The sequence below is a fragment of the Phyllostomus discolor genome, chromosome 4, assembly GCF_004126475.2.
Source record: "Phyllostomus discolor isolate MPI-MPIP mPhyDis1 chromosome 4, mPhyDis1.pri.v3, whole genome shotgun sequence".
In the NCBI taxonomy this organism is placed as follows: Eukaryota; Metazoa; Chordata; class Mammalia; order Chiroptera; family Phyllostomidae; genus Phyllostomus; species Phyllostomus discolor.
The window spans coordinates 41146361-41218449 of NC_040906.2; positions in this window are offsets into that span (position 1 = coordinate 41146361).

Below are 72089 nucleotides of genomic sequence, written 5' to 3' on the forward strand. Positions count from 1 at the left end.
AGCTTTATTTATAATGCACAAAAGTTGTAAGTTACTTAAATGTCTTTCAGCAGGTGATTGTTAAACTGCTGTACATACACCATGGTATGCTACTCAGCAATACAATGCATGAACTATCAGTGCATAGTAGCCTGGAAAACCTGCCAGAGACTTATGGTCAGTGAAGTGAGCTGATACTCAGATGTTATATATTATGTGAGTCCATTTTTATAACATTCTTGAAATGACAAAATTATTGAAACCCCCCAATTAAGTAACCTTGGGATAAATACATAAATAAGAATTGAGGTTCTTCTTTAATTGAGAAGGAAATATAAAGTATGTGTACACACCCACAGCCTCATAAACATCCATAAATACACATTTACATAGCTACCTCAGGGGCTCATTACCCAGAAATTATCCAATCAATAACATGTACTTTATGTATTTTTCATTTTTTTTTCTTAAATTGGATATGTAATATATTTATCGACATTAACAGTAGGTTTCTTTGGGTGACAAAATTATGCAGGCCTTCTTTTCTTTTTTTTTAATTATTTTCCAAAACTTTCACTATGAGCTTTTATAACTTCTATATATACATTTAACATTATTTTCGAAATGCTGTTTTCCCTTTTATGAATAATGTGTTATGGACTCATTGGTGTTCTCTCAACATTCATGTGTTGCAACCCTTACCCTCAATGCGATGGTATGTAGAGATGGGGGCTTTTGGAGACAATTAGATTTAGATAAACTCATGAAAGTAAACTCATGATGGGGTTGGTACCCATATAAAAAGACACTAGAGAGCTTGTATTTTCCCTCTTTCTCCCCCATAGAGAGAAGACCAACAGAGACAAGCTAGTGAGTCTGACCAGAAAGCAACAATACTGGCACCTTGTTCTTCAACCTTAGCCCCCAGAGCTTTGAAAAAATACAGTTCTATTATTATTATTTTGACCAAGCCTATGGAATTTTGTTATGGCAACTGAGCTAAAGCATATAGTTTGTGGTCTATTTGCCCTTAAACCAAGAATGTTTCATTGTTTAAAGTTTCATAACACAGCTGAGAAATTGCTGATATCTCTTACAACTACTTTAATCTTTCAAAAAATATACTGGGTAAGTACTAATATTAGAAGCCATAGTCAGATATATTTTAAGAACAAAACTTTTTCTTTTAATTGTTGTTCAAGTACAATTGTCTCCATTTTCCCCCTTCCACTCCCCCAAACCCAGCCACCCCCACTTCCCACCCCTGATCCCACACCTTTTGGTTTTGTCCATGTGTCCTTTATAGATGTTCCTGAAAACCATTCCACCTTTCCCCCCATTATCCCCTCCCACTTCCCCTCTCATTACTGTCAGTTTAAAGAACAAAACTTTTTAAGAGAGTTCTATTGACAGTCATTCTATAATTTATTTTTTGCATTAACTTACATTATTTTTTCTTTATTTCCCCTATTTTTAAAATTAGAGCACTTCCAGATGATTAAGAATCATTTCACAGATAAAAGAAAAATGCTCCAATTATCTTTTGGGAATGAGTTTTCATACTACATGGCACAGCAATTCTTCTCAAGAGGAGACATACCTATTTCAAGACTTCTTTTTAAATTACAATTTAAGTAGCTCTTATTTGTGTCAAATTGTTTAGTCTGCCTGAATTGCCCCAAGAAAAAATGTGCTAAAGAAGCTTTATAAAAGGAAAACTTCTTGTTATTCAACTCACATGTTCCTTGGAGAATTTTTTTAAACACATCTATTTTAAGAACCTGTGGGAAAATTTACATTTCATCTACAGTTGTTGTAAACAACAAATATATTTAAAAAGATTCAAATAAAGTTGCTGAAGCTGGAATGTGCTGAATTACTCCAGTAATTCTTTAGTGTCTATTTATATATGTTTCTAATATTTTCCTCTGAAACATTTATGGAGAAAGGAATAAAATGTTAGAAGCAAGGACCTAGTAGTCCCCTCATATAACATGTTCCAATGTATAAATTATTGTAACAAAATAGTAATAAAAATATATCTCAGCATTATATACCTGCAGCTGCACTAATAAAAAATGGTTCAATAATCCACCAATTAGCCATCAATCACTCTTGTAATAAATATGCATTTAACAACTAGATTCCAGACCATAGCAGATACTAACACATCTTGTTAATTATAGAACTGATGGTATATAGTTGCTATAAAAATGGAGCCTGAGTACTGTGTAAGTACATTATAGATGACTGTGATACACACACACATATATGTACATATACACATATACTCATAGATCATGTATATATTGTATAACATACAACTAATGTACTTAGTACATATATAAGTACAAATATGTATACTTTATATATGTATATCAACATATGTACATTCAATGCACATGTAAAACATGTATTTGCATACACACACATTTAGCTATCTCAAGCACATATCTACATCATGTGATTAATATTTATCATATGCATATGTGATTATATGATTTATACCCTGCTATCATTGACAAAAACACTGAACACTGCTTACAACTTTCACATAAGTTATGGATATTCATTTCTCCCTTAATTTTATAAGGTTAATAAAACTAATTCTCCTATTCTAACAAAAGATGGACATCAGGCATTGGGATGATGTGGTGGCACCTGAAGATCAAGAAAACTTTGACCCCTGCATGTCTACATATGGAAGAGTCATAATCAACCCACATCAGATTTGGGGGCCAAGATTGGGGGTTTTGTCACACCATGTAGTGCTTGACTCATATATTCAACACTATTGTTTCATAAGTGATCCATGACTTATTCTGCATTATGTATTAATGTAAACCAAATTCACTATGAGCCTATGTCTTTTTGGGGATCTAAAACACAATATTTTTAAACAAGAGTTCTTTACGTAATTTTCCAATAATATCACAAAATGATGCTGGCACTCAATATTTGTGTATTCTGAAGTAGACTAAAATCAGTATTTCATTTGCTTTAGGCCCCATGTATTCTGAGAATGTATGATATCACTGGATAATCTTATACTATATTATGTGTTTGCCAGTTATCACCCTACTGAGAGGAAAGACATCATTCTAATTCACTGTAATTAATTCTGATCACGAAATCAGCCCATTGGAAAGCACCTCTTTGGAGATCAAGAATGCCATGATAGGAATAAAATGTCTCTGTTTACATGGTGTCTGCTAAAGATCTGCAAGTAATGTTTGTGTCTACTCTAACCTCATCCAAATTATACTACATTTTATTTTCCCTCAGAGGAGGTACCGAACCAGTGAATATCATTACAAGTACAGTCCATTGGAGTTAAAAAGGAATATAAAGATTCTTTATCTGTATCAAAGCCGCAAGTGAAAAAAATAATAGTTTAAGAAGTAGTATTCTAATCATAACTACCCAGAACTAGTTGCATCATTATTGTTAAATGCATGCATCCACCAAAGTTTTCCTTAAAGTTGTGTTAAATATTTCTCTTCCTTTCAGCTTCTAATATCTCTCTTCTTATCATTCAAAACCTTATGAAAAAATTGTATGGAGAAAAAACTAAAATATTTTGCTTATGTTATTGTAAGTAGTAGCTCATATTCATAACAGACAATAATTTGAAGACAAATCTTCTACTTGTAAGAGTTCAGCATTTTGAGAAAATAAAATGACTTTAGATTTAAAAGGTTAAGGTCTAGAAGGAAGCAAGACAGAATTTATGCAAAAAAAAAAAAAAATAGATGAGAAAGAAACCAGAAAAAGAGCCAGAAAATCTCTCCCAGCAGTTTTCCTTGTGGTCCCTAGAGCTGCTAGGCACAGGGATTCCCTGGGGAAGCCTGAGTGGAACTCACTTCACCGGACTTTGAAAGATTTTGTAATGAGAATTTCAATTACAACTTTTATGTTAATGTATGGTCCAAGAAGAAAACATTTGAGGTAACATTTTTAAGGGAATAGAATATGAATAACAATCTGAGGATTTTTATCTTTGTTTGCAACATAGAATATTAAACAAAGCAACAAATCCTTTTATTAAGAATCATGTCTAATTAATTATATGAAAATATATTGTAAACATGACTATGTATTTTTGGGATAATTTTTAAACTCTGTGTAAAACAATAATAGTACTGCTCTCCTCTAGCCAAGGGTTGGCACACAATTCAAGTTTTATGTAAAATGATAATCCCCAGGATTTTTGTTTTTAGTTGCAGTTAATTTGGTCACTTTCTCCAGTTTCATTGCTATGGCATTTCTCTTGTAAACTCTGTCCTTGATAGTGTCAAACAATAGGACCCCCTTTAAGAAGTCACCCTTTACTACAAAAGCCTTCACAAGCCAACTCATGTTTCTGAACTTTAAGTTTACTTCATCTCCCTTCACTAGATAATAATGATGATAAATAGATAGATGATAGATAGATAGATAGATAGATAGATAATAGGTATTAAATAAAACACAGTTTTATTCAAGTAAGCATCTGTTACTGAAATTTACTATAAATATACTAACTATATAGATATTCATTTTAAGGATTTCTATAATCAAGAGCCAATGGGTATACTAAAATTGCAAGTGCATGGAGGCATCATTGTAGTTATATTATTTCTTCCCAGTTAAAATAGCTTAAAATTGTCAGCCCTGTAACAATAACAGTACACATGAGAGGGGTTCATGTTAAGTCTGAATTGAGAATTGATCACAATCTGTTTCTGTATGTGCTTTTAAGGAAAACATATATTTTTTTCTTTTAGGACTTTAAGAGCTGCCCTGAGGATGCTATAATGTGCCATTGCTCCATTCAGACCCTACTGATCATTTAAGCTGGAGGAACTCCATGCCACCTTTGAATCTTGGCTTTCTTCCCAAAAAGTGGACCTAATTTCTGTCTTATAAAGTTGATTTTGTTCAATTGTTTGAATATTTAAGAGGAAAGCAATTCATCATAATGATTTTCCAAATCTGAATGGTTCTAACAGCAAATCTCTGTAACATGTAATAGCATTAGCTAAACTTCTGAAATAATTATATATCACCACAGAGACACAAATTATAGACCTCAATTGTAAGATGCTAAATTTGTATTAAGTGCCCTTGAGATCTAGGTAGAAAGTGACATAAGATATTTTTCTTTTTGATAAAATAAGAGAAAGCATAATATAATAGGCTATTTAAAAATACTTTACCAAATAAAATGTCAATATTTTTTAAAGATTTTTTTTTTATTTTAGAGAGGGAGGATGGAGGCAGACAGAGAGGGAGAGAAACATCAATGTACAAGAGAAATATGGATCAGTTGCCTCTCACACATCCCTAAACAGGGATCCAGCCTGCAATGCAGGCACATGCCCTGACTAGGGATTGAAGGAGCAACCTTTTGGATTGCAGGATGATGCCCCATGCACTGAGCTACACCAGTCAGGGCAATACTCTTATTTTTATAAATCATTATAATGATAATGTTTTATTAGAATAAGTCCATAGTTATAGCTAGACTTGTTTCAAGTTTGTGCAAACCTGTGGTTTCAACTAACAGCACCTGCTTAAACAAGCAGCAATGTGACTATTTGTCAACCCAAACAATCCAAATTGTTTTTAATGTTGAATTATGAAAACTGTCAAACATACAGCCTGTTTAAGAATTTACAATAAATGTATTTATCTATATTCATTACCATTCGTATTATAATTTACTTATTATTTGTTTTATCACACATTGTTCTATCCTTATCCATCCATTAATTTACCTGGTAAGTTTTACATATCAAGGTATCAGTAATCTCTGTCCTCTCTAAATACATCAGCATGGATGTCATTAACTGGATATCATGGAGGTTCGGAGGGTTTTTTCTAACTGGATATCATGGAGGTTCAGAGGGTTTTTTCCTTTGATGTGTCATTTATGTATAACGAAATACAAAAATTCACAGCATTTTGGTGAGTGTATTCATATGTGTAACTCCAAATTTCTATTAAGATATAAAAAAATATCAATTAGAAAGGCACCTCATGCTCCTTCCATGTTAGCTCTCCCATTCCCCAGAAAATAAGTGTTATTCCCATATTTTACACTATTGGCTAGTTTTACGGATTGTTTTTTTTTTTAGGAAGTCCTATCATGTGAATTATACAGTACATAGTCATTGTATAAAGATTCTTACATTCAGCATTAGGTTCCAAAGATTCATCCAAGTTTTTGGACAGACAAGTGTTTCATTCTTTTGCATTTCTGAGTGGTATGGAACTGTATGAATAGACAACAGCTCGTATATCCATTTCTCTATTGATAGCCACCTGGGCTCTCTCTAGCTGTTGACGATCATAAGTAAAACTGCTATGCACATTCATGCACAAGTCTTTTCTGCAGACGTATTTTCATTTCTCTAGGGTAAGTACCTGAAAGTGGACTTCCCAGGAGAAAAGAAAAAAAAAGTATTCTCTTCTCTATACCAGCTAAAGGGCAAAGCTGTTTCATATTTCCTACTCACACCAAACTTCTAACGCCTGATGTGTGGATTTTTTCCCCTCCCGTTAAGCAGTTCTCCAATTCTAGGATTCACACTAGGTATCCTAAAATTCAGTCTGCTTCTGACACTGTCTAGCTGGGATACGTATCAGATCCCACAAGTTCAGGGCTCAGGCCCATAAGACTGACCCTCCCCATAACCTCAGTTGCCAATAGCAAGTCCGAGTTGTCACCTGTGTTTCTAACTGAGAAGCAATAAACTGGAGGCTCCCATGACTCCCTACACAATTTCAGTAATTCTCCAGAACATATTACAGAGCTCAGGAAAATGATTTATTTACTACATTACCTTTTATTATAAAATGTATAACTCAGCTAGAGGGAAGGGATGCATACCGCAGGTGTGTGGAAATGGTGGAGAAACTTCTCTGCTCTCTCTGGGCATGTTACTCTCCTGGCACCTTCCCATGTTCACCAATCTGGAATCTCTCTAAAACCTGTCAGTTAGGGTTTTTATGGAGTCTTATGTTGTGAGCATGATTGATCAACTCAATGACCCTTGGTGTTTCAATTGATTCCCAGCCCCTCTCTTTTCACAGAGGTCTGAGGTTGGGTTTGAGAGTTTTAACCCTCTAATCCAAGAGCTGATTTCCTTGGCAACCAGCCCTTATCCTTAAGGGCTTTCTGAACCACCTCATTAGCATAAACTCAGATGTGGTTTACAAGGGTTTGTTATGAATATGGTGACACCTTTATCACTTTAATCACTTAGGAAATCCCCAGGATTTTAGGAGCACTGTGCCAGGAATGGGGACAAATACCCACTTTGCATTGTAAATAATCCACAATAACACCCTGAGTTTTAGGGTAAATGCATGATTAGTTTTATAAAAAACTGTCAACATCATTCCCTCAAAATGAGCACTATTTTACATCTCCAGAAAATGTGTCCGAGAATTTGTATTGCTCCATATCCTTGGCAACACCAGATATTATAGGTCTGCTTAAATTTTAGTCATTTTTTAGTCATTTTTGTTGGTGTGTAATTGTATAGCATTGTGATTTTAAATTACAATTCCCTGAAGAGTGTTCATGTTGAGAATTTTTTTCAGTTCTTAGTGATCATACACTTCTAAAGTGTTTATTCACATATTTTCCTCATTTCTTTAATTAAAAAAATTAGTGATAGAAGTTCTCTACATCCTATACTTGTTCAGATATGTATTTGCAAACATTTTCTCCCAGTTTGTGCCTTACATATTCATTTCTTCATGATTTATTGGAATGAGCAAAATGATTACTTTTAATGAGGTTTATTTTCCCATTTTTATACTTATTTCCTTCTGTGACCCATTTTACATTTTGTTTTTATGCCAAGCACAAAAACAGTCTCTTACATTTTCTTTCAAGTATTTACCATTTCACTGTATATTTATATCCATAGTTCATTATGATTGTGTATGTGTGTATACACAGTAAGTGGTCTCCTTCTATGGAGTCAGCCCATGAGACAACCTTGGGTTATGAGCAGAAGTGATGTGTAACATTTTAGATAGATGTTCTTAAGAAGCAAATGTGCTTCTCTACCCTCTCTTTCCCTTCTTATTTTATTGATGCAGATAGATATTATGATATTAGAAGGCACTCTAAATATAGTAGGGTCACAATATATAATGAAACTGAGTTTTTAAATCACCCTTCAGAAGAGACCAATTTTCAGTTTGGAATTTTCATGAATGAGAAATTAACTTATGTCATGTCTGAGCCATTATGTGTATTTGGGTTTGTTCATTATGTAATGGGATGCTGAGCTGGAGGTCTTCCCCGCTAATCCCCAAACCTGCACAGGTATGACTGGGGGGGATGGTGGGAGGGGAGCAGGGCTATTGAGAATTACTTTGCATATCTAAGGAATTTGGCCAGTGTTTTAGTAATGGTAAAAGCTGTGCCTGCCAAGCTCAAAGCCAGGGAGATGGACAGGACTCTAACCCATGATGCAATGTATCCAGAGGGCTTGCTGCTGAGCCATGCTTGTCTGGACTAACAGTGGCTGCCAAGAAAGCAGAAGAAACCAGAGTGCTGGCAGGTGTAACCCAGTGTGGAAAGGGTGGGAAATGGGGTTACCGAGGAAGATCCATGCGGGGATTTAAACCTAGGCATGGAAGCAACCAGTCTCTCTCTTTTCCATGCTTGAGATCTGGACCATGTGGGAAGAAGGGTAGGAGGGCCACGAGAGGCTCTCTGGCTGGCTGTCTTGGCCAAGCGGTTTGAAAGGATGCAGAAGGATCCCCCTTCCCACCGGCTGACCATGAGGATGTGGTTTTTGGATTAAGAGCAGGAGCCTAGCCAGCCAAGTACAGATGACTGAAAGAAGCTGGAATACAGGTGGGAATCTGCCCAGCTAAGCTACAGGCTTCCATTTCTTTTCCTGAGAGATCGCACCTCTGACAGGCCTGGTTTGGCAAGTGGGGCAAGACTGTGTGTTTATGGGTTTTTTTGTTTGTTTGTTTCTAAAGGAAATAAGATTTAATGGCAGAATCCCACCATTGTTTTAAACCTATATAACTTTTGAATAGTCTCTCATTTTTATAACACTCTGGCATTGGGAGTCATGTTTTTATCAACAGCGGGCAATAGAACCCATGGGTTCTGTTACCATTATAGCAATTAGTATTACCGTAATATACCTTTATTCTGGGTCACTTCTTTACCCTGAGCAGGAACTGATATCTGGGTGTAGCTCACAGGTTTTGGTATGTTTTTCACACACTAGTTGGTAATCTAAAAATAAATAAATAAAAGTAAAATGATGGTATAACTTTTTTTGATTGCTGATTTTATGCATCCCATATCATCACTTCTAAGTCAAGGGAGACATAAGATAGCTAAATTAAAATAGCATTTTTGGAAATGCCTTGTCACAATTTTTTGTAAATTCACAGTGAATTTCTTAAGCATACCTCAGAGTTTAGCTAAGCAAGTCCATATTGTTGCCTCAGCATCCATTTTGTTTGCCCAAAAGACAGCAATTAATGACCTTCAAGTTGCAACTGCATAAAAACTTCATTTCTTTAATAGGAACTTTTCTTCTTTCTTTCCTTTTGATTAAAACTGGCCTCATCCAGCACCCTGACTCACCTGCCTCTTTCTCCCTGTGCAACTGCTCCTTTAATCTTTAAGCCCTCTGGAAAAGGAGGTTCTGGTCATCACCATACAATCTTTAGAAGCAAAGCCTGGGGTCTGCTGAGTCTAGAGACAGAGTTTCTGTGAAACTAGGGAAAACATCTAGGCCTCAGTTGTGTTTTAGGTCCAGGCCCAGAAAAACCTCAATACCAGACAAAGCAACATCATAACTAATATCAGGACCAGATGCAATTATCAACAATCCCCTACCCTAGACCCAGTCAATCATTAGAGACTGAGACCCTGACCATGCCTCTAATGCCCTTAGTCATCATGATTATTTTTTTCCCTATATAACCCATACCCTGGAAGCCATGTGGGCAGTCAGATCTTTGAGCATAAGTAACTGTGACTCCAGATGTGGACCATTTCCTAAAACAACTCTCACTTTCTTTGCTACAAGCTACTGTATGCAGATAAATGGATCTTTCAGTCCAGTAACAAACTGACTGACACCGGCCTTTCATTCAAATGCATACCTCAGATAGCAGCCCAAAGTCTCAGGTAAATGTTAATTCCTGATATGATTTCTCCAACATCCCCTTTGATTAACCACCTCCTCTCCTGCCTCCCAATGTCTCTCCTTATGTGCCCTTTAGGTAAGACCTTCATGGGGTTTACCAAAACCCTGCTCTTTTGATTTGACTTGACCAATCAGGCCTTACCCAGGGAATCCCAAAGCACTCCACCCATAGACCCTAATAAAGGCCTGTGCTCCAGCTCTTGCTGGTCTGCACTCAGCCTTGACCTCCCCATGTGGGGGGGCCTTGAACCAGGCCCGGCACTTCCTCCAGGACCAGTGAGTAGTAAGCTCTACTTAACAAATTTCAATGTTTTTTTAATGCTTGTTGTTAAACTGCAGTTCACCATTTGGCACCCTGTGTACCACTTAACAAGTTGTAATTTGACAATTCACAACACGACAGCAATCGTGACACTGGTCATCCTATTTCCCTGGTGGAAAAAATATTGTAGCATAAGAAAAATTACTATATGTTGCCCCTTGGTCAATAATCTGTCCCAAGTGCTAGAATGAGCATACTATGCATATTGTAATCTGATGTTTAAAACTATAATCATAATGTGAAATTAAATGTTTTATATCAACTAATCTCTGCTTATTAAATGCATTGTACATACTTTTACATAAATTCGGAAACAGCACGTGTTCCAAGGCCATACCAAAGAGTTATGGGAGAAAAAAGATTTCCTTCTTAAATTTAGAAAAGGATGGTTTAAGCATGTTGAGTCTTTTCAATTATAGTTCCTCTGGGCATGCTTAAAATTATTCCCAGGACAGGAAACATATAGAAAATGAATGCTAGAGTAATCAAGAAAACATATGGTCCAGGCCTGTTCCTTCTTGCCCAGTCTGTCTTCTGCTCAAATGTCATATTTTCATTGATACTTTTTTCCATCTCAAAATGCTATTTTTCTCAGTTACTTTATGATGTTTTTAATAGTCAATTAGCACTATTTAAAAATATTTATGTTAATTTGTTTATATGCTTCCTTTCACCGATAGAGTGAAAGTTGCTTGGAACAAAAATCTTATTTATCATCTTCACAACTATACTCTGGCTATCACCACTGTTTAAAAAAGAGGACAAAAATAGAGTTGATTTTGCTAATCCAAGTCACAAAACTGAAACTTGACACCTAGTCTCATTGAAGTTTCAGCTTCTCTTAGGAGTTTAATATTAAACCAATTAGTTTGGAATTTCCTAATCAACAAGAGGTGATCTTCCTGATAAGACCAATCAATTCTTAACTTCTCACACTCTTTCTGCCTTTAAAAACCTTTCTTTTTGTATAATTCCTTGGAATACCTTTCTATTTGCTAGATGGAATGTTGCTTGATTCATAAATTGCTTAATTCAGCCAATTAGATCTTCACATTTACTTAGTTGTTTTTTAATGCCACCATCTCTCTTCTTATTATCTCCATAACTGACTCCAACTGGTGTCCACCTTGATTTTCTTCCTGAAGTAAGTCTTATTATCAAGGATAGTGATAAGTAATGGTGCTAAGAATACTGGTTTACAAAAAAAAAATGAAATTGGAATGTTATTTTATACCAATTAATTTGAGGTGGATTAAACACAAATGTACGACCTAAAAAAATAAAACTCTTAGGGAAAAAAATAGGGTAAAATACCTTTGACATTGGTCTTTGCAATGATGTTTTTAGATTTAACAATAGAAGAAAAATAAACAAGCAGGATTGTATAAAACTATAAAGCTATTCAGCATAAGCCATCATCAACAAAATGAAAAGGCAATTAATAGATCAAGAGAAAATATTTGCAAATCATATATCTAATAATGGGTTAGTAACCCCAAAAAACATAAGAAACCCATAAAACTCAATAGCAAAAAGTGAGTGAATGAGTAAATGAGATGAAAATAAAAAATATTTACTGAGTAAGAGATAGGAATAGATGTTCTTTTTAAAGAAGACATATTAATGGCTCAACATCACTATTTATCTAGAAAGTACAAATTGAAACCATAATGAAACAATTATATTTTGAGAGAAAGGAGGGTTAGGAGTAGTTTAGACGGAACATTTTCATAATTAGCAGATAAAGAGGTCGGTGGAAGTGACAGACTAAAAGTTAAAGAGGGAGAAGGTGACTGTGCAAGGTCCCAGCTCAGACTTGACATGATAGATTTCATTGTCTGTCTTTGTCTATCACTGCATAGAGGCAATTTATAAGTTACTTACAGAAAGAAATCTAAGGTTTGTAATATCTTTCGTTATTGAAAAATGCAGATATGAAGGTAGATTTTCTTTGTATGTGTCTCTTCAGTTTAAGTGAATTTTCAATTCCTGAGTTTTTAAATTCAGTTTAGATGTAAATAAAAATTCAGATTTGCACATATGGCATGTAATACACATGGATTGATTATAAATATATTTCATTGGCCTAGAAATAAGTTTATTCTAAGATATCAGTATCAATTAAAAGATTGTTCTACAAGGAGAAAAATGGTGTGGACTAAAAAAAAACGCACAAAGTACACTTAAAAAATTTAAAAACTAACAAATTATTGACCAGGAAAACACTAAGAGAATAGGTTCTGTTACAAAAAAAAACAAAAACAAACAAACAAACAAAAAAAAACAAAAAACATTAGTACAAGAACTTCTTTCCAAAAACTCAAGATAAACACACTAAGCATAAAATATGTAGATGAAAAGGGGACACTGTAATAAATCTAAGAGAGAATAATCTCATAGAGTGATCTGATCATAAATTCCTACCTGGCCAGGACATGGTAGATAATTATATCGCAGCATATAACTTCTTCAGTAAAAGGTTCATCTTTTCCTTAGCAAGCCCTGCCTACTGTTCTAGGTTACACATCTTTGAAATGCCTCTTTTTCAGACCCCTGAGAAGGGGAACTACCCTCAGAAGAGGATATAACCTGGCTAACAATCAATCCTGTAATCCAGTTCTTGTCTTGCTCTCTCCCACCTTCATTTATTGCTCTTTAAATTGTTCCCTTAATTCTAAATACATAAAAGAAACTGCAAACTGTCATTCTATGGAGCATTTGATATTTTGCTTCCCAACAATGTTGTCAGTTCGGCTCAAATAAATTCTTGCTAAAATGCTCAATAGGTCTGGCTGTTTATTACATGAACAAATACTTCCTATTGAAAATGTTTTATTCTTCAAGAATGTGCACCACTGGTTGGTTAAAATACTCTTCTGATTTTCTTTTCTCATCTAGAATCACAATGCTTTGTATGACTAAAGGGTAAAAGGTTAGTATAATTTCATGGCTATTAACTAGTCCCTCTTAACATCTGAGTATAGTTTCAAACTAAACTTTCAAGCGATTTATATTGTGGATAAGAACAAAATGTAATAGCATCATTGAGAATGTTGAACATACTGAAACCACACTTGTTTTTAACAAGTGAGCTGTTATTTCACTTTAAAGTTTTATACTATTCTTTGTGTGTTGAACATTTTTTGTCAAATTTAATAACCTTTTCTTACTTCAAAAAAGAAATGTTATTTTAATGATTCTAGTTAGTCAGAATTTCACACCTGCAGTATAATGTATGCATTCAAATATAACTACATTTTTCATAATTACTCCATCAGTCATTTGATGTTTTTTTAAATCTCATTTTAAATATGTGTATAACAGTTCCCCAAATAAGAAGTCTTTCTACTGATGTCTTACATTTAAATTCCCTCTAATTATTTCTTTTGCCTTTGAAATGTTATTGATTTAGTGACTTGACTTTAATTATATTTGCTTCAGTCTTTAGTTGACCTTTATTAAAAGTTTAATAAAAACATTTTAATACAAAATATATTTTCTACACATAACTTGATTCCAATTTTTCTATTTTTTTGCTAGAGATATTTTTACTGTATTAATCTGAAGATGAAGAAAGGTATTGTACTATAGCCATGAAATATCATTTGAAAATTACATGCATATGGTAATAAAATATAATAAACCATATATTTTATTTAACATAAAAATAAATATTTTGTTACCAAATCCAAGCAAGGGTTGTTTCAGTAATAACTATTACTATATATTTTCAACTCAAGTGGAAATCATTGATTCTAAATATCATTATTCATCTTCCAAAGTAAGTTGGTTTTATTAAAGGTTTTGGATTTTGAAGGGGATAAGCCAAAAACAGAAAATTCTGTTTGTGCAGAATATATCACTAAAAGATTTTCTTCCTACATGTTGCTTTTTGGCATGATAACATATTCTCAAATTAGTAAGTATGTTTAGTATATATTTTTTCAAAATAGAATAGTTTAAGATAATAGGTACTTAATATTAAGCAACATTACATTATGGTCACTTAGCAGTTCTCATCCTATCTTCTGACTTCAGCCTCCAGCATCTGACACAGTACATTTCCTTCTTCTTCGCTTACTTTTGTCACTTGTCTCCCGAAAACCTCAGAATCATACCAAATGATCTCCTAATCTCACTTCACATACCCAATCAATCGAAAACTCCTGTTACCTTGCCTTCAAAATATGTCCAGTTTCTGACCACATTTTATCCTCTCCTCTCATCAGGATTAATTCAAGCATATTTAAACAAGTTTTTCATGTCTACTCTTTACCTACCTCCCACTCCATCCACAGGTAGTCTAGTCTCAATAAAATAGGCAGAAAAATCCTCTGAAATCCAAATTTATATCGCTACCTCTCTGCTTACAACTTTGAAGTGACTCCCTATTACACAGTAAAAAGCAAGTGGTTTTAAAGTGCTTTATGAGATCCTTCATAATTTGTTTTTGTAATTAATTTGCTATTCTATCTACATTAGACTCTATTTTCCCTGTTCCAGTTATACTTCACCTTCTTGTTGTATCTCAGATAAAACAGGAACATTCCCACTTTCACACTTTTGCTTTATCTATTCTCCAGTTTGGGTGTATTCTACTTAGACATCTGCTTAGTTAATTGCTCTGACATTGTCTAAGTCAATTTGTGCTGTTATAGCAAAAATACCATATATTACATAGCTTATAAACAATACAAATTTGTTTAAACTAGGAATCAATAACAGGAAGATAATTGGATATTCCCCAAGCATTTAGAGATTAAACAAACACTTCTAAGTCACTTATAGGTCAAAGACATATGGGCGAAAGAGGGGTTCTACAGAAAGTAACTTTACAGGGTGATAAATTCCTAGTTGGTAGTTATATGTCCCAGACATATAACTGCTTTAGTAAAAAATTTACCTTTGCTTAAGCAAGGCCTGTCCATTGCTTTTGTTAATCTAGGTTTGAAATTACTGTTTTCAGATCCCTCAGAAGTGAAACCATCCAACCCCTGCCTTGCTTTTTCCCACATTTATGTAATCTTTCTTGCAGTCCCTCCTTAGACCTAAATGCACAAAACAAGCTGCAAAATGCCATTCTCAGAAACATTTTTCTCAGCCATTGAGATCTTGCTTCCAGGATATCCTCTGTTTAGGTGAAAACATTTTGAAAATACTTTAAAATAAATTCCTAATAAAAATTTGCTATGGGTTAGAACATTTTACACTGCCAGAAGAAAGCATATGAAAAGATGTTCTGCATTATACATCCTTAGGGAATTGCAAATTAAAACAATGAGATACCTCCACACACCTATAAGAATGGCCAAAATTTAAAACACTAATAACAGCAAATGCTGATGAGGATGTGGAATGTTTGACAATCTTATTCATTTCTGGGGGCATTGCAGAATGGTACAGCCACTTTGTGAGACACTTGGATAGTTTCTTTCAAAATTAAACATATCTCTTAGCAAACCATCCAGTAATCTCAATCCTTGGTATGCATCCATGTGAATTGAAAACTACATTCAAACAGAAATCTGTGTGTGGACATTTATAGCAACTTTATTCATAATGGCCCAAACTTGGAAGCAACCAAGACGCCGTTCAGTAGGTGAGTGGATAAATAAACCGTGATACATCCAGAAAATGGAATATTAGTACTAAAAAGAAATGCTCTATCAAGTCGTGAAAAAAATAGAGGAATCTTAGCTGCATATAACTAAGTGAAAAAAGCCAATACGTAAAAGCTGCATACTATGTGATCTCAACTACATGACATTTTGTAAAAAGCAAGCTATGGAGACAGTACAAATATTAGTGATTCCCCTATTAGGGACATGAAAGGAGGGATAAAGCTTACATGTAGAGCACAAGGAATTTTTAGGGAGTGAAACTCTTCTGTACAGGACTTTAATGGTAGATTCAAGTCATTTTACACTTGTCAAAACCCAAAGAATATACAGCACCAACAGTGAATCCTAATACAAACTATGGGCTTTTGGTGATAATAATGTGCAAATGTAGATTCATAAGTTATAACAAATATGTGTGTACCACTCTGATATACCATGTTGATAACTGAGGAGGTTATACATATATAAGGGCATGGGGTAGACAGGAACTTTGTATTTTGCTCATTTTTGCTTTGAACTTAAAACTGCCCTAAAAATAAATTTTATTAGGTTAAAAAAGGGAATGGATTATTGACATAGGCAGTGACTTAATTAATCTCATCAGAACTACTCTCTGTGAAAAAAACCAATCTCAAAAGGTCACATACTACGTGGCTTCATTTATAATAAGACATTTTTATTATGACAAAACTATAGAGATGGAAATAGATCACTGTTGCCAGTGACAGTGGTCAGGAGGGGGTCCGGTGTGATCACAAATGGGCAACCTGAAGTAAACCTTTGTAATAGAACACTTTGGAAATTTTATTGTTGTGGTAGTTACAAGAATCTACAGATGATAAAATGGCATAGAATTATGCACACACATACCAATGCTGATTTCCTTCTTCTGATATTGTACTTAGGTAAAATGTATCTATTGGAGGAAACCTGGCAAAGTGTGCATGGAGCTCTCTCTATTTTTGTAATTTCTCCAAATCTATGATTATTTTAAAATAAAGAGCACAAAGAAAATATAGTTTTTGATTGTGTATCTCCAGTCTAAAGAGAAAAGAAATTGTAATTATTTTTATTCCACTTAGAGGTTTTCTGTTTGTAGGTGTCCTGGAAGTCCCAAGACTATTTCTAGGTTTGATGATTCCCTAGGGGGGAGTCGCAGCATTCAGCATATAGTTGTACTCATGACTATAATTTATTACAGCCAAAGCATACAGAATAAAACTAACAAAGAGAAAAGACGAATGGGGTGAAGCCTGGGAAAACAAGAGCGGTCTCTGGAGGTTTCTCTCCCAGTGAAATCACACAGAACATGCTGAATACCCCAGCAGGGAGTTGTAACAACACAAATGAAGTGCTGCCAACCAGGAAAACTCTTACAGAATCATCACCCACGCTTTTCATTGGGCCTGGTCACATAGGCAACCTGTGCCTGGCATGTACTAATGTTCCAGACCCTGAGAAAGAAAGTAGGCATTCAGTATGAACGATATTGCTATACAAACATTTTAAGTGCAGTTAGCAACTCTTATCACCTTTGGAGGCATGTGGGAACCCTCCAAAGTCCAAGTTCCCAGATGCTAGCCATGCACAAACCTTGCAAGCAAGCCTTCTCAAGAATAGCAATATAAGCTTGCGATGCTAATTCTTTCCTGCAAAGTAGGGTTATATATACCATAGAATTCAGCAAATAAGTAAAAATATTGACATAATGAGGAGCCAATGGTCATGTTATAGGAAGGGAGTGTTATAAATATAGAACAAAATGGGTAAAATGAGGATGAATCTTGTAGTATGGGTTTCACATGATAGATATCAGTATAAACTCATTATCTATCTATCTATCTATCTATCATCTATCATCATATATCTACCTACCTTCCTACAAACCTATATGCCTATAGTTCCCTTTGTTGAAAGAATCTAAGTACAATGTCAACCAATAGGAATGAACACATCTAGCAATCATGTAATTCTGCACTTAATGAAACTGGAAATTTGGGGGAAAGTTGCTGATTCCAAGGCAGGGGCAGGGGCAGCATCAGGGAAGCTATAAAACAAGCCTGGAACATTTTTCTTTTTTAATGACAGAAGGTAAGAAAGTACTAAATAGAGGGGGATTCCGGGGGAGAAGTCAACTTGAAGTTGCCCCCACTGGCCAATTTGGGGAAATATTCAGCATAAAACAGTATAGTAAATATAGTGGATTCTAATCTATTGAATACAAATCTATAGTGATTATTTAAGTAAATTAATAAATAAATAAAACAGGTGCAAGAATAATAGATTTTAAAAATCCAGTGCAACTGTCTTCACATTCTTGATTCAGGCAAGAAGTTTTAAAACTGTGAAAACTATTAATATCAGTTAAAATTGTATGGGGAACAGAATATTTACATAGTCTCAAATATCTCCAAACATAGTACTTATCAATGATTAGATCTGAGAGATTCCACCTTAACTGAATGTCTCAGGTTAACACACAAAGAATGGAACTCATTGATGTTATATCCCCACAAAATGTTGTATTTGGAAGGACACAATATTATGTACATAGAATTCTAGACAAAATAACATAATCTAATCCAATTATAAGACAATAAGGTAAATCCATTAACTCTTCTAAAAATTTCAAGAGTCAAGAGATACAAAAATAGAAAAGCTGAGAAATTGTTCATGGGTAAAGATAGTTTCAAACAACATGCAAGGAAATAAAATGCATTATCCTGGACTAGATTCTCTCTTGACAAAATAATTTAAAAGACATTATTGGAACAATTGGCAAAATTAGACTACATTCAGTGTATTAGATATAATTACATCAATGTTAAATTTCCTGAATGTGTTAATTGCACTGTGGATATGTGATAGAATTTCCTTGTTTTTAGGAGATACATGCTGAATTATTAAGGGATAATGAATCATAATGTCTATAATTTACTCTTAAATGATTCAGCCAAAAGAGAAAAATTACAGGGATGGGGAGAAGAAGAAAGAGGGTATAGTAAATGTGGCCAAATGATGAAAACTGGTAAATATACAGAGTAGTACACAGATGTTCAATGAACTATTCTTGCAACCTTTGTATAAATGTGAGGTTTTCTTTTTTAATTAGCAAGCTTTTAAATAAAAGCAATTTCTTAAATTTCTTTTATTTAAACTATATACGATAATTAAAATAAAGCTATACACTTTTGAAAAATGTGTTGAAAATGAATATATTGACTGAGCTTAACCCAGAGAAGTGGAAGAAGAGCCATGTGGAATTTTCATATCATTTTAAAATCATTTAAATTAAATTAGCATTGAAAACATCATGCTACTGCTCAGCACATTTACTTGCAAAAGTTATTTCCAACTGCTTAAGCTTTGTAGCTCTCTCTTAAATTACTCTGCTGCTTTTATGAGTATTTTTTGCTTTCATAATATGAAAAGCGAACTCATTACAAAGAAAGCCTTACTTATTAGGGCATAATGTTTATATAACAAGAAACACCTACTAGAGCACCTTCAGAAGCTAAGCCCTAAGCAATTCCCTTGGCATCTCAGGGTATTTAAACGCTGGGAAAATGTTGTCCAGGGATCTACAGATGGATTGCAGAGAACAGATTATTCCATTACTCACTGGTAAATTTAAGTCTCTTCCTATCATCTTCCTTGTGGAACATTGTAGTTGGGGACTAGCACACATTAAAGGGGTTCCTTAGGCCAACATGGAGAATTTCAGAAGTCAGCTTTCCCCTATTTTATAAATCTTGATAGAAATGTGAAGACAAATATTTCAACACACTTAAATTAATTATACTCACATTTTCTAATATTTCTCACCCAGACAAATGTGTTTCCTATGAAAGAGAAGCAACTACACAGAGAGAAAAATGGGAAAGTTCATTTGCCAGAATTAGGAAGGTGGCTGGGCAGTGGGTGGACTCGCATGGACGGAGAAGTCTCCCTCCATCCTCAGGTCCTGTGAACTGGGCACTGCAGGTTCTGGAGTCTCTGTGACAGCCTAGGCTCTGGACTCTGGTTCTAAAAAAGTATGGAGTACTTAGGCTATCACAGTGTTTTATGTCACAGGTCTCAGGAACTCTACTTATAAATTCTCCAGCTCAAACTTTCATTGTTACCAGCAGCTAACAATGCTTACCTACCATACTTTAATAGTACCTGCTATAGATCAACAGTTTGTGTCCCCTCCAGATTTATATGTTTAAAATCTTACCTTAGTGTTTGATATTGGGAGAAGGGGCTTTTGGAAGGTGATTAGGTCATTGGGGAAGCCATTATGATTGGGATTATTGTTCTTATAACAGAGACCCCAAAGGACTGCTGTGTTTCTTCTCCCTAGTGAAGTTATAATGAAAATGCAGCTGTCTAGGAAGCAGGTCCTCACCAGACACCACATCTGCTGGTGCCCTGACCTTGCACTTTCCAGCCTCCCTAACTGGGAGAGAGAAAATTTTGTTATTTATAAGCTACCCAGTCAACGATTTTGGTTATTGAAGCCTGAATAGGCCAAGACAGCACATTTAGGTTTCTTCCTGATATCGTGTGTATGGGCATCGGAATTGGTGGTGAGAGTATCTCAGAGCTTTCTTGTATAAGCAAAGTGAGTGTATTGTCTGGGGAGCGTCTCAGCACCCCAGTCTATCCAGTTTACATACGTCTGGAAGAGCAATACAAAAACCCTCTTCAGTGTTACAAAACAAAGATAATCACAATATCCTAGTGCCTTGTTAGTGCCAAAAGCCAGTGCCCTTTAAGGAGATTGAAATCCCAGTCGCTTTCTCCATGCAAAATAGAGGGAAGAATAGTCTATAGAATGCACAACTATCACACTGATTGGAACTCTTCTATGTTTAAAATGGCTTTACATGTAGAATACCTATCTCAAATGTAAACATTTTAACTTATAGAAAAAGGCAGGTATAATTAAATTTCTTTTTTATATATTTACCACTGGATATCTGTGCACAGAATATAAGGCTACTTCTGGTAGATGTTCAAAGAAATATACATAGCTAATATGAGATAATATTGCTTAGTATGCTGATAATTCTCATCAATTTATTATAAAAATATATTTTGTTTTATTTTGGGAATAAAAGTTCCTAAATCTAAATTTTAAAAGAAAATTTCAATTAATAAGAAAACAAAGATTTTTAATTTTTAGGAAATAATCCATTTAAAGGTATCAGTGCCTAGAAACTTGTTCCAGTTATAAAAGTTTGATAAAACAAAGTATTGGCAGAAGTTATTTTCCTTTAGAATTTTATCTTTCTTACTTTAAAATGAGGTTTTTAAAAAAGAATAACAGAACAATGACAAGTTTCATAACTACAATGAAAGGTTGTTTAAAAATTACAACAATTGAATATTCTGAGATAATATTCTAATTAGTGATATTAAAGAGATGGTTAGTATCACAGCCTCACTTCAAACACAACTAAAGTAATTTTGCTCTTATTATATTTTAAACTAATTGAGGTCTTCCCAGGAAAACATGGCTGGGGATCAAGGCACTTAATTAACACTGATTTAGTTTTTATTATTTACTCATATTAAAAATTTAAAAAATCATATGAATAAAAATAATATCCTCTTATATTTTATACCCATCTCTGAATCTCCATCTTTTTATCAACAAACTTTCTTCCCATCAATTTTTGTTCCAATATGAGATGAGGCAAAACAATTTCTAAACAAATCTGGAATGATTTCCATGGATGTATGAGAATTTCTATTTTTCTTCTAAAAATAATGTGATCACTTTATGACTACTTTTATATAGAGGTTGAACACTATTCATTAACATAAAACAGAAGTAAACCTATATCAGTCATTTTCAAATCAATTCTTTTGTATCTAATAGTAATACTTAAGAAACGGAATAGTTGATGACTGTCGCCAAATCTTTGACCACTGATTTAGTTTTTGGATATGAGAGAACTTAAGAAAAGCACACAGATGTGCAGTTTGTGTAGGTATAATAGCCTAAATACTCTTTTGTTTAAAGATAAGATAAATCGAAAGGTAACTATATTTGTAAAATTTCCATTTTATCACACTAGATTTACTTTTAAACTGATAGTATAATTCACAATTATAATGGCAATCATAAAACTTAGGCTTTCAAAACACAAAATGAAGTTATTAGCTTTTAGTAAAGGCTGACATCTTGAAGAATTAAAAAAAAAGCAACTAAAACTGCTAAAAATAACATCTCATAGAGCAAACATCTGAACGTAAATATTGAATTTTAATGACTAATTTTTAAAATGCATAACTACTCCACTCTTCTCAGTATCTTCCCAGAGATATAAGCAGATTTAGGACAAGATCATAGAGACAAAGCAAATACAAAAGACAAACATATTATTTTCTTATCATTTTTTTTGAGATTTACCTTCCTTTCTTGATGTCAAGAAGGAGGGACTAGTGATTTGTAATTAACATAACCCCAAATTGCAAAGAAACTGAAATAGAATGCAGTGTTAATGTAAGAGGACAGTTGTTTTCTTTTGTTTTCTCATTGTTGTCTTTCCATTATCACTATAGAATATGACATCCCTGGTTTAATTTACCACAACTATCTTTATCATCTCTGTATCTTGAAATTTGTTCTAAATGAGTCATGAAGGGTCAATATGCGTGCATATTTGCCTGTATGTAATATAACTCATTTTTAGGTACATCACTTATTTTTGAGAAGTTTAAGTGTCTGAACACTTCACCTGTATCACCTAAGGACAGTTGCCTGGCTCAGGGACTTCCTAATGATTAGGTTGCCATAACAACTATAACTACTCAACTTTTACCACAGATGACACTGTTTTGCCATAATTGATAATGCTCATTAAAAACAACCAGTGCATATTCCTAGCATGACTCTTTTGCAACAGAAAAAGGCAAATATTATGGCAAATGTGATGTACAATCAGATCTTACTTTAGGTGTGAGTTATATCAATTATAGATATAAGATAGTTATTTGTTATAAATTTACAAGAAGAGAAGCTAGATGTCCCTAACACTAGAGTTCAAATCAATCTTGATTTTTGTGTGTGTGTGCAAAAATCAAGACAAATATGTCAGTACTTTAATTATACTTTTAATGACATTCCATTTCCATCAGAAGTTCTAAGACCCATTAATAATACTTTTCACCTTCCCTTGTAGCCCAAAACAATAAAACAAAATTTCTTAAGTAGGTCCTTTTATACCACTGCCCAAAACCTATTAATAATTTATCAGTTAAATTACCTATTTTTTTTCTAGTTATGCTATGCTCTAACATCTTTATTTGGCCAAATGCACTTAGCTATTGTAAAAGCAAAAATTGCACAGGACAAAGTCAAACAGGCAAGATGACTTTATTCAAGGTTATTGCAATAAAGGAGAGAGGCCAAAAATTAAGTCTGAACTCACTTCATTTAAACAAAGAGCTGGAGAATTTTTGCTATCATTACTCAGAGGAGAAGTAAATTTTCTCTTTTTAACAGAAGCTAGTTTTGCAATTTGGAGCTTGGCTCTGGCAGAAAGCTTTGCCCCTACCCTCCCACAGAGACTGGAAAATAGAGAGACTATCTTCCTCAATGATCATATTTTAAAAAGATGGCTCCCAACTCCTTGATAAATACATTCTTGTGTTTTAAACTGGCAAGAAGCTTTTTAAAAGTTTTATAGCTCAAAGGAGCAAATAAAGAATTTATAATTATGAAATTTCTAAAGTAATTATTCTGAGAAAAGGGAGATCTGGTCCTAGAGGTAGGGAGATCCTGTCTAAAGTTTAGTGAAGCTGAGGAAAACTTTAAGGCTTTCTTGGTCACTGTCATTGACTCACCATTAAAACCTAATCCCTGCCGCTAATCGAAGCCACTGAAATGATTCTTGGAGAACTGCCGTGGTCTGTGAAAATCACATACTACTTCCAGATTTTAGTCTTCTCATACAAAATAATGATTTTAGAAAAATTATCTCTTAAACTCATTCTGATTGTACAATTCCACAATCCAATTGTTCTAACATATAAGTATATAATTACAATGGTAACATCAACAAATAATAAAATATTTAAGTACCTAATGAGGTTTGTTACCTATAGCTGGGTGTCCTTCATGTTACATTCCAAAGCAACCTTGATTGTTTCAGTGTGACTATCAAGGGAAATATGTATTCTTACTTTATTAATACATAATGACACATAACATTGTGTTAGTTTAAGGCATATAAAATGTTGATTTGATGCATTTATATATTGCAGTATCATTATTACAATAGCTTTAGCTAAAACCTCTATCATATCACATAATTATTCTCTCTCTTTCGTGGTGGAAACAATTAAGACCTAGTTAGCAACTTTGAAATTTACAATAAAGTATTATTGTCTATAATCACTATGTTGTGCATTAGATCTCCATGATTTATCTGTTGATTACAAGTTTGTGCTCTTTAACAACATATTCGCAAAGTCCTTGTCCCCCTTCTACTGGCAGTCATCAATCTACTGTGTCTGCTCCAGGCTGGCTTTTTGAGATTCACATCTAAATGATATCACACAGTGTTTGTCTTTCTCTGTCTGACATCACACTTAGCATAATACCTTCAAGATCCATTTATATTGTTATGAGTGGCAGGATTTCCTTCTTTCTCATGGCTATATAATATTCCATTGTTTACACATATCACATCTTATTTATCCTTTCATTCACTGATGGACACTTAAATTGTCTCCATTTCTTGACTATTGAGAATAATGCTATGAAAAACATGGGAATGCAGATAGTTCTTTGATACCATGGTTTCATTTTTTTGGTCATATACACAGAATTGCAATTGATGGGTCACACGGAAGTTGTATTTTTAATTTTGGAGGAAACCTCTATGCTATTTTTCTACAGTAGTTTAAATTTGTGTTCCCACCGACACAGTAGCTTAATCTATTTGCATTCCCACCAACAGCATATAAGTGTCCTCTTTTTCATATATCCTTGGCAATACTTATCATTTCTTGTCTTTGTGATGATGGTCATTCTAACAGGTAGGAAATTATATCGTGGTTTTGATTTGCATTTGCCTGATGATTTGTGACAGTGAGCATATGTTTGTGTGCCTGTTGGCCATCTGGATGTCTTTTCTGAAAAATGTCTATTTAGTGTTCAATTATTTAAATAATTAATATTGTTTAAATGTCCATTCTACCCAAAGTCATCTCCACCCTCAGTGCAATCTCTGTCAAAATTCCAATGGCATTATTCACAGAAACGGAAAAAACAATCTTAAAATTTATACAGAACCATAAAAGACCCTGAATAACCAAAGAATTCCTGAGAAAGAAGAACAAAGCCAGAGACATCACACTTCCTGATTTCAGACTATACTACAAGTAATTAAAACAGTATGATGCAATCATTAAAATAGATGAATAGAGGAGTGAAAGAGAATAAAGAGCTAAGAAATAAACCCCACATTTATGGTCAACTCATATTTAACAAGGAAGCCAAGAACATTTAAGGGAACAACAAGTGCTTGAAAAACTAGAAAAACACAAATTAAAAAAATGAAATCAGACCTCCTTCTTTTATCACTCACAAAAATTAAAATAAAGACTTAAAGATAAAACCCAATACTATAAAACTCCTAGAAGAAAAAAAACATGGAAGGATCTCCTGCACATTGGTCTTGGCAATGATTTTGTACCAGAAGCAAAAAATCAACAAGTGGGAATATGTCAAACAAAGAAGGTTCTGCACAGCAAAGTAAATAAATAAAATAAAAAGGCTTTCAGTACTATACAGATTTCATGCAATCCTCTTCAAAGTCCCAATGATAGTTTTTAAAGAAAAAGAACAAAAATCATCAGATTTGTATGAAACCACAAAAGACCCTGAAGAGCCAAAACAATCCTGACAAAAAAAGGACAAAGCCAGAGGTATCACCCTCCCTGACTTCAAATTATACAAGAAAGCAACAATAATCAAAACAACATGGTATTGGCAGAAAACAAATACATAGACAAATGGAACACAATTGAGAGTCCAAAAATAAAAACACATGTATTTGGACAAATCATTTTCAACAAAGGAGCCAAAAACATACAAGGAAGAAAATAAGTGATGCTGGGAAAAATTGGAAAGCCACACGCAAAAGAATAAAAGTCGACTGCTGTTTGTCCCGTATACAAAAATTAACACAAAATTGATCAAAGACTTATATATAAGAACTGAAGCAATAAGTCACCTAGGTGGAAAGAAACATAAGTATTAAAGTTTTGGACTTTGGTCTAAGAGAATGTTTTATGAATTTGACCCCAAAGGCAAGGAAAGTAAAGGAAAAACAAATGAATGGCACTATGTCAAACTTAAAAGATTCTGCACAGCAAAAGAAACTGTAAGCAAAACAAAAGACAACCAACTGACTAGGAGATAATATATGCAAACAACAGCTCTAAAAAAGGGTTGATATCCAAAACATATGAAGAATTTATACAATCAACAACAAAAACAAAAATATCCAACTAAAAAATGGGAAAAGGACCTGAAGAGACACTTCTCCCAAGAAAACATACAAATGACAATCAGATATATGAAAATATGCTCAACTTCACTAGATATTAGGTAAATGCAAATCAAAACTACAATGACATACAACCTCATACCTGTTAGAATGGCTATTATCAACAAATCAAGTAATCACAAGTGTTGGGGACGTTGTGGAGAAAAAGGAACCCTCATTCACTGCAGGTAGAATGTAAACTGGAGCAGCCACTATGGAAAATAGTATGGAGGTTCTTCAAAAAATTAAGAATAAAATTACCATATGAGCCAGCAACCCCTCTTCTGGGTATCTTTCTGAAAATTTAGAAAACATTTATTCATAAAGATATATGCACCCCTACGTTCATTACAGTGTTATTCACAGTGGCCAGGGCATGGAAACAGCTGAAGGAAAACAGTCTTTGATAGAGGGGTGCATAAAGAAGATGTATCAAACAGGGATGTATCAAAGGAAACAGTCCTTTGATAGAGGGGTGAATAAAGAAGATGTGCTACACATATACAATAGAATACTGTTCAACCACAAGAAAAGATGGAATACTACCATTTGCAACAACATGGATGGATCTTGAGAATATCATGCTAAGTAAAACAAGGCAGACACAGAACGTTAAGAACCATAAGATTTCATCCCTGTGTGGGATATAAAACTGAAAGTAACAAAGAACAAACAAGAAAAACAAACAAAAACTTATAGACACATTGATATGATGGTTGCCAGAAGGAAGGGGCATGAGGGGGTGATAAAGGGTAAATGGGGTCAAATATATGGTGATGACAGACAATTTGACTTTGGATGGTGAGCACACAGTGCAACATATAGATCACATATCATAAAAGTGTACACTTGAATCAGAAAAAAAACAAGGAGGTCTTCTTCACCTTTCTTATTCAACACAGTAGTGGAAGTCTAGCTACAGCAATCACACAAGAGGAAGAAATAAAAGGCATCCAGATTGGAAAGGAAGAAGTAAAGATGTCTTTGCAGGTGACATAATACCATACATAGAGAACCCCAAAGATTCCACCAAGAAACTACTGGAACTAATAAATGAATTCTGTAAAGTAGCAAGTTACAAAATTCATATCCAGAAATCAATTGCATTTTATATGCCAATAATGACCTAACAGAAAGGGAAATTAAGAAAACAAACCCATTAACTATTATTTCAAAAAGAATAAAATACGTAGAAATAAACCTAACCAAGGATGTTCTCAGAAAATAATAAGACACTGAAGAAAGAAACTGAAGAAGATACAAATAAGTGGAAACACATACTATGTTCATAGATAGGAAGAATTAACATCATTAGAATGTCCATACTACCCAACTCAATCTATAGATTCAACTCACTTCTTAATCAAAATTCCAATGACATATTTCACAGAACTAGAAAAAATATTTCAAAATTTTATATGGAATCACGAAAGGCCTTGTATTGCAATGGGTAAAGGACCTGAATAGGCACTTCTCCAAAGAGGACATACAGATGGTCAATAGACATATGAAAAGATGCTCAATGTCACTAGTCATCAGAGGAATGCAAATTAAAACCACAATGATATACCATCTCACATCTGTCACAATTGATATAATCAGCAGATCAACAAATAAGCATTGTCTGGGATGTGGAGAAACGGGAACACTTGTTGCACTGTTGGTGGGAATGCCAATTGGTACAGCCCCTATGGAAAGCAGTATGGAGATAGATTGAAAATTTTAAAATGGATCTTCCTTGTAACCCATCAATCCCACTTCAGGGAATATATCTGAAGGAACCCAAAACACTAATTCAAAAGAACATAAGCACATTTATGTTCATTGCAGCATTATTTACAATCCCCAAGATATGGAAGCAGCCCATGTGTCCATCAGTAGATGAGAAGATAAAACAACTATGAGATAAAATTTACACAATGGAATATTACTTAGCCATAAAAAGAAGTAAGTTTTACCCTTTGCAAAAGTATGGATGGACCTGGAGAACATTCTGCTAGTGAAATAAGCCAGTCACAGAAAGACAAATACCTTATGATTTCACTCATATGTGGAATGTAATAAATGAACTGAACTAACAAGCAAAATAGAGACAGACTCATAGACAGAAAACAGGATATCAGCTAAGGCAGGTGGGGAAGGGTGGGGATGGAGAGACTGAGCAAAAAGGAAAAGACCTATGGACATGAATGACAGTGTGGGATTACAGAAGGGAAGGGTTAAGGGGACTAAATGATAATGGAAAGAAAATACAATTTTTAAAAATGAGGAAAAAAGAATATAAAAAAGAATTATATACTTGAAACATAAATAATCCTATTAACTAATGTTACATAAATAAATAAATAAATAACAGTCCCATATATCAAATACTGGGTTAATATTCAAAATATATAAAGAACTCATACAATTCAATAAACACAATTTGATTACAACATGAGACAAATTTTTTCCCAGTGGTGATTCTTTTTCTTGAGAAGACATTTTCTTATTTCCTTTTCACCATTTTCATCAGATTCTGAAGTTTCACTCTGAAAATAATATTTGTCATAATAATGTATGTGAAATTTGTAATTGCTTGATTAAGCAATAGCCTTACACATTTCAAACTTAACTGGGGGCGAGTAAAGTGACCTTCCGGGGTCTGAGCTTTGTCTAATTAAGTCCTCCTGCTCTGGCTCCCAAGTATGACATTTTCAACGTTTCCTCAATTTTTATAAGCATTTATTTAGATATGCTTAGTTTATTTCAAAATGAATAAGTTTTTTGAAGATCTATCTGTAGTTAAAAGTTAAACAATAAAAGCCAAGCATTTCTTTTGGTTTCTGACATACTGTGATATGAATAGGTAATACATAGCTTTAGTTTTTTTCTTGCTTTAAACAAATTTCAATTGACTTAAACCTTGTTTCTTGGCCTCCATTTAAAATTTTGGTTCATAGCAAAGCAAAGAATAATGGACATAGCTAAGAAATTAAAGATTTGTATTCAGATTCAAATGTCAACTCAATTCAAAGAGCTCAGAAAGATGCAGCTGCTTTGAGAGATAAGTAATTAAATACCTTATGCTATCTATCCAAATTGTAATTAAAATTTATAAGTCTAAATCCTGCAACACCAAAATTGTCTACTATCAAAATAACTTAAACTAGTAAATGCAGCAATTAAGAGTCATAAATAATATGAATATATAGATATCTTTATGATGCATTTCACTCTATAAATCTCAATTTATTTTATTTCAAGTTGCATTCTATGATATATTCCAACAATTTTTCAAAAGTTCTGATCACGATATTTTAAAAAATGGAAACCAGAGTAAAAGTCCCTTTTCTGAATCAGATAAAGCTAGGGCTGTGCTTTTAACTGATATTGGATGTCCACAATCCAATTTGTCTATGTTCCTCCTTGACCATCACATCCCATCAATGGAAGCTTCAGAACATATAGCTGGTAAATCAGTGGTGTATATCATAGTCATGCTTGGTGCATTGTTAACAAAATAATAACCCTGACACAATAACTGACAATAATTCACAGAATTATGCCATAGAACCATACACAAAAGAGTCCTACCTTAGCATCTTTATACTGACCTGAATATTGCAAATACACAAAAATAAATGTATTACTTATTTTAAAAATGTGTTCCTTCTTATGTGGTACACAGAACTGGCACGATACTTCCTGTAATCTTAAAAATCCTCTCTATCACCCTTTACACTCCTTAGCTCTCTTCTCCACATCTCTTTCCCTACATCCTTGGAAAACAAGATGACTGGCTCCATTGTTGGGGCAGTTTGGGACTGTGTCCTAGGTCATGTGGAAACAGATGATATGTAGGAGTATAGGGATAGATCATCTGAGCAGTAGAATTGACTAAATGACAAGACAACTTAATTAACTTGTCAAGTTATCAATGAGAATGTAATTGTTCCTTGCATAACAAAGTATTATTTGTTATCACATTTTTGTTTGTATCCATGACTATTTGTAGTTCTAGTCACAAATTGGTGAGGATTTGCAGGAGTTGCACATGAACTGAGGATGTTTTTATAATATTAATCAATTTTAGTTACTCATATTTGTATAAACAGAGGTTAAGACAAAATGTACATTAAATGTAAAAATAGTTTACTATTGATATGTTAGCAGATAATACTGAATACTGAATAATATTTTTATATTTATTAACAGATATTGAATTTCCTTCTCAAATTAAAATTCCAAATTAATTGAAATGTTTTATTTAAAGTTTAACATTTATTACTTTGAATTTTTGTTTTGTTTTTAATTTTAGCACATAATATCAATAAGTAATGGATGTTTTAGAATACAATAAAAAGTTTCTCAAGTATATATAATTATTTTTTATGTTTTTCATTGTCTTCAATTTGTTTTTGATAAAAACATTTTATGTATTTTTAAATACAATTAAATTTTATGTTGCTACAAATATTGATAATGGAGGGTGAGTAAAAGTAAATAACATTGTAAAAACAGAAAAAACAAAAGCACAATTTAGGGAAAAAATCTAGCATGAATTTTTTGTTTTGAAAACATATAAGCTAACATCAAAAGGTATAAGCTTTCAGTTACAAGTAAGTCTCAGAATGAATATATTATTGTGTTCTTGAGATCTGCTCAGAGTAATCTTAAATGTTCTCACCCCCACAACCATCACACACAGAAGTAATAATTGTGAGATGATATATATGTTAATTAGCTTGATTGTGGTAACCACTTCATAATGTATATAAAAATATTGTATTGTGCACCTTAAAATGTACAATTTTCATTTGTCAATTATAACTCAATAAAGTTGGTAGAAAAGCAACTAAGCCGAAATAAAATACAGAATACATTTTATTTATTTAGCAGATGTTTAAGCTGGAAATATGATGTTCAAATACTGAGGCATGAGGTAAAGAGTCCCACTGACACTGTGGCCCCAGGCATCACACATTTTAAGGGTGACCCTGAAAATTTATATTTTTGCATAATTTCAATTGTGTTATATAAAAATTACATGTTCCTTTCCAGATTTTCCATTAAAAAATGGCAAGAGCATTTTTTAAATATTGCTTTTTCTGGATAGTTATTGGGTATGATTAAGCCAAGTGAGAGATTCTATCAAGGAGAACAGACTGATCAACCATGACAAATGATACCCGAAGGCCAAATAGAAGGTCATTAAATTTAGCTACATGGGAATTATCACTGGCATGTAACAAGTACATTTTGGTGTAGTGGGGGTTAGAGGCTGTTAGTGTGGGTTTAAGAAAAATAATGAATGTGAAGGACTAGATACTATGAGTTTGATTGAGTTTTACTTCAATGGGGAATAAGTAAACAGGATAATAGCTTGCCCAGTGATAGGGATAAAGTGAGGAAAAAAAGAAATAGCATGGCTGCATTGTGATGAAAACAATTCAGTGGAGCAAGAAAAAATGAGGCTGTAAAGGAGAGAAAACAGAATTGCTATTGCTAAGTTCTAGTCACACATGGAAGGATTTGAGTTTTATGGGAAGGTAAGTAGTTAATCAATGGAAACAGGTAGGAGAGATGAGCGTGTGTACGACAGCTGGTGGGTGAGTTGATGTCTGCTGTCTTTTTCATCACTCCAGTGCAATAGGAAGCAAGGTCTTCATTGGGGAGTAATAACAATCCTACCAATTTCCTAGGGTTGTTGAGATAAGTAAATAAATTAGCATCTGTAACAAACTTAGACCTCTACATGGCATATTGTCATCACCTAAAAATGGTCATTATTAACTTACTGACAGTAACCCCTCTGTAAATGTGTCTGCTTTTAATTTCACCAAAAATTTTTTTAACAGGACACTTTTTCAAATTATTCTTCAAGGGCATGATAAAAAATTTAATTGAAAACCACTGCATGTGAGATGCCTCTAAATTGTGAGTGATACAAAATATACACATATATGTTTATGTGTGTGTATATATACACACACACACACATATATATATATATATATATATATACATATATATATATATATCTTACTTTTTGTGTATTTCATTTTACTCCTCTAACTTCTTTTTTACTCTTTCCATTTACGGTGTTTTCCAGATGTCCATCAACTAATTTTTTTGTAACCAGCTCCCTCCCAGTGACTGCAATCCTATCTCTTCCTAAGTGAAGATGCCAGTACATGGCCTAAGTATAAAAGATGTAACTTTGTTCATTTCAAAGACCTAAATAGAGTCATCTTAAAATAAAGCCTATGCATTCCAGTGTTCAAATGTACAACTGGTTTCTTGGGACTTTTCAAGGTTGATAGAAATGTGAAATCATCTTGATGCCCTGCTTTTGCTTTTATATATTTATCACGCTGTAAACAAGTCTAACCATCAAAATCTTGCTGCCCTTCATAAAAATGGAAACCATGCCACACTTAATCAAAGAGAAGTTCATAAACAGGATCTGCCTAGTGACAGAAATGAAGTAACTAGTGCGTTTCTAACATTAGCTGCTCTACTTTTCTTCTCACAGGAGGTAGTGATTGCAGTGGCCACATCAGGCAGCGTTCTAGCAGGACCCTGCAGGTGAATAAAAGCCCTTGCAGGTGTGTAAACACCGTTTTGCTTCCACACTTCCCCATCGCAGTGGGAAGACTATCGAGTCAGTGGGTTTGTCTTAATCATGACTACTGCAGAGGTGCTGACTCTGATACAGCTTCCCAACTTGACATTTAATTTTACATAGAATAAGACATTAAGGGCCTTTAAGAATGTTTTAGCTGACATTATTTTACATCCGTTAGTATTCCTTTGTGTGAGACTGAACTGGAGACAATCCTCCTAGGTGTTTTAATAATGATTTCTTGACGGTACTCTACAAATTATTTTATTTGAAAGAAGAGAAAACAGAGGTATTTCCTCTCATATGAGTTGAAGAGTTTAGAATAATTTCACAGTGGTAATGATTATTAACTTATACTTTTGGCTATTACTAAACATAAGATGATTATAAATGTCTTGGGTTTAGATTTATTTCATATGCTTAAAACTTGACCATTTAAAAATTCTCATCATATGGTTTTTTTCTTATCTTTCTTTACCACTTCAACTTAAAGTGTCCTCATCCAGTCTTCGCAAATATGGGATAATTTAAAATCCACCTCTTGCCTGAATGTGTGGCTTCCCATTGCAGTCAGGAGGCATTTAGGCTAAGGGAGAGTCTTAGTATGTTAGCAGCTCTGGCCTCAATAGCTCAAGCCACAGAGCTATTTCATTCTATTTATGTTACTTAGGTCATCATTATGAAAGAATGGAGAAGCTGAAATAGCAGCTTCTTTCACATTTTACTCTCTGAAGGTTTTTGTCACATTAAATGAAAATCTTAGGAAAGGAGGTACTAATACTGTTGATAAGGTTTCTACAAGGACCTCACTCCCCAATCAGAGATAAACGATCATGTCTTCAGTGTTTATTCCCTTTGTAAGTTCATATCTCTAATTATTTTGCTCTATGTGGAGTCATCAGTATTGATTCTTGCTTCTTTGTCTGCATGTAATGTGCTGTATATGCTTTTTAACTTAGAATCAATAATTTCCTTGCTCTAGCACTAACTTGAAACCATCTCATTCCAAAGGAAGTTTCCACTGAGCTAATTTGTAATGTTATCACCACATGACGAATGATCTGGAAGCAATGAAAACGTTCCAATGGTCCAGGAGAAAAAAACTTTGATGTCAAATATTATTTTAGTTTAATATATTAAAGAAAACCTCACAGCTGAAATGAAATTGCATGTGAATCTTCTGATTAAAACATTTTTCATGTGAAATATAGATGTTCCATGGTATTTAAAAAAATATGTTTCTCTTACTGCTTGTATGCAACTGCTGATATGTTCATCTCCATCTCTAGATGGTCTTAGATTTTGGACATCCTTAATGGAGAAATGCATTCACAAGTAGAAACACCTTAAGCATTGCTATTAGTCTATAGGGCTGCCATAACAAAATGTCATACCTTGGGTGACTTGAACAGAAATTGATTTTTTTATAGTTCTGGGGGCTAGAAGTCCAAAATCAAGGTTGCTTTCTTCTGAGGCCTCTCTCCTTGGTCTGCACATGGCCTTTTCCCTGTGCACGCAAACTGCTGCTGTTTCTCCCTGTTTGTGTGAGGACAGTAGTCCTAATGGATTAGAACCCCATTCTTCTATATTCATTTAACCTTAATTTACCTTTAATTAACCTTCATTTACCTTTCCAAAGGCACTGTCTCCAAATATAGTCAAACTCGGAGTTAGGGCTTCAACTTATAAACCTGAGGGAACAAAATTCAGTCCATAACAGGGATCACCTAGATTGAGACACCACATGAATAACTGAATAACAAAATGACTGAGGCTCAGAGAGAGCCTGCAACTTATCCAAGGACACACCAGGTCTAAAATCCAAGTATCCTGATTTCGGGTCTTCCACATTTTCCTTTTAGTCATGTTGCTTTCCCTGAAATGGAAATAGAAGCAGGACCTCTGAGTCAAATCTGTCTCCCCAAGACCATGAAGCATATAAGAGCACATTTCCAATAAATGTAAGAATATAACCAAGCTGCCAGGCTCAAACTCCAAGTCTACCTGGATTACCCTGTAGTCCAAATCTGAGTATGAGGAGGATGAGGACAAGGATGAGGATAAGGATGAGGATACAGAAGATAAGGGTGAAGAAGTAGAAGATGATGAGAATGGGGACTCCTCTGAGGATGGCAGGGACTGTCTGAGTCCAGCATTGAGGATGAGAGTGAGAAGGGAGATGAGAATGAGGATGATGATGAGGATGAAGACTATGAGTCTGAGACAGCAGCTCCAGCACTTCCTCTGTGAGGGAAACCTCAGACTATGACTCCAACTGAGACCCAGCACCACCTGGGGTTCTCCTTTCCAACTGACCACCTTTGTTTCTCCCCCTTGTTCTGTCCTCAGACCTCCCCCACTTTTTTCTTTTCCTTCCTTCCTTCCTTCCTTCCTTCCTTCCTTCCTTCCTTCCTTCCTTCCTTCCTTCCTTCCTTCCTTCCTCCCTCTCTCCCTCCCTCCCTCCCTCTCTCTCTCTCCTTTTTTTCTTTTTTTTGTTCTTTCTTTCTAACAAAATACAGTGGGAGAGAGGGATTGGAGGAGCCCAGGCCCACACCTTGAAGCCCCAGATACATCAGCCCTGGTAGCCCGCCATGGAGTGCAACCATCAGACCAAGACACCACTGGACTGGATTGTCCAGCAGGGGCTATGGCCCTGGGAATGGAGTGGGGGTCCCAAAGAGTTCAGTGAGGCCCTATACCCCTGCAGCCCAACCTGGGTGGTGGAACCTTGGGGGAAGATCCCTCCCTTCCCAGAGGGGCTTGCTGCCTAGACACCTACTTGGAACAGAGGCAGGGAAAATGAAGAGGGGAGGGCAGGTGCCTAAGAGAAGACAGAGATTGCCACATAGCCATCTTTCCTGCACCCTGCGGGAAGGAGCTACCTGGACCCACTCATGGAGGGAGGGAGCAGAGGTGTTTTTTTTGTTTGTTTTGTGCATGTACACACACATACACACACACACACATATATATATTATAGATATCATATCATATATATATAATATATATATAAGCTCTGAGCTGTCAATGAGATGTTTCCTGAGAAAAAATGGAAGGAAAGAAGAAAGAAAGAAAGAAAGAAAGAAAGAAAGAAAGAAAGAAAGAAAGAAAGAAAGAAAGAAAGAAAGAAAGAAAGAAAGGAGGGAAGGAAGGAAGGAAAGGAAGGGAGAAAGACTGAAAAAAATAAAACTGCAGTAGAACAAATTGTGAAAGAGGATACCATTGCAAAAGAAAATTAATTTAAAAAACTAAATAGAAGTGAAAATATTCTGAAAGACACATTTTTCAAAAGTAGAAAATTTATTCATGAAGTTCTAAATTGTATCTCAATTTATAAGATTATGATAAAATATAAATGTAATTTGGTTTATGTAATTGTCAGTTAAATGCTTGATTAATCTTTTTATATGCTAAGCACTCCATTTTATGTCATTATTAACATTAAAGCTAAAGTTGTGGTAGTTTTTTTCAGGTAGTGCCATAAATCCAGAAATCACTAAATTAAATCCCATCAAGAAAATAGAAATTAGTAAGAATTTATTTCACACATAAAACAGTTTGTGAACTGGGAGCATTTAAAGCTAAAACTGACATGCAGCTCAGAGACCTACCTTACAGCATGACTTATAAAGTGAAAATGAGGAGGTTGTTTAATTTTTACAGTGTTTGGTTATTACAATGGAGGTCTCCAGACAGCAGGGAATTGATTATGTGATAACCTTCAGATTTTGTGTTTGTTTCCCTGATTATCAGAGGCGTTTTCAAGAAGTTAGGCTTATGTTCATGGAATAAGCTAGGTTTAGTTTCGCTTACATGGCTTGAATGATTTTGTCTGTTTGTAGGATTTTCAAGTCCGATCTCCATTTTAGTCTACTTTAACAACAAGTATACTAAGGCAATTAAATTGTAGGCACTTAAAGGAAATACAGCTATGTGAAACCTAGTGATAAATCATTATTTTTGTTTTGTCAAGTTTTGCATCTGGACTCATTTGCAAGCAATCTCACATCACCAAACACCGTGAGAGGTTTAGAAGGCTACCGAGAGAGTACACAGAACAAATGACAAAGCACAATCAGATCGTAACCCAAGCGCAAGCATTGTCTGTCATAGGTCATCAGCCAGGCTTACACCAATTCTTTCATGAGATTAAGGAAATTTATAAACCAGCAAACTGCCAGAGATAAGGCTAAAGATTTTATTTCAGTAAGTCTTAAATATATACTTTCCACATGTTATTTACTGTAAAAATAAATAACAGCACTTTAAAAATAGGACTATGTCTCATTAGTCATATAACTTACAGCATTAGACAATCATATACCTACAGGTATAGTAGAATGTATTTAAGGTGAGGTTAGTTGGTGAAGTCAGACTGTAAAGCAATTACTTTTTGTATTAAAAATTAATATTATAATTCTCCTAAATATTAGGTAAAATGTTCATAGCTGTAAGTATAAAGCCTTATAAATTATATCTTATCCACATTAAAATCTGAGGACTAAGGAGCAAAGTTAAGAAGTAACAAAAGAAAATTCGATTTACAATGTATTAATTTGCTAGGGCTACCATAACAAAACACCACAGATTGGGTTGCTGGTTGCTTAAACCACAGAAATTTTTTTTCACATTCTGGAGCCCAGAAAGTTCAGGATCAAGGAATCACTGATTTGGTTTCTTCTTTGGCCTCTCTCCATGGCTTACAGATGACTTTCTTCTCTTTGTCCTCAATATAACTTTCCTCTTTTTATAAGAATGTCGGTCAGATTGGATTAGGGCTAAGTCTAATGGTCTCATTTTACCTCAATTACCTCTTTAAAGACCCTGTTGCAAAATACAGTCCTATTCTGAGGTTCTCAGGTTTAGGGTTTTACTGGAGGGATTTTGAGAGGACACAGTTAGGCCCATGACAGCAAGTGTCCAACATACTCAAAATACTCTGCCTTTAGGGTAACTGTCAAAATCTGAGTAGCAAATGTGCGTGTGCTCACAGTGCTGGGGATGAAGATGTGAAGTGGTCAGGAAGTGACGAGTTCTAGACTCTTTCTTCTTGATAGCAAGATTTAATCCATTCGCTTTTAAATTTAAGCCTATATAAATGCATGATAATTGATATGTTTGCTGTAGAAGTTAAGAGAAGTGATGCATGTGAAACACATTGCTGACTCTGGCAGACAAGTGTTGAATAAGTGTTTATTTAATTGGAATCATTCTAAACTGTGCTTCATCAGACTAATGTGCACTGTCTCTTTGAAAACATTAAAGTGTGTTGCTTCTTCCTGTTCTTTGATCCTTAAACACATTTTTATTTTGAACTAATTATAGATTCAGAGGAAGCTGCAAAAAAATTGAGAAGCCCCGTGTATCTGTCACCCAGATTTCCATCACAGATATCTTACCTAACCATAGTACAATATCAAAGTGAGAAAATTGAAATTAGTATAGTTCACATCTTTTTCAACTTTATACATGTACTCATTTGTGTGCCTGTGTTTTATAAGTTATTCTATGTAATTTATCATACACATATCTGTGTAACCACCACCATAATAAAGATACAGAACTATCCCATCATCAGAAATAACTCTACTATTTTCTCAAGTCTTTACCAAGTTAATATCTATATAATCTTCAACATGAAGCTTAATTACTATTTGCTTTTGAAACCTTTTCTGATGCTCCCAGGGGTTAACTTTCCATGTATTTTCAGAGATCCCTGTACAGGCTGTTTCAGAATCCCATACCACATTGCATTCTATTTACTGTTAAAATGTGTATCTTACCAGCTAGACTGACTGCAAATTCTTTGAAGCCACAAGAGTGTCTTTTTAACCAATGTATGTCGATGCCTATGATAATCATATCTTATTCAAATAGCAATTTGCTGAACTTACATTTTAAAAATGCTATTGCTGTGCTACAAGTACGTGGATTGACTCTTTAATGTATACATGCTTTGGGTCCAATTTTCACACATATTTATTACAAGAGCTAGTACAAATAAGAACCCAAAAGAAGTGATTAAAAATATAACTAATAATAGTATGATGCAGTTTTGCTGCCAAAGATACCATAATCATCTTAATTACTATACCGAGAGTCACCCTTCAGTAAAGAGCACTATATATTGCTTAAGTGGCCATGGTGTTCATCAGCTGATCAGTCAGGCAGGTAGGTGACTATTCCAAAATTCCTGATAGCTAAGCAAGTCTCTAACTGGAAATTATAAATTCCTAAGTGTCTGTACATCAATCTAGCATAAAGTTAATAGTACAACACCATTGCCTCCAATACATCTCCAAGCAACCTATAAAGTTCACATGTGTTTTATTATACAGCAAAAAAGCGCAGATTCAGAAATTAAATTTTGTCATCATTATTTCAATGTATTTGTGAATATAGGTGTTTTATCACCTAATTTCAGTATTTTGAATCCTTCCCCATCTTCCTGAAAATATTTGAAAGGATGGATTTATACAGTTTACATTATTGAGTTTACTCAAATATTTGTTTTATATAAAACAATTATAAACAAATGACCAGTATTAAAAATAGGGTATTTTTAGTTTTTGAAATAATGACTTAAAATAAAATTAATATTTTGTTTTAAGGTACGACTACATTGTAGGGTCTTATACTTATGGAAAAATATACTTTTTATATACCCTATTATTTGTCAGAAAGACATACATTTATAAATATAAAATATTATTTTGTAGCATCAAACATTTTTTGTCATAAGAAATATTAAAAGATGAAACCTAAGAGACAATTAGCAAATACAGAAGAAATTTATTAAAAATATTTTTAAATTGCTGTACAGCACTTGTGATGATAAATTCATTGAAAGTATTCAGAGTGGGAATCAATTAAATGAAAAATCAAGAAAACTACTAAGGAAGAATTTTACCTTTGTAGACAATTTATTTCCTAAATCAAATCACTAGTTTTTATTGCTCACTTTGTGGTCTTTAAAAAATTCACATTTCAATTCTGTTGTATTTATTATAGAGCATTGACTTTGTAATGTGAAAAAAAATGAAGATGTTTTGATGAAAGGAAAAAATTTTAATTATACTTTATTTTGACCTCTAATTTTAATTCCTCACTCAACTAATATTTAAGAATTATGAAAGAATACCCACTGTTAGGTGTGGAGTCACACTATTAAAAACATACTCCTTTCCCCCAAGTAGTCCACATTCTAAGGGAGTGAACATTCTAATGGAGGCCTTAGCAGAAATCATTTCAAGCTGATGTGTGAAGAGCTAGTTTGGATACTTGTACAATGTACAGTGTAGTAATATGTTTTTGTACAAATGCTATAGGCATTTCAATACATAGGTACTATATTTGTGTAATTATTTTCTTTAAAAAAATAAAAGAAAAGAGAAAAGTATCTTTTAGATTTATCTGTGTATTTATCCTTTCTGGTGTCTGGTGTATTTAAATTTTTTCATATGTTGTCATTTTTCTGGCTATATCTTTTAATAGTTTTATTGTGAATGTTTGCTCACAATAAATGCTCTCAGTGAAAAAAAGAAAGTTAATGAAAAACAAAATAATAAATCTATGATAAAGCAAGTCATTTTAACTTCATGCAATGAGATTTTTTTATGTTAAAGATACAACATGAGAAAATCATCTCAACAATTTTTTAAGTGTTCAGTATTGTTAACTAAGCACAATGTTGTACAGCAAGTATCTAGAGCTTTTTCAGCTTTCATAATCAAAACTCTATACCTACTGAACAGCAATCTCACATTCTTCCCCCCAACCCCACAAACCCAGCCCCTGGCAACCACTATTCTACTCTAGGTTATTATGAGTTTGACTATTTTAGATACATCATCATCATGCGGTACATAACCTTCTGTTACTGGTTTATTTCACTAACATAATGTTCTCAAGATTCATCCATGTTGCAGCATATGTTAGGATTTCCTTCTTTTTTGTTTTTTATTAATTATATTTTATTTTTTGCTATAACAATTGTCCCAGTTGTCCCCATATCATTGTCCATATCCATGGCTTATGCATATATATTCTTGTACTTTACATCCCCATGACAATTCTGCGACTGCCAATTTGTACTTCTTAATCTCTTTACTTTTTTTACCCATCCCCCAAACACCCCTCTCATATGGCAAATCCCAAAATGTTCTCTGTATCTATGATTCTGCTTCAGTTCTGCTTGTTTATTTTGTTTTTTTTTTTTACATTCAATTGTTAATAGACATGTATGTATTGCCATTTTATTGTTCATAGTTTTGACCTTCTTTTTCTTAAATAAATCCCTTTAACTTTTCATTTAATAATGATTTGATAATGATGAACTAACTCCTTTATTTTTTTCTTGTCTAGGAAGCTCTTTATCTGCACTCTATCTGCCCTTTTATGATAGCTTTGCTGGGTAGAGCAATCTTGTCTATCAGTCCCTGTTTTTCATGACTCTGAATATTTCTTGCAAGTCCCTTCTAGCCTGCAAAGTTTCTGCTGAGAAATCACCTGACCGTCTTTTGGGAGCTCCCTTGTAAGTAACTAACTCCTTTTCTCTTGCTGCTTTTAAGATTCTCTCTTTGTCTTTAACTTTGGCTTTTTAATTATGATGTGTCTTGGTGTAGGGCTCTTTGGGTTCATTTTGTGTGGAATTTTCTGCACTTCTTGGACTTTTATATCTATTTCCTTCATCAAGTTAGGGAAATTATCTGTCATTAATTTTTCAAATACATTTTCAATTTCTTGCTTTCTCTCTCTTTTCCTCCCAACACCCCCAGGATGCAAGTATTGGTATACTTAAAGTTATCCCGGAGGCTCATTATACTATGCTCATTTTTTTTATTCTTTTTTCTTCTTGCTATTCTAACTGGGTGCTTTTTGCTTCCTTATATTCCAAATCACTAATTTGATTCTTGGTTTCATCCACTCTACTATTGATTTTCTGTAAACTGTTCTTCATTATAGTTAAGGTATACTTCATTTCTGCTGGTTCTTTTTTAATGGTTTCCATATCCTTTTTATGTAATTAAAGTTCTGTCTGAGCTCATCTACTCTTCCCCTAAATTCCTTAAGTATCTTTATAACCAGTGTTTTGAATCCTGCACCCAGGATTGCTTGTCTCCATTTCCTTTAGTTCTTTTACTGGAGTTTTGTTCTGTTTTTTTCATTTGGAACATTGTTTCTTTTTCTCTTCATTTTGGCAGTCCCCCTGTGTTTGTTTCCATGTATTAGGTAGAGCTGCTACATAAAACAAACTTGACAGAGTGAACTAATACAGTAGGTGTCTTGCAGAATCCAGTGGCACAACCTTTCCTATCATCCTAGCTGTATACTTGAGGTATACCCAATGTGTGTGCTATGAACACCCTCTTCTTATAGTTGAGCCTTGATTGCTATTGGCAAGTCAATGGGAGGGATTTAGTCAGGCCAATTAGTAGCAAGCACTGGTGCATTTCAAGGTGCTGCCCCAGTGTTAGAACTCAGAGAGAGTGCCTCTGAGTAAGTCCATTTGGGGACCCTTAAAGAAGAACTGTCATGGACTCCAGAAGTTTCTGTATTCCACAGCCTCAACATCCACTGGTTTTTACAGCCAGAAGTTATGGGTACTTATTTTCCTGGCACTGGAACCCTGGGCGGGGGAGCTTGATGGGTGGCTGGCACCCCTTGCTTCTGAGATACCCCTCCCAATTTTTATCTGCCACATGTGGATGTGGGACCAACCTGTTCCACATCCTTACCCCTCCTGCCAATCTGGCTGTGATTTCTTCTGTTTTAATCCTGTAGTTATAGAACTTCCATTCAGCTAGATTTCTGATGGTTCTGAATGATGGTTGTTCTGTAGGTTAGTTGTAATTTTGATGTGGCTGTGTGAGGAAGCAAGTTGTGTTTACCTGCTTTGCCATTTTGACTGGAAGTCCAATTTCCTTCTTTTTTTATGACTCATGAATTTTCCATTTATGTATGTATATACCACACAATTTTTATCCATTCATCTCCAGAGAGGCATTTAGATTATTGCCACTTTTTAGCTATTGTAAATAATTCTTCAATGAACATGGGAATGCACATATCCTTTTTCTATCTTGATTTCAGTTCTTTTGGATAAATACCCAGAAGTGGGAATTATGGATCATGGGGTGATTCTAATTTTTGAGAAACCTCCACACTGGCACCTCTATTGGAAACATCTTGATCTTGAACTTCTAGCTTCCAGAACTGTGAAAATATGAGTTTCTGTTGGTTTAAACGATCTGGCCTACGATATTTTGTTATCCCAACTCTAGATGATTAATACACTCTTTTTTTCTTCTTAGACCTATCAAATGCTTCATAACACATTTACCACACACATACACACACACACATATATTTCACAGGAGCACACACATGTGCACACACATATTTATTTGCACACACACATGCACCACAGAGTATTTGCTAGTCAAAGAGTGTGTGAAACCCTAGATAAATAGGGTCAAACAATTATCTTCACAGTGAGATTTCCCATGCATGGAATATTCCCATACACATTGTGACTGAAGTAAGAACTAGTTGATGAAACATTTTTCAATTTATTAAACCCTGATGCTTTTTTGTCCTTTTAATTGCCTTTTATTTGTTTGAGAAATGTATCATGGGAATACTATTGGCATATTGGCCTATATATTATATAAGTTGATTAATGATATTTCATTGTGATTGATATTTATCATTTTTACTAACTCGAGTAACACTTAATCTCCTTATTTTACATTTCATATCATTCTTTAGATTATTTGGATCTTTGCATTCATCAAGATTCTCCAGAGAAACAGAAACAATAGTATGTGAGTTTGTATTCACACACATACATGCTCTCACACACAGAGAGAGACAAAAACAGAGAGGCAAAAAGATAGAGAAAGAAATTTATTTTAAGGAATTTGCTCACCAGCTTGTGAGGATCGTGACAAGTGCAAACTTTGCAGGGTAGGCCAGCAGTAGTTCTGCAATCTCTGATCTAAAGGCAGGCTGTCTGGAGGTACAGGCCCTCAATTGATGGGATAAAACCCACCCACATGATAGAAAGTAATCTGCTATATTTAAAGTCAACTGATTCAAATGTTAATCACATCTAAAACAATATCTGCATAGCAACATCTAGACTGGTGTTTGCCCAGTCACTGGGTGCCACTGCCAAGCAAAGTTAACACATAACATTGACCATCACACTCTCTAAAACATCTATCCTCTCTGATTTGCTTTTGCCACATTTTACCCTTTTAAAAATCAGAGTCTTAAAGCTTAATTTTCCTTCCCTATCTTGGTACTTTAGTGGCAGACATAACAATAATTTTGGCAGAGCTAGTTAAGTTCTGTGTGAAAAAGCTCTGCACAGCTGGTGATAGAGCTTAATATGCTGCTATCAGCAAGTAACACTGGGAGAGAGAACTTGCCGCTTCTTTCCCAGTTTATATTCTTCTCCAGGTACCTGCTCTGAGATAGCTTTATGGTCACATAACTTATTCTGCTTTCCACTAACATTATAGGAACCTGTTTACCTTCACTTACTGTTCTTTTCTATGACTATTGTTCTTCACTTTTCATCTTTCTTTCTGGTTCTCACAAATGGGATCATGAAACTTTTCTTATCTACATCTTCTAGTAAGTGTCTTCTAGACAGAGCCCCCAAATCTCCCTTCTATTATCATATTTTGTAACAGAAAGTTTATTTATTTAGAAAGTCACCGTGGTGGAAGAGTGAACTGTAGAAGGGTTCAAGAAACAAATTACAGAGGTGGAAGATGGGCCCTCAGCACTTAGGAGAGAGAAGGGTAAATGTGACGTGCTGAGGGAGAGGGAGGGTGGGAATGATGCCAGCATGCTCCCAGAAGGGAGAGCGCATGACTCTCTCCTTTTTAAATGAGATTTCTTTCCCCCTGAAAAGGAATATTACATAATTTTTATATTGATGACCTTAACTTTTTAGTCTGGTTACTCATTATTTTATTTATAAAAAGTATTATTACTTGCTATAATAAGAAGTCACATTTAATTTATAGACTTTTCTATGTTTAACCTTCTTTCTCATGATTGTGCATAATTATGACCCACTTTGAAACCTACACCTCTCCTGTCCTAAGTGCAAGAAATAATTTCACTTGTACTTCAAAGAGATCCAACTGTTCATGTATAGCAACTTTGCTATCTCCACCTTCTTATCTTTATATGTATCTTTCCATTCTTATATGTGGCCTCAAAAAAATAGACTGTCCTCGGAAATGAAATTGTTCGATAAATATTCGATAATACTTGAATACTTTGTATTCAATAAATATTTGTTACATGGACAAATGGCTTTTTCTGATTTTTAAAAACACATAGTACCCCATCTGAAGCATTTCTACTTCATTCAATTCCAACCATTTACCTATATATTTATTATTGTGAAATGCACATAATAAAATGTATCATATTAATAATTTTAAATGTACAATTTATTGATATTGTACACATTCATATTATCATGCAACCAGAGCCCTGCTACATATCCAGAAACCTTTTTCTATTTTAAAACTGAAACTATACCCTTAAACACTAACTCCACTGTCCCCCACCTCCCATCCTTTGACGACCATCATTCTACCTTTTGTACCTATGATTTTAACTACTTTAGAAACTTAATGTTAGTGAAATCATATAGCATTTATCTTTCTCTGACTGATTATTTCACTTAGTATGATGTCTTTAAGGTTCAATCTATCATTTCTTTGGCAAAATCCCTCTGTTCTATTGCCTACATATTTCTTGCATTTCTTTTCTCTACTCCACCCCCGCAACTTATGTTTTTGTTAAATTCTCTATCTTTCTACTATCTCAATGAAATAGCTTCCCGATAATTGTCCCATAATATTCTGGCCATAATTTATCCATTATCTACTGCTGTCAGAATTATGTTGTTTTTTAGTAGTAGTAATAGTATAATTACTATTATATTTCAGATTACAAATCTAACCAAATTATTCCTTGCTTGTAATAGTTATCTGTCTCCTGATTGTCTACATTTCTCTTATACACTAGGGATATGGGATTCCAAGTTTGACACTAATTTTTAAATATTAACAATTGTGAATGTGTATTTTCCTGACTTCCATTTCTTGATAGGCACAAAATAATTGTTGATTATTTTTAACATAATCAACATGGCTTCATGGAGCATGGGCTTCATGATTTGTTACATTTTGAAAAAAAAGGCCATGTTCCTATATTTGTATCTTACTAAAAAAGAGTAACAAAAGTATTCTTTTCATAAAAAGATCATTAATTTTGTGAATCTTTAAAATAAGTATCAACTCACAAAGTGTTCTATGACTATTGTTGGTCATGTATGAAGAAGGCTAATGATTTTAGAATATATCGTCTGATCCATAGAAAAGTGCAATTTAAATCTACTGTGGAGGAGCCCAAGAATGACACACCAACTGCAGCACATCGAGTATGGTGTGCTGGCCAGCTGGCCACATGTTATGCTTCCTAAATACAATATTATTTCAGATAAACCTTCACTGTTTTACACAAGGCATAAAAGTTACACAAGAGTTAGCCAGAAAGATGTTCACAAATCTGTGGTTTTACATGGTTATGCTTTTAGTCATTTGCTAGCAAAGAATATTGGGTGTTTTTAATATTGTAAATAAAAACAGTTTTCTTTCAAATTGTTAATTTAACTTGAACAATACATAGGCATTATTGTTTTTATAGAAAAAGAACAAGCTGAGGATATTTACATATTCTTACCATTATCTAAAATGAAAGTAAAAAATGACTTGGCAGCTGACAGCTGAGAGATAGGCTGTCAATTTCCCAAATAAACAAATAAGTTTTGTAGAAAATAACAATAATTAGACAACCCTCATCTATTATTAAGATAGCAGAACATGACAAAATGAAGACACTTGGCAACCATAAAATTTTTTCAACTCCTTCATTCATAATCATGAGTGACTACCTCTTTACCAATGTCACCTAGAACCTTGTTTTCCTAGTCCAGACACCTAGATAGAACAAACATTGTGATACCCAATCACTGAGTTGCTCTACTGAGGAAGAGTGATGGGAATGGGCAACCTTGCTTTTCTGCAACTTAGGTGGAAATAATTCAGTCTTTTGCTATTATATAAATATAATTTAAGCATAGAGTTTTTGTAAATGCCTTTTAGCAGGTCAAGGGAATTCTTTCCCATGTTTCAAGTACTGAGAGTTTTTGTCATAAATGGTTATTTACACTTGTGAAATATTTTGTCTACATTCATTGATGTGATTGCATGTTATTCTTTTAGATTAAAAACATGGTGCTTTACAATGATTGATTTTCAACTACTTACTAACCTTATATTCATTGGATAAAACCACTTTGTCATGATTTATTATCTATTATATCTGTTACTAGAACTTTTCTCTGACATTAGGCTAAGAAATTTTAGTTGATGTCATAAGTATATTTTTCTCCACTGTTATGTTTTTATAATATCTTGGTTTTAATAACACCAGCCTCATAAAGCTTCTAGAATATTCTCCCACCCTTATTTTTATGGAAGAGTATTATGTAATTTCTATTATTTATTCCTTACAAATTTTGTAAAATTCATTAGGAAAATCATCTTTATCTAAAGTGTTTTAATGGAAAAGATTTAATACAGATTAATTTTCTTTAATGAATATAAGGTTATTCAGGTGATCTATTTCTTTTTAAAGAAGAATGCTGATAGTTTCTGTCTCACAGGGAATCTATCCAACTTAACATTTTATAATTTTTATTTTTTATTGAAATTCTCTATATGTTCAGCACCATTATCTGCTTCTTTTTAGTTCTTTGTCCTTCAGTGCTTTTAACATATTTAAAGCAGCTAAAGTCTTTGTTTAGCAATTCCAATTTCTGGGCTTCTTCAAGGGATGGTTTCTTTTATTTTTTCTTATAAATAAGCTATATTTTCCTGTTTCTCTTAGGATTTGTATTTTTTATTGAGAACTTTATTATTAATGTTGCAATGTGGAAATTCTGGAAATAAGATTCTCCCTTCTTCCCAGAGATTGCTGTTGCTTGTTGAGGGCTGTAGCCATCTATTTATTTAGTAACTTTTCCACACTATTTTGCAAGGACAACTTTCCTTGCCATTTGCTCCATTATCTCTACATCAGTCACTGACATAACAGAGAATTCTTTGAGTGCCTGAATTTAATAAACAAGAAAAGAAGAAAGTGTTTTGTCTCTCCAGTTCTTTCAACAGGATCTTCCCGTGCTGATCTGTCAGTGAACTTCCAGCAAGATCAGAAAACACATCCCAGTTTTTGAAGGACCAGGTCCTATTGCCCGCCCTGGGATCAGTAAACTGCATTAGGAATTCAGCCACTATCTCCATAGCAACCTGCAACAGGGCTGGGGAAGGGCATTGTAGATGCTTTGTGAAATGTCAAGATTCACCGAAATTTATTTGCCTGTGTTTTAAATAAAGCACTTCCTTGGACAGCGTTCTTAAACCATCAAATCTAACAGCTTTTGCCAACTCATCAGTTGTTTCCATGGTGGAAATGATTTTTGGATCTCCCTATTTATGCCATCTTCTATCACCTCTTGGTGACTTTTTAAATTATAGATTACTTTGGGAAATATGTATTATGTTTATGATATAATTATAAAGAATTGTACACTTATTATGTTTTTTAAATCAGACTATTTTTATTCATTTAACTCTCTGAAATTCATACATATCCCACAATTTTCCTGTTCCCACCTATGATTTCATTAAAAAAATGAAACTAAACTAATTTAAAACTAGAAATCCTATTTTATTACTCCTTTCCTTACTCTTAATATGTTTGATATAGTCTTAATTTTATTTTTCATCTGCTAATTTATATTGCCATTGAATGGCACAGAGTGTAAACTGAAAAAATAATAAAAATAATTTCTGGATAATGAACAAAAAAGTAAATGAATAAGATTTATCTAGAAACCTAAGAATAGATAGAAGAACCAATTGCTAATTTCTGATGCAAAAATATAGTAAGTCGGTTAAATCAATCACCTAAAATATTCTAGCAACCAGTAATGAAAATAAAAATGTGTTTGAGCATCTTAACACAAAATTATTCATGACATAAATCTTATTTAAAAAATACAGCCCTGGCTGGTATGGCTCAGTGGACTGAGTGCTGGCCTGTGAACCACTGGTTTGAGTCCCAGTCAGGGCACATGCCTAGGTTGTGGGCCAGGTCTCCAATGGGGGGTGCATGAGACATAACCACTCTTTGATGTTTCTCTCCCTCTTTTTCTCCCTCCCTTCCACTCTCTCTAAAACTAAATAAATCAAATCTAAAAAACCCAAAATATTAAAAGATAATAACAGAGCAGCTCAGTACTGAGATGCTGCTAAAAGTTTCTTAAAAGTCTTACAAAGAAATAGGAAGCTATACTACAGAAACAAAAAAGAAAACAAAGCCAAAACAATAAGATGTTTACAAATAGAGTATTTGCAAAAGAGCAATAATTACTTAGTTCATAATATTGATGCACAATAAGAAATTACAGACAAAGACTTTAGTCAGATTCAGTAAAGGACATTGAGACGAAATTACCAGTGATGCAGGTGTAGAACTAAGAGGTAATGATGTCTACCCTGGCAATTAAAGTAGTGCATTTGGTGAAATTCCCTGTACTAGTGGTGCTGATCTGCAGCTGAGTGAACAAATAGTTTGGTATAGAACATGCCAAGTGAAGGTTACCACACTGTTACCCCTTTTACATGAGAAACAAAATATTTTCTACCTACTATTAACTTACAGCTTGAGCATGAAAAAGGAGATGAGTAATCAGACAGAAGCAGTATCAGTTCTTATACTAATTGAAACAAATAGAAAGATCTATAGAAAAATGCATACAGTGCTATGCAAAGCATAAAAATAGCTACATAATTCAAAACTTGGCAATGCAGATTTGAGATATAATGCAACAAAAGGTATATTGCCCATTTTGAGTTTCCTGCCAAGTACAAATGTATTCCCCGGGTTACTAGAATTATTAGAAAGCTAATTTTGCTTTACTTTTATTTGCAGATACTCAGTATCAATTGAAGAACATTTCTTCCTGAAGTAAGTGATTGTATGCCTTTTCATAATTAGAAAATAGAGAAGCTAAAAAGAAGCAAATTCTGAGGAAATATTTTTTTAAAAAGTTGGGTGTTTTGCCAGTGAAGAGAAACAGACTTTGTAATGTAAAAATGCTGAAGGGTATACAAAAATGACATTAATCCCACCTTGTTTGGATCATTATTCAGATCTTTTTTTTAATTCGTCGAGTACATTTTTAATATAACATTAAATGCAAGTAAAGTACAAGAGTATAAAATTGACTAATTTACATTTTTACCATCTGAAAATGCATTACTATAAGTAGCACATCCAATTTAAAATATTCCTGAAATGTATATATGATAAATATTTTATCTATGCCACAGTATATGAGCTATGAACAAAAAAGAAACTAATAATTTTATACAACATAATTTAGTATTAACCTTTAGTATATAATTTTATATAACATAATTTAGTATTAACCAAGGATCTTGGAGTATCCACAGCTGTTATTGTTGGACTAGACTCCTGAATTATTGTGATTTGTTACAATTCATTTCATGAAATGTTCTTTTGAGAGATCTTTATAGCAAGGACCAATTTTCAACAATCTCCATGATTCCTCACCAAACATGTTTATCATAATGACATTTAACCATCTTCTACATCTGAGTCTCTGATGTGTTTTTATATTAGCAGGAGTATTGTAAAAAGAACATTATTAGGATTATATATATCATGGATAAAACTGTCCTATGCCTTAGGTTGATTGGGTTAATAACAGGATTATTCAAAATTCCAGAACATAGCATGGGACTTATTTCATTCTGCCTTACAACTATTTCAGTTAGAGAAAAAGTATGAAACTTGACACAACATAGTGTGGCCAATGTTGAAATGTTCTAACTTCAGATTGTATGTTAAGAAGTAGACAGTCTCTTTGCTCTTCCTCACTTCTACTGTTCAAATCATGAAAGATGGTTATTTTAGAGAAATACAGAGAGGATAAATCCTAAAATTGACTTTTTTTTACTAAGATAGTATTGGTTAACAGAATACAAAGTCTGCCTGTAAAAAGTCCAGCTATTATTAATATAGCGGGAATGGTTTCTGTGACAGCAATGTAACCTGAAAGCCAAGGAGAGTGTACTGAAATGTGCATGTATGAACAATGACTACTTCACTGTACTAGTCAGTGGGGGCAGAAGACGCTGTTGAGTGAGCATGTGACCCTGTGGCCATCACATTAAAAAATGAGCAAGTACAGCAAGGAACCTGCATCACATTTTGGGTTAAGCTTGAACATTCCTCTTTGGAAACTATTTGGATGATTCAGAAGGCCACAGCTACAGGCAGCAGGTGATTGGCAGCTTCATCATGACAACACACTCACTCACACATAACTTGTAATGCAGAGTTTTTTGGCAAAATCTCAAATCGCCCAGGTGACTCAGCACCCACACAGTCCAGATTTGGTGCCCTGTGACTCCTGGTTTTTCCCAAAACTAAAATTGCCTTTGAAAGGGAAGAGATTTCAGACCATCGATGAGATTCAGAAAAATATGACAAGCAGCTGATTGCAATTGGGAAACTGTGTGAAGTGCCAATGTACATCTTTTGAAGGGAACTGAGGCATTATTGTCCTGTGTACATTTCTTGTATCTTCTTCAATAAATGTCTCTATTTGTCATATTACATGGCTGGATGTCTTCTGGACAGACCTCATGTTTAAAATTGTAATTAGAATATTTTTGAAATATCATATTTTTAAGACATACTGAATAAACCCTGAAGATACACCTAGTCAATTCAACTATAATCTAAAATAGTTATTACAACAATAGATAATTATCATAACAATTCATTTTAAATGTTTAACTATATGTTAATTGTGGACAAGGTACTTTGTATTATTATATACCTTTTTATTGTTATTAAAAGTAGTTGAGTGATGATATTTAATTAAACTACTTATACTATTTACATTTATAAATATTTACTTAAATATTAGTAAAAAACAAACAACAGTTAGATACATACACACAGGTTTATCAAAAAATGTTCTGTCTTATACTCCTAATTTTGAAAAGAATAGCTTTAGCTACTCATTACATGCATTATTATAAATTAGTATTATTATTTTATGTTTCCATAACCTACAAAATGAATAAATTAATTACATATTATTATATAGTTCTAAACCTGACTTATATTGTTAATGTATATTACAAAATATATTATGTATTTTCTCGCTGCTTTTCTATAACCTTCAAAACACATATGAAACACTCACTTGAATTGAAAAATGAAGTTGCACTAACAGCAGATGGAAAAGTTTGAGTGATCTTTTCTTAGTCTGTTGGCTTAAAGATGGAAAAAGTTTGTAAGGAATTATATCCTTGCCTTGCACATTACTTGATTTTATAATATAAGGCCTATTAATTTCCCTTGTGATTTACTCACAGTGGCTAAGTCTGAGACTCTGGGGTATTCTGAGGTCAATGCTACAGTTTGACCTCATGAGGCTGCTTATAATTCTATTGATATAGTCTGTAATGAAATACTTTATGAGAAAAAGGAAATGGTCTTGACCTCTGTTGGTTGGATCAATCAAAACCATCAAATTTTCATGTTCATAAAACAATTTAGTTTCACAAAAACATGTGGGCTGAACTATGGATTATTAGACAAGAAAGAAGCTTTCTTTCACCTGCTAAAAGAGTAGTAAAACTCCCCAAGCTTATTGCTCCTCTCACAATGCAATTCACTCTCAACCTCCCTATGTGGCCTTTCCCCAGCCCTCTCTTTGAGGACCTTTCAGGGCACAGGGAAGTTCTCTAGTTACTATTTTCCAGGAATAATAAAGTTCTTTGTCTCTGACCCAGGAATCTTGTGTTTTCTAGCATTATCTAAGAAACAGTAGTAGGTTATCTTGTTAGATTGTCAATGTGGTAAAATTATAGGCCTTTTGTAGTTCTTGAAGTCTCTTAACATAATGCTCTCTCTTCCAGTTCAGCCTGAATAATTCCCACAATGGTGACCAAGAAATGAAACATCTTACATTAAGCATTAAACTCCTGGCTTAATAATAAATACTGAGAACCAAGATTACCTATAGCAACATGATTACTATTTAACACAGAAAATTTTTACTCAGATACTTCTGTAGACCAGTTAATAATTTCATTGTGTGTCAGCAATTTTCCAAAACTAAAATTTCTAAAATAGTTCATATTAACCTTCTTCTTAGGGTACTAGCTACCTCAACTCAGCAAAACAGTTGCTTACTAAATAACTCTTATTTAATCTTTTTCAAGATCTTCCAACTTGAAACTCACACAGTTTGCCCAATTGACTTTAAATTATGTACCATGAAATACCCATGTTAAGACACTCAAAACTAGATCCACAATCTCCATAAACTCTTCCCTTTAACCTTACATTGAAACACTATTAAGACTCTCTCAAGTTGGTTCACTTCCTTTACTCAGGAAGTTATAGCCTTAGTTCAGTTTCATTCATCAGGTTATATACTCTGTGAGTGTGTATTAGTGTGCGTGTGCATGTGTGTGTATGTGTTGGAGTTTTGGGACTAACAGTATGTAAGTGTTACTTCAAATAGCTATACTTCTACTAGGCTTCAAAAATATTCTATTAGGTATTTGTTTTTTATTGTTGTTAAAGTACAGTTGTTTCCATTTCCCCCCCACCACTACCCCCTGCCTACCTCTCACGCTCAATCCTACCCCCCTTTGGCTTTCTCCGTATGTCCTTTAAACATGTTCCCAGACAATCCTTTCCACTTTTTTACCCCAAATCTCCCTCCCTCCCCCCCTCCCCTCTGGTTATTGTCAGTTTGTTCTTTATTTCAATGCCTGGTGCAGTCACTGTGGAAAACAGTATGGAATTTCCTCAGAAAACTAAAAATGGAACCGCCTTTTGACTTGGCAATTCCACTACTAGAACTATACCCTAAGAATCCTGAAACACCAATTCAAAAGAACATATGCACCCCATTGTTCATAGCAGCACAATTTATCAAGAGTTGGAAGCAACCTAAGTGTCCATCAGTAAAAGAGTGGATCAAAAAACTATGGTACATTTACATGATGGAACACTATGCAGCAGGAAAAAAGAAGGAGCTCCTACTCTTCATAAAAGCATGGATGGAACTGGAGAGAATTATGCTAAGTGAAATAAGCCAGGTGGTGAGAGACAAATACCATGTTATCTCACCTATAAGTGGAACCTAGTCAATAAAACAAACAAATAAGCAAAATCTATTATGTATTTTTAAAATATTTTAGGCTTTCTGTATCTATTTCATCAAAAAGATTAGCACCCATATTTTTACTGCCCTGAAATATTGACAAATGGAATTAAATTTCTCTGAGTTATTCCCAGTGTGTTACATGTAAATTCATATTGTTGTAGATATTAACTGCAACCTAAACAATGTGAAAGAGATAATGAATTACTAGGTATTTGTGCCAAATGATTATTTGGCATCTTATACAAAATAAGTAAACAAATAAATGCACTGAGAGATTTGTTTTTGTTTCCATTAAACTAATTTTATGTGACTATAAAGTTTAAACATGATTGAATAAACTGATTCTATAAAAAAACTTCTTTGTCCATTAGCTTAGTTCTCTCTGATTCATATTTATTAAATATAAGATAACCATCTCCAAAATTCAAGGAAAATGTATATGAGGAATTCTGCCTTTTCTTTAATTCATCTTAGGCAATAAAAAAACTATAAAAGTCAAGAATAAAGAACTACATGATTTATATTATATATTTTGAATTACAAAGTCTCTATTTTTTCAAAGTTGCAATATTATATAAAATCTACCTGGCAATTTATCTTTTTTGAAGTTAGTGGTTGTAGAAGAATGATTTCATTATTTTACCAACGTGCAATGAAATGTAAAGTCTCCCCATGTAAATTCTGCAGGCCATATTTTTCTTGACAATAACCAAACTTGCTTTAAGAGAAATAATGTGGTTATAGCTCTTTTTCTAAATATGCTAAGCTTTGATTACGGGCTGCAGCAGAAAATGGCTTTGACTAATACAGAGAAAATGTGAAAATACAATTTGAAAGTTATTCAGTAACTTGCAGTAGGGAATATATCTGCTACCTTTCAGCTAAGAAAACTTTAGTGAGACATTCAACTAATTTATATAAAATTGAGATCTCTTGATCCTCAGTTCTAATGTATATTTAATAATTAAAATAAAAATAAATTTTCTGATGGAAAGAAGAAGAGGTTATAAAAAAGCCTTCAATAATTTCTCTGTTTGTTAACCAATAACAGTTCTGTTGTACCAGTTCTAAAGCTTGTTTAATAATAATTATGTGGCAAGAAATAAAATTCAGTTAGTCTCAATGTTAAAGGAAGGAATCTGAGCTAATTATGAAATGCAAAATTATCTATCACCATCACTAATTGAATATCTAGATTTTAAATAGGATTTTCTTAAAATAACTATCTGTATATGTATAAGAACATACTATTTTTAGTTGCGGGAAAAATGGTATGCTCCTGTGGTAAACATTTCAACCCAGTTTTATATATTGCAAGTTCCTGTTTGAAATTGTGACTCATGTTTTAAATAATGAATGTTAACATGATCAGGAAACCTGCACAAAAGCAAACCCAATAATCTGATGAAGCAGGCATACTCTAGACTACCGATGATGGAGACAGTGTGCAGCACCTTCTCAGATGAGACGTGTGCTGGTATGACACAAATCCAGATGGAAAGGCTGCATTCAAAGTCAAGGAGTTAGTCGAGTTAGGCAGAATCACATGAACAGATGCAGTCTAAGGGCTCAGATCATAAGTATCTAGGACAGCACCATAAACTTGAAATGCAGGCAGACAGTGTGTGAGGCAAAAGTGCAGAAGGTCAGGGATGAAGAGAGTGCAGGATTTATAGTTTATCGTTTTTATCCAGTAGTAGAGAAAAGCAGATATCCAGGAAAAGAGAGATTTGATTACAAGGTTTGGGAATTCAGGGGTTTTTTTCTTTTACTTCAGGATTACATAGAAAAAAATAAGCATGCATTTTAATTATATATGCAATTATATATTTTATGGTCTCTTTAAACAAGATCTATATAGAAAGAACAAGCAATATAGGTTAAGAAGCCAGGAGAAGAGTAGGGGCTGGATGAACTCATACCACAGATCCAGATAAGATAGCGGGCATAGGAAGCAGTAGCAAAAACAAGTTTTAAATATACAGTTGTACTTATAAATTGCTGAAAAACTCAGCAGGCAAGGATAGGTAACTAAAGCAACTTTAAAATTTTTGCCTAAGGGGTAGGCTGGGATGGGAGTAAAAGGCAGAAAACTGTACTTGAACAAAAATTACAAATAAATAAATAAATAAATAAATGAAATTTTGCCCTGAACCACAGACAGGAAACAACTTTTGTAATTAAATTAGTGTTTCTTGAAGCAAAATATGATTATATAATCTCTTCAAGGATTCCAGAACTCTGTGCATGGGTAGGAATATAATTATGGGAAACGCATAGGCCTTCCAGGTAGAGAGATAGAGTAGAATTTGTACGAGAGAGGCCCCCCAAAACAAGAATTTATTTATCATTATAAAAAATTTTGTAGTTATTCTTACATGTTTAAACTTCAGTCACCTTTAAAGCACTCTCCATTTGATTTTTATATATATTAAGACATTTTTTCCAATACTCACAACAGTTTCTGAACTTACCAGTTTTGATGCCTTCTGGTGTTTCTGCCATTTTTTGTTTCACCTCTTCCACATCAGCAAAATGTTTTCCTTTGTGGACATTTTTCACCCAGGGAAAGAAAAACAAGTCACTAGGGGTAAGATAGGATAAATAAGAAGGGTGAGGCATGGGAGCCATGCTGTTTGGGGTCAAAAGCTGCTGAACAATCAGTGTGGCTAGGCAGGTGCACTCATTAATCACCCATCAAGAAATGGGCAAATGCATTGAGTCTTCAAAAATTCACTGCAGAAAAACTCAGCCTCTCACAACAACACCAGCTGGTACACTAAAACAGATGGGTTCCTAGAATACTCATCTACCAGGGGAAACCTATATTACAAGGAGCTCACCTTCCAGAAGATAATTCCATTTTGGGGTGTGTTACCCTCATATTTGCTGTTCATAATTGTTTACTGTTTTTTGCTTAGCAGCTAAACAAATGTTTAGGTTTTTGAATGCCACTTTGAAAAAATATAAAATGTAAGTAATTGGAATACATCTGAAATGTGTTCATAATTTTAAGGACAGCTCAGCACAAATGCAGTATTTCATCCCAAGGACTAGGGAAATTATCACTAGGGTGGTTAAAGTCAGAGGAACTAAAAGAAATTTTTAAAGTTTAGATCATGGACAAAGTAGGTCATTTGAGAAAAATAAACCTAAATGTCAGGACTGTAAGGATGGAAAAAACTGACATTTAAAAAAAGACAAAAGCTCAGAGTGTGGGGAACATTTCAGGATGAACAGTATAAGAGACATTCAGACAAATGGCTTCATGAGTAAGCACAAGAAAAATGTTACAGGTCCATTTTTAGACTTGCCAGCTACATGGTGTGGAAGTATGTTGAACAGACCAAAGAGACCATGCAGAGCCGGTCAGAATATATGGCAAAATGTCAAATTTCATGCATACAAAATTAAAATATATCCAAGCCCCACTTTTACAGCTTCTCCCAGGAGGCCAAGTTCAAGATGTCTTAGACTTGACATTTATAAAAGTTACGGTATTCCAAAAGTATACTCCAGATTTTGAGTAAAAAAAATACCATTATATATTATATTGGGAAACAATTAATTCATGTTTAGTTTAAGCAAATAATTGTGTACAAAATATTATGTCCTTTTTTCTTGTAATACTTATACATTTTGGGGTAAATACCATTACCTTTCCCATTGTAAAGCTGAGAACACTAATCACATGGCATGCACAGTATCCCATTCTATGACTGCCAGACTGAGCTCCCAACTTCCAGATAGCCTATCATTTCACATTAAAAGTCCACTCTATTTTCACCTACAATTCTTTGGGCTGAGAAAGATAAATCTAGGAAAGAAATAATCATAGTAAGAATCAACTTTTCATCTCAGCTAATAAATTATTTGTTCTCATAAAAAAAGTCAGAGTCGATAACCCATTAAGATATTGGTGCACTAGCATCAACATAAAATTATTTATAATCTTATGTATTTAAAATAATTTTATGTATTATTTTATTTTTTCTAAAAAACTGGCTGAATTAAGTTTATACTGCTGCTATATAAAATATGATGAAATTTTTATTGAATAAATATGAAACCATGCCAAGTCATAAACTTATATTTTTTGTCTCAAATGTACTAACTTAACAAATAGCATGAGGGGCATTGCCTTTCTCAGCTTTCTAAACACAATCTCAAAAATTAAACACAATTTGAATGATTAAAATTATGGAAGATATATTTTAAATTCAAAATGTTATTCTCTCTATAAAAGTATATAAAGATTTATAAATAAGAAATTATACAAATAAATGAAACTTCTGATTCCTGTGTTAGATTCTTGTTTTAAGCAGATGTGGAAATGGGACATGAAAATCCACTTATGTGTCTCAAATAATTAGCAAAAAACAAATTTATGCACAAGAAGGGATCAGAAAGATTTAGCCTGTGTTAAGCATCACTTTCCAGTGAAAGAAACTTACAAGGTTTATTTTGAACATTTTTAAAGAAAATGTTTCACATATTACCCAGGAAAAGTCACAAGATTTTTCTTCTTCAAAATGAAATTTTAAAATCATTTGTTGCTTGTCAGTGGGGCCATTTTATTAGTGATGTGTTTTCTCACTTTACTGTAAAAGTTGAGCCTGAGGCAAAGGCTAGCTAAAGCTATGCTCTTTCGGTAAGTGATCTTAAGAAACAGTAGTGGGTGACTGGGAAGATTGAGACAGGCAAGAAGAAAAAGCCTATCCAAGGGTAAGTGTTCAAGTTGACTACCATTGTAGGAAAACTTGTTTTTATTCCCACAAGAATACTGACGATCTTTTTACAAATAATCTTGAGGACAAAAGTGTGAGTATTCTTCAGATCCCAATGCCTATGTGTGAAGAGTTGCACCATGAGGCATTGACACTTCCACAAATGTCAGAGATGATTGCAGGTTCCTATGGGCATCTCATATGGCAGTGGACAAGAATCCTAGAGCCTAAAGCTAGAGACACATGATTCAGCTAAGCAAGTTACAATTATGCTGTATTTGCATATGCCTGGTTTCCATTGTCATTCCTAGAATAAAAGATAAGAGAATGTGAAATAGGGCATAGGTGGTGTCTGATATAGTCAATGAAGTCTTCATTTTATATTTGAAAATACATTCAAACAGAGGTGGCTCTGCTTGTATACGTCACTGCATAAACAGAAGGATGACTTCTGGTGATGGAAAGGTTGTTTTCCAGAAAAATATAGCGGCTCTGGTTCTGTTCCTAGTGAAAGATTAAAAAATTTACATTTAATGATTTTCCAGCTGCGTACATGTATTCCTCTTCCCAAATGCTTTGCAAATAAAAATGCAGAAAATATGTAAATATTTTTGTTATTCAATAACTCTATTTATACATACTTATGTGCCAGCTGCACAATGCTGAAGCAACATAGGTAAGAGAAACCAATCGGCTCTGTCTTGAGTACTTTCATTGGCTATCCCACAGCAAACAGACTCAGGTAAGCCTAACAAGAGTCAGGGGCTTAGGGGATTTAGGGGACACCTGGAGTGTTTATGAAAAATGGCTGTGATATTCTGGGATCACTATGCTGAATCATGCCTCTTGCATGGTTTTGCTTGAGTTAGAATTTTAATTTTACCTTCCCAATAAAAGCATTCCTTAGAATTCATACAAAGACTTTTTTATCCCTAGTTCATATATAACATGTGACAGACACAAAATCCCTTCTGAAAATGTCTTTCTGGTAGTGTCTGTGAAATGACTGACTTATTAATAAGCACTTCAGAAGATTTGAGAATAACTTGCCAGAATTGGTCATACATTCGAATGGTGTCATAAAAACTACATCACTGCTGGCAGGAACCAATAAGCCAAAATGAGAATTATATTCCTACTCAGGTTTGTCCAATATGCCTATTAACCTGCTACTGTCTGCCGCAGTGACCTAAGCCTTGCTCTACCCATGCACTACTTGATGGAAGCTATTAGAGGGGAAAGCAATATTGAGAAGCATGATCAGTTTTAAGTCTAAAATTATATCTGTATCTGTGCCTGCAAATTAAAGGTAGAAATCGAAACCTCCCTTTTTAATGATGTTCTATTACCTGATTGTCTCCCACTTGCACTAACTGGGCTGAAGATTTGAGGAAATTTTTACATTAAATATGTCACTTTTGCAGCAATAATTTATCATTATTCTTGATACATCCTGAAAACTATTAATAAATACATAATGCTTGACATTCTGAAATCCATAGGCTACTGAAATGTTACTATTAGGCATGCCCAGTGGCTTGCTGTGTCTCCTTACCTTACCAAAAATGCTAGAATAATAAAAAAATGTATTACATTGGAAAGAGGGGGAGAGAAACATTGGCCTTCACTTGGGTTTCTCATAGTCACTATAATTCCTCTCTTGCAAGACATTTCTACTGAGAGTGCACCATGTAAACAAAAGTTTATCTATCAAAGATCTCTTTTCTTCAGACATACCTACTGACTGCCTTCGTACTAAAATTTTCAAAATTCCATAAATTCTGTTTTTTAACATATTTAAATGGGGTCTGGATAAACAGTAAATTTATGAATATGCTAAAATATTTAAGAGTCCCTACATGTAGCACATAATATGTTATAGGGGAATCAAAAGAAGAAATGATGTAGTCCCTATTTTAACGTAACCATAGTGTAATGAAATATTGTGAAATAGGGAACAATGAAGTTGTGATTTGGTATTAATTGTACCTGCAATAAAGGTTGCAAAAAGGTAAAAACAGTGAGCTCAAGAGGTATTACATGAAGTTAGAGATTAATCTGGGAGCTGGAGAATTAATAAGGTTACAATCAAAGAAAAAAACCTTAAAGGATTAAAAATTAAAAAGTGCAAATTGCCTATGTATGGGGAGAGTGTACATACTGAGAAAAATAGGTGTTGCTAAATAATGTCTCCAAATAAAGCACTTTCAATAGACTATACAATAAAAGTAAATTAATACCAAGGAATACATTTATAGAGTCTCAAATGCCAAACAACAGAGTTCATACATCTTCAGAAAGGAAGGGATATGGTGAAGCTTATGAAGAAAAAAATATTATCCTAGTGGCCTAAGAAAATCAGAGAGCATGCAGAATAACTGAAAGGATAAGTTGTGAAAATGAGAATTAAGAATGTCAGGGAGAGCAGTAAGTACAACTAGTACCTACAATAGTACAAATAGTAAGGTATAATCCCGATATGCCTCAAGGAAAGTATTACTTTGCTTTTCTCTAAAAGGATTTCAGGAAAAGAATAAAAAGAAAGGAAAAAATGATGCAAAGATTAATAATGCACCCATGAATTAAGAGGGGGTATTAGAGAATAAAACCAATGTGGACAGGAAATACATGAAATTTATTTGGGGATATGGTCACCTTGGGTTGAGAAGATGTGGAACTATTCTTTAGGTTGTTGAAAAAATCAGGAAAAAATAAGTACCAGAGAAGAATAAGAGACGCAAGTTTGGGGTGCATCAGCACACCTGAGAGTGTGTAACTGAATGTTTCCTAGGATATATTGTAAAGCAAAATTTGTTAAGAATGAAATTTTGAAAAGCAGTTACAGGAAAAGACAAAGAAAGGTCAAAACAGTATAGGAAAAGTAGAAGAATCTCTAAAATAGATTTTTACAACTAAGGCAATCAGTAATACACTTCCTTTTGTATTATACTTGAAAGTGATTTTGAAAGTTAGCAACTGCTATTTGCCATGTGGTCTTTTATCACAGAAGCACTTGAAGAAGAGGAGGTCAAAGTGGGCTGGCTATCGATTTTTAAACAATTGAAAACCCAAAAGCAAAAGTTCCAATCAACCCTCTGACATCTGTATCCTCAGGAAATGAAAAGAAAGTCATAAGCCAAGTCACACCCACTTCCACTCCCCAATCTCCACCTTAAATTAGAGACAATTTAGTACATCAGGCAGTGATTGAGAACTTGGTACTAGTTTGAAACTCTTTTGTTTTGTTTTTTAAGTGTATAGGGTAATTATTAATTTTAATTCAGAATTACAGTACCTAGTGTATATTTTATAAACACCACTTCCACCAATAGCGAAGCAAAAAATCAAAGAAAAAACTGAAAGTGAAATCACCATTAGTGAGATTATCTGGACTAAAAACAACCAAACACACGTCCTAAAAGCAATGGCAAAAAACAAGACAGTTTTAAAGACTAGCAAGGAAGACTGTTCTTTACATTCACATTTACTGGATTTGGCTCACCAGAGTTTTAATCTCAGGCAAGCAGCTTGCTTCATCTTTGCTTAATACCTTCTGGGTGGAAACTAATTTTACTGTTGATTAGGTAGGAACATATTTAAGCTTGTGCCACTATTTAGAGGAACAAAATTCAAGTACTATTTTTTTTTACTTTAGCAATCATTTAATATTTAGGCATATAATTATAGCCCTTTCAAATAAAACAGTTATAGAGATTCAATGGGAATAAAAATAGAAATAAAAAGACCCCTGAATTTTTATTTTTGAAATAGCATGGCATTAGAGTTCAATACCCCCTTGTCCACACACACATTTATTACATTTCTATGGACAGCCAGACCACATAACTCTCCTCAAGTGCACAGATTTGGTGCTTCTTTTCTTTCTTAGGCTTTGGCTTTCTTCCTCCCTGTGTAGTGCAAATTGTTCTAATTGACAAGTGCCAGTCCCACACCTGCCAGTTTAGTGCCAAATGTTCACTGCACCATGTGCTAAGTATATACACAATGCTCTTTTCAATGTACACTTTTTTACTGTTTATTAAGGGCAAAATTATGAATCTTTAAAAAAAAGCTATAAAGGGAAAATATATTACACCATGTACCTTTCCAGGTAAAATGAAGAGTGATACCACCAAATTCATTTTTATTGTAATTACCTAAAATATCTATTTTATGTTTTTTATTATTTTTTACTGTTGTTCAAATGTAGTTGTCTTTCTTTTCCCCCAACAACTGTCCCCTGCCCCACCACCCCTGCCTCCCACCCTCAATTGTTCCCCTCCCTTTGGCTTTGTCCCTGGGAAACATGTCCCTATACATGTTTCTTGAAGACCCTTTCCCTCTTTCCCTCGTTATCCCCCTTCCCAAATTCATTCTTATATAATCACATCTTCTCATTAAAAATACCTCTACAAACTGGCAGTTACAAAGAAATTTGTATTTGTAAAATCCTTTCCTTGTGTCCTCTCTTTAATTTTTCTACTAGCCTACAACATTCTCAAAAATATGCTAACCTCAGATGGGTAGCAATCAGAGAGGGAGTGGGATATGGGGCCGAGTGAAAAAGGTGAAGGGATTAAAAAAAAAAGACCGTCACAGGCACAGGCAACAGTGTGGTGGTTGCTGCCAGAGAGAAAGGGGTGAGGGGTGTGGGAGAGGTTCTAGGGGAGATAAATGGTGATGAATGAGACTTGGCTTTGTTGGTGAACAATATACAGATGGTATATTATATATCTGTACATATAAAACCTGTATAAATTTATTAACCAATGACACCTCAATAAATTCAATAAAAGGAAAAAATATACTAACCTCCTTCATTATAAAGACTGTCTTTAAAAATTCAGTATGCAAATCAAACTGCTGGTTACATAGCATATGCTAAACATATATTTTCATATTTAATTGTATTTAAATTAAAAAATGTAATGTTTAAAATGAGAGACTACTGTTTTGATAATCAAACTTCAATGGATGTTACCAGAAAAGGTGACTAAATAAATAAATAAATATAGCTCTGGGAATTTTACTTTGATATTTATTATCTTATTCTTAACTTAAATAAGGCTTTTCTACAAATATCCAAACTGAAGTCATCAATGCTAAAATATACCCCCTGACATCTTTAAGGGTAAACTACTACGTAACTCAACCATTCTAGATCAACTCATTAAATACAACTCAACAATTCCTCTATTCCATTTACTTTTGTGTAAATGTTGTAAAGGACCTCTAACTCAGGGTAAAGATTCAATAATCTCTCTTTTATTTTCAATTTAAAACTTTATTCTAATTCTGGAATGTTTTATTTCATATTTTCAGACCACAGTTGACCACAGGAATATAATAATCTACATTTGTATAAATGAATATATTGTGTATTCCAAAACACTATGATGCATGCTATTCTGAGACTGGAGACACTCTATCCATCAGGAGTGAAATGAATGCTCATTTTATTGGCTCAGTTGTGCCACAAGTCTTGAAAGCATAACAGAGTCAGCATGTTACCTATATTAGCAACTGGTATGAACTATCAAAGGAGAACTAAAATAAACTTTTTTAAAAAGGCAACTCTTTAGAATACAAACCCAAATATATGGGTGTTTTCTCCAAATGTCTTGTGAAGAAAATTATTTATAATATGTAGAAAAATGGGAATCCCTCCTCAGTTACATTGCTATGCAGGTCACTCAGTTTGTATGAACAGTCTACAGCCATACACTTTGAAACTGTGAGTGTAATAAAATATATATATTACCATAAGATATATAATATTTTGCAAATATAAATAGTTAATTACCTAAATTGTATTCACATACCTCAAAGTCCATACCAAATAACCTGAAAGAACTAATGAATAATAATAAGCTGGAGATTTAATCCACTTTAGTGATGCATCAGAAGAAAAACATGGTTCAGTTGGATCTTAGAGACAGAAGCCATTGAACTTATTCACAATTAACATGGCAAGCTATCATGAGTCTGGCAAGAATGACATGGAGGGGACATATATGCAAGAAATAGTAATTTCTACACAGGGACAGAGAGCAGGGTCACAAAATAGGACCAATTAAGACAACTGGTTACCCCAACCCCCACACTAGGAAAATAGAAGCCATTATATATTAATAGTGTGATAGAAAAGGCAAAAGAAAAATTAATACAAAGAGTAGAAGTAAAAATCACAAATCATAAGTATATAATAGAAAAAAATTAAAAGCAAAATGGTAGGAGGAAATATTTAAAAGAATCATGACTGACTGCAGATTAACAGAGTAAAGAAATTACAAATTGAGCTGGAAAATAAAACTTTAGGTCTTAAAGTTTATAGTGCATCATTTCTAAAGATAAAGAAGAAAAATTTCTAAAAATCTTTAAGAGAGAGTGTGTATATTAACTACAAAAACAGTAATCTGCACTAGCTGGTGTGGCTCAGCAGATTGACTGCCGGCCTGTGGATCAAAGGATCGCTGGTTCAATTCCCAGACAGAGCGCATGCCTGGGTTGCAAGTCAGATCCCCAGTAGGGTTGCACAAGAGGCAACGACACATTCATGTTGCTCTCTTTCTCTCGTTGCCTCCCTTCTCCACTCTAAAATAAATAAATAAAATGTTTTTAAAAATAGGAAACCAATAGTTACTAGAATACTACAGGGACACTGAAATAAAGAAAAAAAAATAAATAACATGCAAAATTATGAGGTAGAACAGCTTTGGATCTAGGATTTTATATTCACCTAAATTACCACATAAAAAAGAGTTTATAATAAATGTATTCCAAGGCACACATCAATTGAAAATCTTTGTCAAACACAGACCTTCTTTGAATAATGGCTCTGTGGAAAGCACTCTTATTAAAGAAGAAAAATATTCAGAAGAATTCAACAGCACATAAAGAGTATGCATAAGTTATTAACTCATGAAAATTATGGTAGTGTAGGAAAGAAACAAAATACATAACCTTCCCATGAGGAAAAAAGAAAGAAAAAGGAACACATTCCAAGGGGAAAAAAAGAAATGTACACATATAGAAGGCTGAAGTATACATGGTGAAGGTCGGAATGGGGGGGGTGATGGCGGGAGAGGCTGGGCCACAGGAGACAACAGAGAAATGAGGAGAATGAAGTGCTGAAATCTCACCTGTCTTTTGCAGGTTTTATTTAATCAGAATATTTTAAATGTTATTAAATGATGAGAAATTAATTGAAGAAAATAAATACAAATAAAATGCATATATAGGTAAAACTCAGGTGTGAGTCTCAGTTGATAAAAACTGAAACATGTACCTTCCAGAAGAGAAGAAGAATATAATACAAATTTAAATGAAAGCCAGTTATAGTCATAACTAGTCCCAGAGCAGCTAAAATGCTTATATAAACTCTACCTTCTTTCTGGACTGAAAAATCAGAACCATAGGTAACAGTAGGCACTGATAAAAAGACAAATACCAAAATGAAGAGAACCAGAGAAATGGTGCCTCCACAGTTGTGCATAAAATCTTTACAAGTCTCAGGCTGACTCCTCAGCGATGCATATTTGAAAGAGACTCTGAATAGCCTGAAGTTTTAATCATGAGAGCCAAAATGGGATTTGAGCTGCTATCTCCCATAGACACAACAGGGTCTGAAATCTGATTCTGACAGTTAATTGTTACCTGCCAAGAAAACATGAAAACTTGTCAAAATAACAATATCCACAGTTTCATCTCCCCAGTATAACATTTACAATGTTCAGGACACTTAACATTCAAATAATAGAACATGGCAATCAACAGAGATCAGCATAAAGATGACCCAAATATTAGATTATCAGGGAAGAACGTTACGTTGTTATAATTATTCCCAATGAGATAAACATATACATTCTCATAATGAATGTTATTTAATAAATGTAGTAGAAAAATAAAAATCAAAAACAAAATTAATGCAGTAAAACAAATCATTAGATGAGTTTAATAGCAAAATGCAAATGACAGAGAAAATAGTCAACTGGAAGGCAGATTTAAACTATCCAGTATGAAGAAGAGAGAGAAGAAATAACATGAACAGGACTTTGTGGTGTGTGGGCCAAAAGAAAAAGTCCTGCCCTGGGTCGAATTAAAGTCCCAGAAGGAAAGAAGAGAGCATGGGGCATTGAAAAAATTTTAAAAAAGCAATGGCAGAAAATTTCCCAAATAAGGAGAAAGACAGAAAATTAAAATTACAGAAGGTCATGGAGGCCCAAACAGGAAAAATGTAAAATAAAAGTATGCTAATGTATATCAAGGCCAAATGACTAAAAACCATGGATTAAAGAAAAACTCTGCAAAGTAACCAAAGGGGAAAAAATTGACATTTTACACACAAGAGAATAACTATTAAAATTACTAGTAAATTCTAATCAGAACTTATAATGGCTCTAAGACTGCTCTAACAGCACATCTTCAAAGTGCTGAAAGAAAATATAAAGGAATCTGTATCCTATGAAAATATCCTTCAAAAATCAAAGTGAATAAAACAATTTTAAATAAATAATCTAGAGAAGTTTTAGCAAGCAAACATGAATTATTAGATATGTTAAAGGAACTCTTTCATCCCAAAGTGAAATAATAGATTCAAGCTCAGTTGTTCAGAGGGATAAAGATCTTAGAAATGGTACATATCTAAGTAGAGTTTTAAAAAAAACCATTTTTTCTCTTAATCGCTTTAAAATCTACCTGACTACTTACAGCAAAAATAGTGGCATGTGACAACTCTAGCATTAAAAAAAGAGGGCAGTAATTTATAAGGTTTATATAAAATTGGGCAAAGGAACTCTAAAGATGTGGAGCAGACTGACAGCTCTCAAAGAGGAGCAGAGAGGGGGACTAATGAAAGAAGGCAAAGGGATTAGTCAAAGAACATATACGTATAGCCCGTGGACACAGAAAAGTGTGGTGATAACCAGAGGGAAGGGGGAGCAAGGGCTGGGAGGAGGAAGACAAAGGGGAGGAAAAGGGAGACAAGAGCAGTAGTGTCAGCAATATAAATAATGCAAAGAAATATCTAAAAAGTACATTAATTTCAAAAGAATGCTAAAATATTTAAATAATTGATGGGTAGGAAAAGGGACACAGAGAATGAAAAACATCAGGACAAAGAAAAATTATACCTTTGTATAAATTTTAAACCCTCAAGATAGTTTTAACATTGTCTCTTTATTTTAGACATATATAAAATTGTATTTTTTCCATTGTCATATACCCCCTTCTACTGACTCCCCCTAGCAACCAGCACACTGTTGTCCCTGTCTGAGTCCTTTCTCCTTTTGCTTGATCCCTCCACCCTCTAATCAAACCTGAAAGCTGTCATCCTCCTCTCTATCTATGAGTCTGCCTTTATTTTCCTTGTTAGTTCAGTTTGTTCATTAGAGTCTACATATGAAAGAAATCATATGGTATTTGTCTTTCTCTGACTGGCTTATTTCACTTAACATAGTGTTCTCCAGGTTCATCCAAGCTGTTACAAAGGGTAAAATTTTCTTTTTTTTTGTGGCCAAGTAGTATTCCATTGTGTAAATGCACCATAGTTGTTTTATCCACCCATCTACTGATGGGTATTTGGGCTGCTTCCAAACCTTGGCAATTGTAACTAATGCTGCGTTGAACATAGGGGTGATTATGTTCTTTCAAATTAGTGTTTTGGGTTTCTCCAGATAAGTTCCCAGAAGTAGAATCTGGGTCATGAGGCAGTTTCATTTTTAATTTTTTAGGTATCTCCATACTGCTTTTCACAGTAGCTGCATCAGTCTTCATTCCCATAAATCAATAAACAAATGTTGATGAAGATAATGGAAAAAAAAGAACCCAAATGATGCTTCTTTAAACACCAAATAGTCCTGTATTTTCCCACATACTACCCATTACAATGCTCTTTGCTTCTTGCAGCTCCATATTTCTATCTGGAGTCATTTTCATTAGCCTTAAAAATCCTATCTAGTATTTATTATAATTCCTGTTTACTGACAATTAATTCTCTTAGCTTCTTCTTTTTGAAATGTTATCTCACCTTTATTGTTAAAGGTAACTTCTGGATTGAGAATATTCTGTCAGTCGTGTTTTAAAATTATTTTTCCATGGTTTTAAAATGTCATGCAATCCAAAAAAACTCATGCACCCCAATGTTCATAGCAGCACAATTTACAATAGCCGAGTGTTGGAAGCAACCTCAGTGCCCATTGGTAAATGAAGGGATCAAAAAGTATGGTACATTTACACAATGGAATTCTATGCAGCAGAAAGAAAGAAGGAGCTCCTACCCTTTGTGACTGCATGGATGGATCTGGAGAGCACTATGCTAAGTGAAATAAGCCAGACAGTGAAAGACAAATACCATATGAACTCACCTTTAAGTGGAACCCAATCAACAAAACAAACAAGTAAGAAAATATAACCAGAGACATCAAAATTAAGAACAATCTAACAGTAACCAAAGGGGATATGGGATGACATAATGGGGGGGAAAGGGTGAAGGGTTTTCAGGAACATCTATAAAGGACACATGGACAAAACCAGGGGGGGTTGGAATCGAGGGGGGAGGTGGGGATGGCTGTGGTGGGGGAAAAAGGCAGACAACTGTACTTGAACAACAATAAAAACAAACAAACAAACAAATAAAATGCCATGCAATTTGCTTTTGTCTTCCATAGAATCTATTGAAAATTCAGTCATCCATTGTTTGTTTACACATTTGAAGTTGCTGTTAAGATTTTTATCTTTGTCTTCAGTAGTTTTCAGTACTTTTGATTGCCATTGACTAGGTGTGGTTTTCATTTTTTCTGCCTTGCTTGGATTTTATGCAGCTTCTGAAATCTAAAAATGTGAATGCTTTTCTCTTTCCAGAATTTTATATTTCAGCTCATTTTGTCTTTTTTCCTTCCAAAGCTCCCCAGTATCTGAAAATCTAAAGTTGCTAATTCATAAACTTTTACAACCTATATGAAAGCATCCTTAAAAGACATCAACAAGGATGTTTTTACTTATCGTTGGCTAATTGTTTGAAACAAGTTAAAAGATGCACTAATTACTTAAGTTAATTACAGAGCAAATGGTGACTTCAACAACTTGTTTAAACAAAAACATGGCTATGAATCTTAGCAAATAAGAAAAATACATGCAGCCAATATCAGAATAATCTGAATAATTACAGGTGAGACTAGTGAAACATTGACCTTGGACACACATACCCATGCCCAGGTTACTTGTGAGCTTGTGAAACTTTGAGAGGTTGACTGTGCTTTTGACTTTTTTGCTTCTGGATTTTCTTTTTAATGACTCACTAAGCCAGTCATCTAGCATTTAGATCCCAAGTCCAAGTCAAGAATGTGTGTGGGACAGAGAGTCCCATGTCATGGACAAACATCCTTCAAGGGGTTGTTTACACCTGTCCTGGAAAGGGTTTCATAATGCACAGTCTCCACAATGAACACATGAAGAATGTGCATTATTACAATACTATAATAGAGATTCTACTATCCCCTATTTGTTAGGTTTTTCCCCAAGAAATTCTAGTTTTCATCTGTTCCACATGGCTAGTGGTTTGTATCCATTACTTCTTTGCATAATAGTGTCCTCATTGGTAAAACAAACAAACAAAAACATGTATATCCATAGTAATTTAAAATGTGTTCATGATTTGACTAATCATATTGGCAAAGAAATAAGATATGATGTAAGATCAAATTCTAATTCGGTAGAATATCTTCCATTTACTCCTTGAGATTTATGATCTATCCTTCTCCACTTTACTTTTTGCCCCAAAGCTGACCTGTATGGATTTCATTAACAGGACTCTGGTGTCCTCTGATTTATAAATAGGTTCAGTTAAAAATGAGACTCACACAGAATAGATTGAAAAGGTGTCAATGATATTTTTCAACTCATTAATTAAAGTGAAAGTCAATAAAGATGTCCTACAGGGTGATACAATACAGGTTATCTTTTCTACCAGACAGAAATAATTTGATCTTTATCAGACAAAAAAAAAACTACAACTTAGCATGCAAGTTCAGATAGTAAATAGCAAGGTCAAAGACTGCTCTGTGTTCCTAGAGAAATAAACATTCTTTAGAGGGCTTGCTAAATAATGCCACAAGATGAAATTAAAAAGACCAGTGATCTTCCTCTTGCTTTATTCTTATGTTTTGAACAATTTTTCTTAAGAAGCTCAGAGGAAGATTAGGAAGGAGATTAAAGAATAAAGGAAGACTGAAGAAAGACCAAAAAAGAGAATGAAGTCACAGTGTTTATCTTGTTCCTTTTCTGTGGTGTCCCCATGGGCTTTGTCCTCAATAAGATGATTTGGTTCACCCATTGTGGCCTTCTCTACATGACTCTCTTTCCAGTTTCTGACAATGTCTCCTTCCGTCCTGTCAGGCATAGGGCTGGTGACAGACCAGAGACTACCAGCTCTGGAACATCTTTCTCTCAGGTCCCCTGAAGTTACATTACATCTTTATAAATAGTCCCTTGTTGATAAAAGATCATCTAATAACTCTCATCTAATATTCTATTTTGAGTGTTCTCTCTTCGGTTGGGCCTTGACTGATACATATATCATACTTCCTGGTAGGACTAGGAAGAAATATTGCATAATTGAGTGGCAGTAATAATAATAATGTGCCTAATAGTAGCAGAAATGTTAACATAATTTTACTTAATCTGCGCCACTATAAAGAGAAAATAAACTAATCAAATTAA